The sequence below is a fragment of the Oratosquilla oratoria genome, chromosome 12 (genome assembly GCF_046742065.1).
Source record: "Oratosquilla oratoria isolate Oo_2021 chromosome 12, ASM4674206v1, whole genome shotgun sequence".
Classification (NCBI taxonomy): Eukaryota; Metazoa; Arthropoda; class Malacostraca; order Stomatopoda; family Squillidae; genus Oratosquilla; species Oratosquilla oratoria.
Window position 1 is genome coordinate 65,607,312 of NC_134788.1, and position 72,089 is coordinate 65,679,400.

The 72,089-nt window shown below is 39.2% G+C and overlaps 3 protein-coding genes across 6 annotated transcripts in view; all 3 read right to left on the reverse strand.

The window, feature by feature from the left end:
* LOC143031944 (uncharacterized) overlaps positions 1 to 9,820 on the reverse strand; it is a 15,994-nt gene extending 6,174 nt beyond the window's left edge. The window contains exon 1 of the mRNA XM_076196327.1: positions 9,572 to 9,820. The gene's annotated coding sequence lies outside the window, so the exon portion shown is untranslated. The remainder of the gene's footprint in view (positions 1 to 9,571) is intronic.
* Positions 9,821 to 18,983: 9,163 nt separating this feature from the next.
* Positions 18,984 to 57,765, reverse strand: LOC143031945 (uncharacterized). 4 transcript variants are annotated; one of them, XM_076196329.1, is made up of 2 exons: positions 57,526 to 57,765; positions 18,984 to 22,049 (listed from the first exon to the last, which is right to left on the reverse strand). In XM_076196329.1, the coding sequence occupies exon 2, from the start codon at positions 21,655 to 21,657 to the stop codon at positions 20,452 to 20,454; it is 1,206 nt and encodes a 401-aa protein (XP_076052444.1). In that variant the 5' UTR covers positions 21,658 to 22,049; positions 57,526 to 57,765; the 3' UTR covers positions 18,984 to 20,451. The 4 variants fall into 4 exon arrangements, with proteins under 4 accessions (XP_076052444.1, XP_076052445.1, XP_076052446.1 ...); XM_076196330.1 differs by lacking the exon at positions 57,526 to 57,765 and adding an exon at positions 41,540 to 41,693; XM_076196331.1 differs by lacking the exon at positions 57,526 to 57,765 and adding an exon at positions 41,520 to 41,668.
* LOC143031946 (uncharacterized) lies at positions 48,629 to 54,436 on the reverse strand. Its single transcript, XM_076196332.1, has one exon. It carries the CDS (start codon positions 53,546 to 53,548, stop codon positions 52,409 to 52,411), a length of 1,140 nt encoding a protein of 379 aa, XP_076052447.1. The 5' UTR covers positions 53,549 to 54,436; the 3' UTR covers positions 48,629 to 52,408.
* Positions 57,766 to 72,089: the final 14,324 nt, after the last annotated feature.

Genomic DNA, 72,089 nt, shown 5'->3' on the forward strand with positions numbered 1-72,089 from the left:
AAAACATAACTTAGCTACTTGAGAGAAAAAGAAGAGAAGGAAATAGCAAGAAACATTCTGAAAGAAGTGCAAAGCAGAGTAAGAAATAGAAAAGGAAATAAAAGTGCATAGAATAGGGCAATACACAAAAGAAAAAAAATCGACCTCTAAAAATCAAACTAAGATTACAAATGGTAGAAGTATTAGCAAAAGCAGGAAAGTTGTCAAATAGTGTATAGTGGATAAAAAAAATTAACAATGAGGAAAAAGAATGACAAGACACTAAGAAATGAAGCTAAAGAAAAAACGAGAAAAGAAAGGAGACAGAAAAGAAAGAGTTCTATTTGAGAGTATTATACATGAGGCTGAGAAAATGGTATATTCAAGAAAAAGAAACCAAAAGAATAGAGAACAAGATAGAGAAGGAAAAAAATAAAAGTAACTTATATGGGGGTATGCTGATTCCATTATCTTTGCCAATGCTGATGCCAATGCAGATTCCAATTCACTCTTAGTTGCCGATGCTGATAAAGATTCCTATTAACTCTTAGTTGCCAATTCTGATTCTACTTTATATAATTATGATAAGTTTTTAACATAAAGTAACTAAATTATGATTTTTACTTGCTTTATAGTGTAGATTTATACATGCCAGTTGTTGAGCTAATGATTGAATGAACTTAATGGAGTGCTTATTGATTGACCACTTTATGATTATATTATTTTCTATTGGTTGAAAAAGAGGTTTAAAAATTACCTACTTCAGAGATTTTGAGATAACTACTAACTTCAAGTTCCTTGAGTCTACAGATTTTATCACCTCTGTATAATATTTTCAAAATGTGTGTTGACACTAGATGGCAGTGTAGGTTTACCACTACCACAGCATATTCCTAGCCACCTCATTCCCCACAGTTGTGATGCTATGTAAAAATAAAAGCAATGATTATTTGGTAGTGGTATCTCAAGCACATATGCTGCATGGCCCTATACAACCTCCAGAACAAATAGGTGAATTACTGAATTATCATCAGCAAAATATTGCTGATGCAGAATCACTACAAAAAAAATCTCACTGATGACGATGACGATTCACCAAAAAAGTATCGATTCTTGCCGGTGCCAATGCTGTATAATCGGCACACCCCTAGACTTATACTAACATAGTCTGATCTGGTGGAAGAAAAACCCAATATAATGGGAATTGTGGTGATGATATTAAGGGGTCCACTACCACCATATAGTGTTGGACAAGGTTTATACAATCACTGGATGAAAAATAGAGAGGAAAAACAGGGTGGAGTCATGTTTTTGACTAAGAAAATCTTAAATGTGATGAAGGTTACAGATGGAGAAAACAATGTGGAAATGATTATGATAAGAGTTGAAAATAAGACATAAAAAGTAGAAAGTTTGTGGTGATTTATGTGCCTCCAAAAATGCGTTCTTGGAAAGAGTGACTATTCCAAAATATTAGAAGATACAAAGTATTCATTAAATGAGATGCTGAAGGATGGAGGAAACACAGTACTTATGAGAGATTTTAACTGCAAAGATATATGTTGGGAAGAGATGATAGTGAAAGATGGAGAGGGCCTTTGGGGAAATATATTACTTGACATGACTATAGAACAATGACACAATGGGTAAAAGAAAATACCAGATATAGAAATAAAGAACCATCGAGAATAGGTTAAATATTTACATCAGAGCCTGAAATTGTGGATAAGATTGAATATGACACCAATTGGGAAGAGTAACCATATACTACTTGAGTTTGAACTAAAAGAGGAAATATCTATGGAGAGAAATGAGAAACACAGAAAAGGAAGACTGATGTATAAAAAAAAAGAAAAGAAAAAAAAAACAGATTTTGGGAAACTTAGAAATTTCTTTCAAAAAGTGAGTTGGGAAAAATAGAAATTTCTTTCAAAAAGTGAGTTGGGAAAAATTCTACAATAAAGGAATAATGAGACAAGCGGAAGAGAAATGGATGATTATGATGAAAATCTATAATGAAGGAGTGGATAAATATGTACCAAAACAAAACAGAATAAGTGAGCATGTGGTCCCTCAAAAACTCAATATAGTTATTTGCTTTCATTGTCACATTTGTGGGGAGAAAGTATAGTCCACCTCTGCCCTTTTTCAATGAGCCGTCTGAGCTCGGTGAGGGAGATGGTCCTGTATGCTGCTCCTCAGTGCCTCTTTTTTTACTTCTCCAGGAACTTTGGCGCCCTTTAACTCGTCTTCCAGTGCTCTAGATGGGGCGTACCAAGCTTACTATGGAAGAGAAGAGCAGGGCCCTTGCTCTGTTAGAGCAGGGAATCTGAAGGTGTCAACAACAAAGCCGCAGCTGCCCTCCCTCCTGGTACTGTTCCACCATGAAAGACAGGCTCTGGGGCACCAAGGAAGACTTCTACATGCACTGACAAGGTCCTATGACGAGAAGTACAATCAGACCCATCTATTACAGCCGTTGGGCTAAAGAAAAAGCATCTGGAACTACTGAAAAAGTCTCTGCCAAGAAGCTGCTGCTCACGGAGCCTGTGAAGAAGAAAAGACTAGCATTCTGCAAGAAATACAAGGAGTGGACACCACAGCTGTGGCTGAACGTCATGTTCACTGAGGAAAGCACCTTCAGGCTGGTTAGGGGAGACTCCAAGATTGTCCGTCGACCAAGTGATGTATCAAAATACGACCCGTGGTACATGGCCAAGACAGTAAAACATCCAGACAGTGTGATGGTGTATTTACCTAGTTAGTATACCTGGAACAAATTAGACGAAGAAACAGCGTGTGCAAATACTATTCAATTATTTAAGAAAAAACTTGATGCTGAAAGATACAAAGATGGGTCACCACGAGCATAGCTCCCTTTCCGTATTATACAACTATGTAAGTACACACGACAGTCAAAATGACAGCGAAGATTGGACTAAGAAAGAAAAAAAGCGGATGTCAATGATGAGAGAGTACCTGTGTTGTATTAGTAGGGAAGGGGAAAGCTCATGGTATAGTGGGAAGGTGAAGAAAAAGGAGAAGGGGAGGGATTACTGAGGAAAATTGAAAGAAATGAGGAAGGGGACAAATGGGCCCCAGTAGTCAGAAGGAACGTCAACAAAAGTTGCACAGACGATAGAGGTGAAAGCAAAGAGATTAGAAAATATGTAAAAATTAGAAATATAGATAAGAGCAGCATAATGGAAGGTGAAGATAATTATTTCCATGGATTTAATGAGGGAGATGACCTCTCCCGATTAGCAAGTCTAGAGGAAAAACCAGAGAAAATGAACGAACAATGGGAGGTTAAGTTCAGTCAACGTACACGGATTACACAAGTTGATAAATTGGAAGAACTAAAGGACTATCAAAACCTAAATAAATAGAAGAATTAAAAAGACAGTTAAAACAAGTAAAGGATGAGAATGAGGAATTAAAGAAAAATAATAAAGAGAAAGTCCATAGCAAAAGAGGTAGGTTGGAGAAAAGTACAAGAGAACAACAAAATCGAATTTAGAGATACAGTAAAACAACAGATGAAAGAACAAAATAAGAACACAATTATTAAAGCAATGAGGTAGGAGATATAGCAAGAGACTTAGGAGATAAAAAGAAATGTATCATTATATTAGGGATAGAAGAGAAGCATAATCCAAATAGGACTACAAGAATAAAGAAGGAAAAAATAAACAAGATATTAGATATAGTTCAAGAGGATGAGCAAGAAAGAGGGAAAGAAATTGATGAAATATATAGAATAGGGAAATACAATACAGATAAGACCAGGCAAATTAAGGTTAAATTCAGGTCACAAACAACAGCAGAGAATATCTTATCAAAAACAGGGAAACTAGCAAAAAGTGATCTATATAAACAGGTATGGATAAAAAGAGAGATGAATAAAGAGGAAAGAGAGGATGAGAAAACAAAAAGAATAGAAGCTAAGAAAAAAAAAACGAGAACAGAACAGAGTCAGAAAAAGAGAGTAGTGGATATGAAAGTGAGGAAATGGTTCATAGCAGAGAAAAACGGAAGGGAAACAGAAAACAGGAAGTAGCAGAAAATCAAAAGTGTCTCACACATATATAGATGGCTTAATAACAGGCTTGAATGAACTGAGTGAGTACCTGAAGGAAAAAGAACCAGACATAATGGGAATTGTAGAGACAAAATTGAAAAGTCCACTACCACTCAACAATGTAGGACATGGTGCATATAATTATTGGATTAGAAACAGAGAGGTAATACAAGGGGGTGGAGTTATGTTCCTGACTAAGAAGAATATCATTGTGAGGAATGTCACATATGGAAAGAACAGAGTAGAGATGATTATGATGGAAGTGGAGGACAGGGATGGAAAGAGCAGGAAGTTTGTGGTAAATCATGTGCCTCCTAAAATGGCTTTGTGGGATGAGAGAGAACACAAAAATATGTTAGAAGACACAAGGATAACACTAAATAAGACAATGGAAGATGGAGGAAGAATAGTTATAATGGGTGACTTTAATTGTAAAGAAATCTGCTGGGAAGAGATGACAGTGAAGGGTGGAGACAACCTATGGGGAAATGTACTACTTGATATGATTATAGAACATACAATGATGCAATGGATACAAGAGAATACTAGGTATAGAAATGAGGAAGAACCATCGAGACTGGACCTAATAATCACATCACAACCTGAAATAGTGGGCAAAATTGAATATAAGACACCAATAAGTAAAAATGACCACATATTGGTTGAACTGAAACTAAATGAGGAAAAATGCATGGAAAACATGAACAATATAGAAAGGGAAGATTGATGTATGTATTTTGTTTTTGTTTTTATATATATATAAGATAAGAGAATTCTTTCAAAAAGCAGACTGGGAAAGGATACACAAGGAGGAAACAACAGTAGAAGACAAATGGAATACTTTGACAAAAATTTACTAAGAGTGGAAAAATATGTTCCAAGACAAAAACAAGAAAAAGGATATGTTAAGTGTTGGTACAACAAAAGATGTAGGGAGTTAAAAGACAAAAGGGATAAAGGTTGGATAAAATAGAAGAAAGACAAAAGACCTGAAAAAATTGAAAATATATACTAGTTATAGAAATCAATATGTACAAGTGTTCAGAGAAGAAAAGAGAAAAAAAAAAATGTCATAGAAAAATGTACAGATCAACCAAAACTATTTTATAGATTTGTAAACAACAAACTGAAAAACAAACAAGAATTAGAGAAACTACGACAAGGAGTTGAATACACAGAGGAAATAGAAATGGCAGAAATTATGAACAAACATTTTAAATCGGTGTTTGCAACGGAGAACATACAATTTAGAGATGTCGAGTGGGAGGAGAAAGTCCCCCCTATGAAAGAGATAGAAGTAACAAGGAAAGAATCATCACTTGAGTAATCTCGATGTCAGAAAATTGCATGGATCAGATGAAATGGCAAACTGGATTTTGAGAGAATGCAAGAACAAACTAATAGATAAAATACATAGTTTAATAAGCAGTTCACTGAAAGAAGGTAAAGTTCCAGAAGATTGGAAAAGAGCAAATATAGTACCAATTTATAAAGGGGGAAACAAGGAAGACCTTACTAAATATAGACCGGTCTCTCTTACGATAGCTAAAATTTGTGAAAGAATTATCAAAATTAGATGGGTAAGGTATTTAGAAAAAACAATGTACTAAATCCATGGCAATTTGGATTTAGACAACGATGATCATGCATCACAAACTTATAGTGTTTCTATTCAATGTTAATAGATGTAATACAAGAAAGATGGATGGGCTGATTGTGTATTTCTAAACCTGAAAAAAAAAAATTATAAGGTGCCACATAAGAAATCGCTAAAGAAATTAGAAACTGCAGGAGTAATACAGGGCAAACTGCTGGAGTGGATGGAAGACTTCTCACATGAAAGAAAAATGAGAGTGGTGATAAGAGACAAACATTCTAATTGGAATGAAGTGATTAGTGGAGTTCCACAAGGAACAGTTCTGGCCCCAATAATGTTTGCTATATATATTAATGATATGGATATAGGAATTGAAAGTTATATGAGCTTCTTTGCGGTCAATGCAAAACTTTTTTTAAAAAAGTGAACACTAGAATATTGTGAGTCACTGCAGAGTAATCTCAATAAAGTATGGGAATGGAGTAGGAAGTGGGAGATGGAATTCAATATTAAGAAGTGTAGTATATTGGAATTTGCAAGAAGCAAAAAAAGAATAGTGGGATCATATAAATTGGGAGAGGAAGAAATTAAAAAAGTAGAAAATGAGAAGGACCTGGGAGTCATTATTATGAATATGTCCCCTGAGAAACATATAAACAAAATTTTTGGAGAAATTTACAATTCAATAAGAACAATCAAAGTAGCATTTACATACCTAAACAAAGAATAGTGGGATTATATAAATTGGGAGAGGAAGAAATTAAAAAGGTAGAAAATGAGAAGGACCTAGGAGTCATTATTATGAACATGTCCCCTGAGAAACATATGAACAAAACTTTTGGAGAGACTTATAATCTAATAAGATCAATCAAAGTGACATTTACATACCTGGATAAAGAAATGGTGAAGAAAATACTAGTCACTTTGATAAGATCAAGAATGGAGTATGCAGCGACAACATGGTCACCATGTACAAAAAAAAATGTATAACAAAAGTTGAAAGAATACAAAGAGCAATTACGAAATTGGCACCAACACTCTCAGAACTATCATATGAGGAGAGACTAGCAAAACTTGAGCTACAGACATTACAGCAAAGACGAGAGAGAGGAGACTTGATAACTATTTATAGAATCATGAAAGGCATAGCAACTATTGATAGAGAGGATCTAATAAAATGGGATAGTAGAGATACAAGAGGACACGGAAAGAAAATCAAGAAAGACAATTATAGAAGAGACCTGAAAAAGAACAGCTTTCCCCACAGGGTAATAGACGTTTGGAACATGTTAGATGAAAATGTGGTGTGTGCAAAAACAATACATGAATTTAAAAACAATCCAGATAAATCAAGATATGAAGACAGGACACTACGAGCATAGCTCCCCTTCCCGTAAAATACAACTAGGTAAATACACACACACACACACACACACACTCACATATACATATATATACACACACACACACACCATGGGCTTTTTCCCCCTTATAAGGGAGGTAGCTAAGTCAAAACGCTCACACCCATTCCACTCCCATCCACCACCTTTCCTCACTCTCATCTTAGCTCATTATGAATGATGGGTCATCCCTGTATCCCTCCCACTGCTCTGGATCAGAAGCAATGCAGCAAGACACAGTACATCCATGGCAAAGATGCTTCACTTCATTGGTGACACCCCCTCTCCATCACCCTCATACAGAAAAAGAGAAGACCTTAAATCAGGCTTACACTGTCATACAATGTATAAGGAGACTTGCTCAATTTTGGGCCAATCAGGAGACTAAATCTAATTTGGAGGAAAGTCTTACACTAGTGGTCACACCTGGTCAAAATCAACTGAAGGAGGAAAAAAGAACACAAATCAGAGGCTTGACCTACCCAAGCTGAAAGTGATCTTGACATATTGATCACATGACCTGCATCCAGTACTTATGTAAGACTGCATAAGGAAAGGTATAACTGCTCATATCATAATGTAATGACTTCTAATTGATATGACATGGACATGTGGAGTGAATATCAAGAAATATTTTACTCACAAAAATATCATGATCAGTGCACACTGAATTGCAAGTGAACTTTATGAATTCTTGAATTTCCTACTGAGGAGGACTGAATGGAGCTCTATCCCCAATAACAATGTAAGAAAATAGAATACACACATTGATAAACAAAAATGCTTGCTAATCTTAACTTTTCAATTGCTGCCAATGTTAATATATTGAGCTCAAAATGCTCACAATGATTAGAGCTAGCCAACGACAGAGTTCAAGTTTGCAGCTGTGAGACTGACAAATATAGTTACGGGCACAAAATAAAAAAAATAAATAAAAAAATGTTAACCCTTAAATTCTTGTTGCATATGAAAGACCATTTCATCAGAAACAAAATACTTTATGAATTTTTTAAATAGCTCAAAAAATAAGGGAGATACAGTACAATTTTAATTTTCTTTCTATTCTGATTTTTTGGCTAGATTTTACCATAACAAAGTGTAAGAATTAAGGGTGGCAATTTGTAAAGATTTTGGTAAAGAAATATGCATAAACTCTAAACCACTGGTCCAATTTGATTGAAATTTGGAATATTACGGCTTTATAGGTCAACAAATCACCTGAGTATGTTAAAAACAATGTGAAACATCTCCATCATACCAAATTTGCCTTTTCATGGCAACTATCAAGTTGTCAATTTAGAGATGATTATAAGTATAACCCAAACTGCTGCCCCAATTGATATACAACTTGGCATGTGACGGTTTTATGAATCAACAAATCAATTGAGCATGTCAAAAATAATGTGGGACCTTCCTTTTATACTATTCTTACTAACACCTTTCATGTTACCATGACAACTATTGCCAGTTTAGAGATAATCATCCATGAAATCCAAACCACCTGGCCCAATTGACATACAACTTGGCATATGAAATTGTTGAAAAAAAAATTGGGGACAAGATGTCCTATTTTTTGGGGACCAGTTGTCCTGGGTGTGCAGATTTGGGGACCAGTTGACCGTTCACGAACATTACATCCCCAATGATGGCGCCAATCACAGATTTGCGTGTACCTACCTACATATTACCCCTTTGGCTTACCTGTGCAAATTTCCAATGTTGCTTATTTCCTAGAAAAAATAAGGCTAAAAAACATGAACATAACATTAAATATATATATAGATGCCTTCCCTTTAGATTTTTACTCTGAAAACTAATTTGCCAAGGTTAATAACCAAATTTGCGTTTAAATCGGTGAAAAATTCTTTACTTTTGAAGAATTGGGCATACACTTGCAGAACAACAAGACAATTTGAATATCATGTGCATGTGCTGAACGCGCCAAGCATTCAAACTAAGCCAAACAAATTACAATGGGCCGCAAAAGATGGCAATGTAAACAGTCAACCTGGTGGCGCTGCGTGTGGTTTAGCGTGTACCGAACAAATATCTTTATGATATACCAAAAAAATGTTTGCCTCTCAATTTTCCAAAAATTGCTACCAACATTACTATTATTTTGTGATACTTGTATATGGAAATTAAAATACTTATTGATAAGAGCTACAGGTAAGAATTGCAGCAGTGAGACCTGACCTGACCTAACATATCCCCTTGGTAAATATAAAGATGTCCACTCACCTTAATGTTTTTCTTAAATAGCTATTGATACCACTATTAGTTTGCAGTATTTATATCTGGGGTTAAGAATATTCAGAATAATGACAGCTAACCGACTATATACGTAACTGCAGGTGCCAGGCTGGCAAACATGATCTTGATAGATACCCACACATTTACCCCTGCTCAGAATGCCAAATACACTACCAAACGGGAATTGAAGTGTAGCAAATGCCAAAAGTAAACACACTACGCATGCACTAAGCTAATTTACCACTATATGATTTCACTTACGAATTCAAGATAGGCACTCTAGTGACTAGTTTAGCCACAAAAACAAGCTCTTCAAATAGCTGAAGGAGTGAAACTCAAGGCTTGGCTGTCTATGACGTCATATGTAAACAAACATTGCCAGGTACTTGAAGAATAATGGAGTAAAACGAGTTAAAGCTAGATAGTGACAATAATGAACTAATGGCAGGGAAATTCTTATTCGGGAAAGCAAAAACAGATGTTCAAAAGGAGAAACTGCACAAACTATGAAGAGCAAGATAACAGATGAAGGTAGAGGGGGGCAGAGTATAAATGAAAGAAACAAAACAAAAACAGGATAGGAGTCTTTTGCATAATATTATTCTCGCAGCCGGAGTATAAACGAAGGGGGGAAAAATACGAACGAAGCGCTTTATAGTCGGTTCAATCAAATCACCCATCCTGAGTCCACTATAGCATTTCATGATTCACACGACCGCGCCAACCTTTGCCACGTCACTCCTGCAAACTTCTCAATCTCGTCTCTCCATCTCCTGTCTGGTCTTCCACGCTTACCATCTCGCGGCGTCCACTCAGTAATATACCTGCTCCATCGCTCATCAGTCGTTCGCACTAACTTACCTGCCCAATTCCACTTCCTCTCTTTTAATGCCTCCACAATATCTTCCACTCTAGTCTGCTCTATTTCGGTCTTTCGGCGTTATTCCTATCATTGATATTTCCATTCTCCTCTGTGCAGTCCTCAGCTTTGTTTCCATCGTCTTCGTCAGTTTCCAAGTTTCACACATGAAGAGAGAGAGCTTCTCAAGGTTTTATTATACTTGCCAAACACTTTCCAACCAATTGTAATGCGTCTTTTTATTTCATTATCATGATCTTTTGTCACTTTCACCATCTGGTCTAAATAATCATACTCAACTCCTACAAGACTCTCACCATCGATTATAATCTCTTTACTTTGAACTTTCGTGTTGAACATTACTTTGGTTTTATCTTGATTGAATTTTAAACCTTTGAGACTTCTTGTTCAGATCACTCAGCATATCTTGCAAGTCTTCTGCTCTTTCTGAAATAAGAATAATATCATCCGCAAATCTTAGGTGGTTCAAATATTCGCCATTAATCTTCAAAACTTTCTCTTCCCAACCCAACCTTCTGAAAATTTCTTCCAAGCAAGCTCCTAAAGCCTACCTGTTCTCTCGGTTGGTTTCCATCTAAAACTTGACTTAGTCTATTTGTAAGGATCCTGGGGAATACTTTATATACAGTTGATAGCAAGCTAATTGGTCGATAGTTACTAAGGTCCTTCTGGTCTCCTTTTTTATGAAGCAAAATCACTATAGCATTGTATCACGATTCAGGAACGCTTTCTTGACGTAAGCATCAAGTTTACAACTGAGCTAATTTAATATGAACTTCTTTCCCTGCGTCTTTCAACAGATCTATCGATATACCATCTTCCCCAGGTGCTTTTCCTCGTTTCATATTCTTTAAAGCAAATTCTACCTCTTCCTTTGTAATCTCTGGTACACTACTAACGTCTACAGATGAATTCAATGACTCAACTATGGTCTTGGACGGGCAAAGCTCTGGGTAAAGTTCTACTCTTTTTACCACTCTGTCTCTGCATTTAATGATTTTTCCATTGCCATCTTTCAAACAAATAATTTGTTGTCTTCCTGAAGCATGTCTGCGCTCGGTCCCTTTAATACTTTTACCTTTCCGAATAATTTCCTCTATTTCTCTAATCTCTGCCTTATGTTGAAATCTTGTTTAGTTGTACTCTTCCTATTTCGTCTCTCCTGCTTTTAATCTGCATGGTCCTTCTTGTTTTAACTTGGTCATTTGTAGCTTTGGGGTATCTGTTTTCTTTAATACTTTTTGTGCTTCCCACTTTCTCTACCTATTCCCTAATGATATTCAATAAATTCGAATTGATATCTTCGACGGTGTCCTCGCTAGTTCTTAGAGCTTCGAATCTATTTTTGAAATGTAACTGAAATTCCTTCTTGTTATCCTTAACCTTTGCAAGGCGTATTTTCTTTCTTAAAACTAGTGTTTGTTCCGAAGAATACAAACTCTTCGGTACTCTTTACAATAGTATACTTCGCGTAGCGCAATATTCCTACCGCTAAACACTGTGTGTTTTTAAAATCCTCACTCCGTGGGTCTGGGCAACGCTTATCCTCGGTAAGGGGCCCTATTGGGACAAGGGGGCCCTTCCCCTCCACCACAAGTCTCGCACACTATATTCCATTCTTTTCGCGGTAGTCAACGAGTCAACATCTCTCAACAATACCTGCTCCAATTTAGTTTTCTATCTCTTTATCCCTTATTGGGACGATAGTGAAGTCAAAATCCCTTATTGGAACGATAGTGAACCGTTACTTAATCAACGGTTCAGTATTTCCGTTTGTGTGGCGACGAAAATCAGGCAACCCACTTCGATCGTCGCCAGCTGAGTTCCAGGACGCTAAGGAGTTCGTCGTCCTTACATTTCATCGGTGTTTATCTACGGTATCCTGTGCCCTGGAATTTCTTGAGTGCCCTCTTCCTTTCCTGTATTATTCCCCTAACCGCTACCGGGTATCCTACCCTTCACTGTAAGTATGGAATCTGGTTCTAGTGTTGTTGTTGTTCAAGATAGGTTGTGTGCCTTCGCCGCAGGGAAATCCCTGCCTCACTCCTCTCTCTCAAGCACAATTGGACCCACATATTTGGTGTATCAAGTGTAGGGGTCTAAAATGTTTACCTTCATCCCCGTGTGAGACGTGCACTCAATGGGATGATAGTCAGTGGTCAGTGTACTTTCATGTTCACAAGAAAGCGCATGCAGGGAAAAGGTGCACAAGCACAGAAAATGGCTTCCACCTTCACCCCCCAAAAACAAGAGAAGGCAGACTACGACTTCAGAGGAGACGAGCAATTCTCTCCCTCCTCCAAAGCGTAGTAGACAGGGAGGTTGTACAACGTCCACCTCGAGTCAATCTCAGGCCAAGTTGTCTTCTATTCCTTCAACCAGGGCGGTTAGCTTAGACGGACATGCGCCTCCGGCCACCTCTAGTTACCGCTCCTGTACGAGTTTTTTCCCGGGTGCGGTTGCTTGCGGCTTCCCCTCAACCCTTCCCGGAAGCTCGACTCCGAAACGGACAAAGAACCCGGGTTCGAAGAAAAAGAGCCCCTCAGCCTCTTCTTCTACTCAGGAATCCCGCAGTACGCATAAAACCCATCATAGGAAGAGCCGGGTGATCAACGGAGACCTTTCCATGCCCTTTGATCACGAGGACAGAGGTAAGTCTACGCCTGCGTTACTTGCGGGTAAAACCGCCTCGATCAGAAGAGAGAGCCTCCCCTTAGGGTCCCCCGGACCATCTGAACCCAATCGCGACTCTCCAAGCGGGCATTTACAGGAACTCCCCACTATCTATTCCCTCTTTCACACAATGAAAGAACAGATGATGGATGAACAACGTGAATTCATCCGGGCAACTCAAGAAAAGTTCCTGTTGAACTCGGAAGTTCGAAAGGATTCAACACCCACAAGAGCCCCCCTAGAACATGTTCCAGCTGATCGGAACCCCCCCGAACCGATCAGTGACGAGGATGAAGACGCGGTGTTTCTCGCTGACCGGACAGACTCCAGCTACGACGACGACGACGTCCACAGCACCGTAGATGAGAGGGCAAGTTACCAAACCTCGCAGGATTCCCAGTCGGAATCCCCGATGGTTGTTAAACCCTCCTTCTCAGAGATCCTCGCTAAAGTTAGGAGAGCGAATCAACTGGACCCTCCACAAGAAGAGGAAGCCACGTTCGAGTCGGAAATCTTCAAGACGGGCAATTCTCAGACAACAAAACCACCTCCAATCCAACTCCCATGGAGTACACAGACGGTAAGAGCCATGAGCCAGGCCTCCAACGCACTCACAAAACGGACAACCGAGAAAGCGCGTTGGCTCTCTGTTCCAGTGGAAAATCAAAAACGCTTCTACACCCCATCAGGGACAAACCTCAAAAAGCCTCGATCCCGGTGAGGTTACCAGAGCTTGTCGAAGCGGACGTGGATTCACTACTCAGAAGAAACGTCATACTTTCCGGCAGAGAATCCAGGGACCTCGTTCAGTGCCTGGCTCTGTCTCTCGCGGTGAACTCCTGGCTGGAACGCGTCTTGGCTTCAGTAAGGGAGTTTTTACCCGAGCTGCAACCCTAGGAGGATTGCGACCTCCAGGCTCTATTGGAAAGCTCGAGCAGAGCCCTATAGCATCAAGCTACCTGCCTTTCAACGTCTTGAGCCAACATTGAGTCACGCAGGAGAGACACCATCCTAGGGGACCCCAGTGACCCCCTCCTCAGAGAAATTTATGCTCCATTGAAGAGGGCCCCCCTTCTAACCCACACGCTGATCCCCCCCCCCCCCGGAAATGGTGGATTCAGCTATCACAAGCAAAAACCAACTGATGCTTAACAGAGCCATCGAGAGAGTAGCTGTCCCTACCTCGAGGCCAAGCCCCCCCCCCCCATCAGCCCCTAGGACCTCTCAGACTTACAGACAGCCTAATACTCATTCTAAGAAAGAAGAAAGGCCACCCCTCCACTCCAGGTCGGAAATGCAGACAGAAAAGCCCCGCCCCTATCCGAATAGAGAACCTAGACGCAAACACCATAGAGGCTCCGGACCCCCCCCCCCACACACACACAGAAAATTCTAGGATTTCGCCAGCCCGTCCGCGGAAGATAGGGGGTTGCCTCTCTCTCTCTACTGGAGGGCATGGGAAGAGGCCGAGGTGGAAGACTGGACCCTACAAGTCATCAAGACAGGCTATCGTCTTCCTTTTCATGCTGTCCCAAACCTCTCCCCCTATCCCATCCAAGTCAGCAGCTACCATCCGGACTCGGCTCGCGGGCAGGCCCTAGAGGAGGAAATCTCCGTTCTGCTCCAGAAAGGAGCTTTAGAGGAAGTCTCGACTCCGGACCCAGGGTTTTACTCAAGACCTAGTAGAAAAGACAACAGTGGGGTGGAGACAAGTCATCGATTTGTCTCCTCTCAACAAGTTCCTTTCCCTGACAAAGTTCCGAATGGACACCCCAGCGTCCGTAAGGGGGTTTATCAAGGAAGGGGACTTCATGGTGTCACTGGACCTCCAAGATGCCTATTTCCAAATACCAGTGCATCCTTCCTCCAGGAAATTCCTCAGAATCGTCCACAAGGGCGACACCTTCCAGTTCACCTTTCTATGCTTCGGCCTTGCCACAGCACCCCAAGTCTTCACCAGAGTGTTCAAACTCGTTTCAGTGTCGTCCCACTCCAAGGGAATTCGCCTACTCCGTTACCTGGACGATTGGCTGATCCTTGCACATTCCGCCCAGCTATGCCAAGAACACCTGAGAATGGTCCTAACCTTCATCCGGAAATTGGGCACCGTAGTAAACCCGGAGAAGTCAGATTTCTTACCATAACAGAGAGTCACGTACCTGGGTATGTCCCTGGACTCCTCCCTAATGAAGTCCTTCCCAGTAGAAAAGAGGATCCACAATCTCACTTCTCTAGTTACACAGGCACTATCGACCGGGTTCCTGACGGCGAAACAGTGCCAAATCCTCCTGGGCCATATGGCCTCCGTAGAGAGATTAATCCCCAGGAGCAGACTAAGAATGCGACCGCTACAGTGGCTCCTCAACTATCAGTGGTCCCCGCAAGAGGGAGAACCCCTACAACACACCTCCCTCACCGAAGAAGACAAGGATTCTCTTCTCTGGTGGAAGGACCCGTGCAACCTGCTCGTGGGGATACCCCTTGGCCCATCTCCCCCTGAAGTCCTCCTGTTCTCCGATGCCTCCAAGGAGGGCTGGGGAGCCCACCTCAACGACGAATACGTCAGCGGTTCCTGGTCCACAGTCGAGCGGACAGCCCATATCAACTGGCTAGAGTTGAGAGCAGTACTGCTGGCTCTCCCTCACTTCAAGGATCAAGTCTCGGGGAAAGTAGTGGGCATAATGTCGGACAATTCCTCGGTAGTAGCCTACCTGAACAAGCAAGGGGGCACAGTCACCCAGGACCTATGCCTTCTGACGATGGACATCCTCAATCTAGTCGAGAATCTCTAAGTGTCGCTCAAAGCTCGCTACATCCCACGGAAGAAGAATGTCTGGGTGGACCACCTCAGCAGGAGGAATCAGATAATCAGCACAGAATGGTCACTCCATCAAGAGGTAGCGAACTTCATCCTCAGCAAATGGGGCTCCCCTCTAGTGGACCTTTTCGCCACGAGATGGAATCACCAACTCCCAATATATTTCAGCCCTCTCCCGAATCCTCTGGCAGCAGGAGAAGACGCTCTTCTGCAAAGTTGGGACAACCTAGACACCTACGCTTTCCCACCGTTTCCCTTGCTCCGGAAGGTACTCCAGAAAGCAAGAAACACATCCAACCTTCAGACGACTTTGATCGCTCCTTGGTGGCCAGAAGCCTCATGGTTTCCAGACGCCCTCGATCTAGCGGTAGAAGAACCCCTGGCCCTTCAGGGAAGACCAGACCCTCTACATCAACCTATCAACGGAGCTTGGCACAAGAACCCTTCAGCACTCAATCTTCACGCGTTCAGACTATGGTCCGGATCCTCCTAAAGAAGGGTTTTCCCAGAGAGGTGGCGGAGGACATGTCCGCTCCTATTCGCTCTTCCTCAGCTAACCTTTATCAAGGGAAATGGAATGCCTTTGCAGAATGGTGCCACTCCAGGAAAATAGTCCCCTATCAAGCCACCATTCCTGAGATCGCCTCCTTCTTCCACTTCATCCGGAAGTCCAAGAAGATCTCCCTCTCGGCAGTGCAAGGCTATAGGGCAGCGCTGAATCAGGTGTTTTCTCTGAAGGGAATGGACCTAGCCCTTTCACCGGAAATTTCCATGCTCTTCAGGCACTTCAAAAGATCGTGCCCCCCCAAGGGAAATCAGTTCTCCTCCGTGGGATGTGGCATTAGTCCTGAACTCTCTGCGGGGTCCCCCTTACGAACCCCTCCGAGATGCACATCTGAAGGACCTACCCTTGAAGACAGTTTTTCTGCTAGCCCTAGCATCTTCCAAGAGAGTAGGGGAGTTACACGCCATCTCTTATAGAGTCGCCCATTCAAAAGGATGGAAAGAGGTCTCCTTCACTTTCATGCCTCAATTCATTGCCAAAAACCAAGATCCTGCCAAATCCGACCCTAGATTCTGGTCCTTTAGTGTTCCTTCCTTAGACGAACTTGAAGGGGGAGAATAGACGGAAACAGTACTATGCCCGATACGAGCCATCCGGACCTACCTCAAGAGAACTAAACATCTTAGACCAGAATTAAAGTGGTTGTTCGTCTCTACTAAAGGTAAGGCGAGGCCCATCACTTAAAATTCCATTTCTTACTGGATCAAGGAAGTCATCCGCAGAGCCTACGAAATGAGCCACACAGATTGCCCTAAAGCAAAAGCCCATGACCTGAGGGCAGTGGGTACCTCCCTAGTCTTCAGAAAGAATCTGTCAGTCAATTAGGTTCTTCAAGCAGATATATGGAAGAGCCAGAATACGCTCACTTCCTTTTACCTCAAAGTTATGTGGGAATCTTTAGGGAACTTCTCTTTGGGCCCCATAGTGGCCGCCCGAGAAGTCCTGAAATGATATACCCCTCCCCAATAGCACACATCCGACCCTGACAACTCATACATTCCCTTACCTCACCCGAGGGCTCTCAAGCATTCCAAGGGAATCAATTCAAGCCCTTCAGTGGTACAAAAGTGAGTCTCCACTCCTGGGAACAGAAATGGGTGCGCTTCAAAGTTTAGGGGAATGTATAGGGGTCTGGTCAACGTAGGTCTTAGCACACTAAAATTTCCTTGCGAAGATTTTCCAGGCTAGATAACAACTTCCTTCCCTCCTAAGTCCGAGTCTCCTATTGTAAGGAATACCGAAGAGTTTGTATTCTTTGGAACAAATGTAATTTTCACAGGAAAACTAATTTTTCCCTGACACAAACCTGAGGTACTCCTTACCTCTAATGGCCCTCCTCAACCACCCCTCTAAAAGTTTTTTCTCTCTTGCCTGACAAACCTTGTCATTAAATTCATACCTGGCTCAGAGAATGGAGTATAGTGTGCGAGACTTGTGGTGGAGGGGAAGGGCCCCCTTGCCCCAATAGGGCCCCTTACTGAGGATAAGCGTTGCACAGACCCACGGAGTGAGGATTTTAAAAACACAGTGTTTAGTGGTAGGAATATTGCTCTACACAAAGTATCCTATTGTAAGGAGTACCTCAGGTTTGTATCAGGCCACTTCATTAAATCAGCAATCCCCCTTCTCCATCCCCTCATGCAGAAAAGGAAAAAGACAGGGAGAAATTTCTTTGGGCTGCATCAATTTATTTTTCACACATACCCCATCACCCTCATGCCTGACAGCAAAATCTATATACAACCATTCTCCATTCACCCCTATCTTCTGTCCTTCCTCAACAGACATTTCCCTCTTTCTCAATGCCCCTTTTACTTCATACATCTCGTCCTAGGTCACCCCTGCCTTCCACACCTCTTTCACTAATCTTTCTTTACTCATTATTTCCATGGGTCCAAACCATCCCAATACTCTTTCATCAACCCTATCTCCCTACTCCCTTTCTCCTCTCCACCTTAAGGGTCGCTCTATCCAGCATAGTAACCCTAATCATACTTCTCAGGCACCTCTTCTCAAACACATTCTCTTCTCAAACACATTCAAACTTCTCTCTTCCTCTCTTATGTTCCATGTTTTTGGCCCATACAGTGCTGTTGGCACAATCACTCCTTCATACAATCTCTTAACATCCTTTTCCACCAAATGTGCCTAAATGCAGCCATTTTGTCAGTCCTGGTTCGTTCTTCCCGTGTGGTGAGGTCATCAAAACATATGGCCCGTAAAAGCAATGTGAATCTTGATTCACTTAGCCCAGCACGGTACAAAAGTGACACACGCAGAGGATCAAACATTTCCTTTGATGTTTGTTTATTAGCTTGTTTGGCTCCACTCTCTACAAGAATGCCAATGAGGGCCAATATTTCATCTGAACATGTGTGCCCACGTGATCCCTTTGCTTGATTAGCATATTCTGGTGCCAAAATATCGATTCTCTGGTTGGTGTAGGTTATATTTTGTGCCATATCTTCTGTGACAAACAGAAAAAAATCCCTAACTGCTTCTGATCCAAGGCTGTGGGCGAGATGCAGGGATGACCCATCATCCAGGAAGTGCAAGATACGAGAGGGAAGTGGGTAGAAGGCTCTTTTAGTATATATATATATTTTTTTTTTCATCAATATTTTCTTTGCTCATGTTATTCCTTAAAAGTAGGTCTTTGTGGGAAACTCTATTGATTTGTTCCCTTTTCCAAATAGAATTTGATATATTAGGTAAATAATAAACACTGAAATTGTATCATGTATTCAAATTTATTAAGCCAACAAGAACGATTTCATGGAGGGAATTGATAAGGTACTTATTATTTTATTTTGTAAAATGTGTGTGCACGCACACAGGCGCACAGATTAGAAGGGACAGTGTTCTTCATACAAATCACACTGGAATAGATTCTCATCAACGTGAGTCACCATGTGACATTTGAGAGACCTGAGTGAGTCCTCACGTGCTTTGTGAGACTCCTTTTGTGAGAGATCTGCATCGCACAGGTTGTGGTGAAAATAGTGTCTTCCACCACATGTGGTCCGTAGGTACGGAGGCTCCCGTCCTCCAATGGCTAGGGCCCTTGTAAAGAGCGAGAAAAAAAAGGTGGACACAGATGGATGTCACAGAGGTCATGGGAGACTACCAGGTAAAATTATTAATGAATCTAATATCAATATTAAACAATAACTAGAAGGATAGATCCAAGCTGTTGAATAAGGAGAAATAAAGGGGGAATGGGGTTGGAAGGAATAAAGCTAACAATCCTCTATTACTGTTTGATTGGGATACTACAGAACCGAAACAGCTACAAGGTTATCACTGGACAGTCAATCTGCTGTTCCACTGCCATTCCAGGAACAACTACTGCCATAACTATACAGTCTTCTGCTGGCATGGGTACTGCCACAACTATGTGGTCCTCTGCTGGAACTGGTACACTGCAAGTGTTGTAACACACAGCCACAACTATGTGGACTTCCTTCACTGCATGGCTGCTACACATTTCACGAGGTTTGTCAAAGATAACCTAATTGCTACACTTGCTCAAAGGCTTCTACCTTCATCAAACAACTACAACTGGAAATGAACAACTGGAACAACTACAAATTAGACTGCAACTGGGGCAACTACAAACTGGGGCGCAAATAGAAGTAAACTGGCCAAACTGTACTATGAATCAAACCCAACTGGCTACAAGTAAATCTATACGGCAACATGGTCAGTGAACGGATTTGAATAGATGAGGTGAAGAGCGCCATCTACGACTAATCAGTCGTCCACATACATGGACTGCAAAATGATTCAGGTACTCATGCCTCATGGGATCAAACAGCTTGGGTCTTTACCAGGAGAACAATTAATTTTTTTTGTACATAAACAGAGGACAAATTCCTTATAAATTGAACTGTAAGAATGAATTTTGTTCACTCATGAATGACCCTACAGGTAAAACAAAGGAAATGCCATGCAGGATTCTAAGTGTGTAGGTATCACTTGTGTAATTGCCTTTCTACTGGCTTAATCCAAGACATCAGAAAAGTGTGATCTTTTCATCATAAAGGTCATACAGGAATGGCTTCTCTCCAATGTCTTGTGACAGAAGTCTTATGTGAAAAACCAGAATCAAAGAGGTCACACTGGAAAGGCTTCTCTTCTGTGTGAGTCTTCATATGCTGTGTGGTATAACCCTTTTATGAAAAAGCAAAGCCGCACAGGTCACACTAAAAAACCTCTCCTGTGTGGCTCCTCATATGGTTTGTGAGATAATTCTTTCTTGAGAAAGCTGCATTGCACACGCAACACTGGAAAGGCTTCTCTCCTGTGTGGGTCCTCATATGGTTTGTGAGATCATCCTTTTGTGAAAAAGCAGAATTGCACAGGTCACACTGGAAAGGCTTCTCTCCTGTGTGGGTCCTCATATGTTTTGTGAGAGCACTCTTTTTTGAGAAAGCAGAATCACACAGGTCACATTGGAAAGGCTTCTCTCCGGTGTGGGTCATTGTATGATATTTAAGATGATCCTTTCGTGAAAAAGATGCAATGCACAGATCACACTTGAAAGGCTTTTCTCCTGTGTGGGTCCTCATATGGTTTGTGAGATCACAGTTTTGTGAAAAAGCAAAATTGCACAGGTCACATTGGAAAGGTTTCTCTCCTGTGTGGGTCCTCATATGTTGTGTGAGAGCACCCTTTTGTGAGAAAACAGAATCACACAGGTCACACTGGAAAGGCTTCTCTCCTGTGTGGGTCCTCATATGATACACGAGATGTTGCTTAAGTGAAAAAGCAGAATCACACAGTTCACACTGGAAAGGCTTCTCTCCTGTGTGGATCCTGATATGCTTTGTGAGATCACTCTTTTGTGAAAAAGCAGAATCACACATAGCACACTGGAAAGGCTTCTCTCCTGTGTGGGTCCTCATATGCATTGTGAGATCATACTTTCGTGAGAAAGCAGAAACACACAGGTCACACTGGAAAGGCTTCTCTCCTGTGTGGATCCTCTTATGACATATGAGATGTTGCTTTTGTGAAAAAGCAGAATCGCACTGGTCACATTGGAAATGCTTTTCTCCTGTGTGGATCCTCATATGCCTTGTGAGAGCGCCCTTTAGTGAGAAAGCAGAATCACACAGGACACATTGGAAAGGCTTCTCTCCTGTGTGGGTCCTCATATGATACACGAGATGATGCTTTCGTGAAAAAGCAGAATCACACAGGTCACACTGGAAAGGCTTCTCTCCTGTGTGAGTCCTTGTTTTCTTTGTGAGATCACCCTTTTGTGAGAAGCCAGAATTGTACAGGTCACACTGGAAAGGATTCTCTCCTGGGTGGGTCATCATGTGATCTTTGTGGAAACACTTTTGTGTGAAAGTTTTATTGCACAGGTCAACCTGGAATGGCTTCTCTCCAGTGCGGATGGTCATATGAAATTTGAGATGATTCTTTCATAAGAAAGCTGCATTGAACAGGTCACATTGAAAAGGCTATGGTGTGGGTTCTGATATACTGTGTGAGAGAACCCTTTTGTGAGAAAGTAGAACTGCACAGGTCACATTGGAAAGTCTTATTCCTGTGAGGGTCCTCACATGATCTTTGAAGTGACTTTTGTACCATTTGAGATCATGCTTTTGTGAGAAAGCAGAATTGCAAAGATTACACTAGAAGCGCTTCTCTACAGTGTGGATCATCACGTGATATCTAAGATAATTCATGATATAGCTGTGCTGTAGATGTCACACCAGATCCTCTTCATCATGTCACACACATGGATTCTATGGATAGCTCTTCCAAAGGAATGGTGATAGTTACCCTCTTCCTGGAAAAAAAGTAATCATATGTTTGATATCTCTTTGAAATTGTGTAATACACTATAATGGGATTGTGAATGTTGTGTACACAAACCATTTAATATTCAAGTCCCTTTGTACCTAAACAGACCCTTTGTACTTGCTATAACATAAAATAGATACAAATACTAACAAATGAGCTGTTATTATATATTGCATTCTACTTTTTTTTTTATTAGAAATGTACTGAAAACCATCCAGTAGCTACATGCATATGCACCCCATGACAACTGGAATGATTCAAATTTTTCAACCTACAGAGGCATTATATACACAAAACCTAGTCATCTTCCAAGAAGCCTGTGACTCCCTTACTAGTTGTGACATTTGTGTCATAATGCTATAAAAAAAATAAACAGATAAAATTAAATTAAATAAGTTCTTTTTGTGGAACCTTTATTTGATATATTATCTCAGTTTAGAAGGTGTCCCTGCCTATTAACCTTAATCAATTCTGAAGTTGGACATTATACGAGTTTTTATACCATTTACAAAGGATTACAAAGGCGGAGCATGCCGACAGGAGACCTTTTGATCCATATCTAGGTCGGATGCGAAAAAAAAATCATATTAATAATAAAATAATAAATAAAAACTATGATAATGTAAATAACAAATAAAATACATTAATAAATGTATAGGTATAGTTAAATAATAAACAAACAGGTAAATAGTAAATAATAATAAATTGACATATAACTAATAATAAATGACAATCAGACAGACAAATGATAACAAAACAAAAACAAATAATATAAGATAAATTATAATCATTACAGCATCTTAGGTATTTAACTAAATGATTCTTAAAGCTTCGAACTGAACTACATTGCACTACCTGTGCAGGAAGTTTATTCCATTCATCAACTACACAGTTGGCAAAGTTGTTTCTACCTACTTCCAAATTGAACCTATTTCTGGACAGTTTGAGACCATTGTTTCTTGTCTGATTCTCATTCAATGTAAAAATTTTGTCACTTTTGATGTTGTCAATTCCCTTTAGAATTTTAAAGACCTGTATCAAGTCACCTCTGAGTCTACGCATTTTTAGGGAAAACAGATTCATATGTTTTAGTCTATTTTCGTATGATTTATTTTTGATATTTGGAATCAGTTTTGTGGCTCGCCGTTGTACTTTCTCCAGTCTGTCAATGTCTTTAATGAGATTCAGTGACCATACGGAAACAGCATATTGCAAATGTAGATGAACTAACGATTTATATAGCTTGTTAATGAGTGATGGACTTTTGAAATCAAAAGATCGCGCAATCAGTCCTAGAATCTTATTTGCTTTCTTAGAGGCTGAAATACACTGCTTGGATGATTTGAGGTCGTTACTGATAATTACGCCAAGATCTTTTTCACTATCCACTTTTGTTAACGAATTTCCAAATAACTTGTAATCGTACTTACTGTTATTTTTACCTATGTGCATTACCTTGCATTTACTTGTGTTAAATTTCATTAGCCACTTTTCAGACCATTGCTGTAATTCATCTAAATCTTCTTGAATATCTAATTGGTTTGAGTGATCATTTGCCACTCCGCAGTTTTGTATCATCAGCAAATTTGGAAACAGTGGATTTTAGTCCATGGTCAATATCATTTATATATACTATGAATAGAAGTGGCCCAAGAACGGAACCCTGAGGAACTCCACTTGCAACACTTTTCCATCCAGAAGTTTTTCCATTTAAAACAACTCTCTGTTTTTGACCATTCAACCAATTACTAGTCCAACCTAATAGGCTACCACTTATTCCATGCAAAGCTAATTTAGTAAGTAGCCTTTCGTGTGGGACGGTATCAAAAGCTTTTGCAAAGTCTAGATATACTAAATCTATACTGTTTCTTTTGTCATAATTCGAGATAACTGTGTTGTTGAATTCGAGTAAGTTAGTCACGCAAGAACGTTTGCGTCTGAAACCATGCTGGCTATCATTTATCAAATGGTTACTTTCTAAATGATGTTTGATAGCATCTCTGATGATAGTTTCCATTATTTTTCCTACGATTGAAGTCAAACTTATAGGCCTATAGTTATTTGGTTTCTTTTTGTCACCTTTTTTGAATATGGGAGTAACGTTAGCTAGCTTCCATTCTCTTGGGACATCTCCGGATATGATGGATTTCTTGAAAATAATTTCTAATGGAACAGCAATCTCATTTTTCATTTCCTTTAAGATTCTTGGATGCCAACAGTCAGGCCCTGGTGTTTTATTAACTTTGAGTTTGTCTATACACCTTTTCATTTTTTCTTTTGTTATATTTACCGTAGTAAGTTTACCCTAGACTTTTCACAGGTTTCAGTTTGGAATTCACCTTGAGGTGTTTCGTTTATGAATACCGAGCTAAAATAATTGTTTAAGATATTACACATTCCTTCATTTGAATATTCAAGTTGACCGTCAGCAGATAATAGTGGACCAATGTGATTCCTAACAACCTTTTTATCTCTAATGTAACTATAGAATTCTTTGGGATTCTCTTTAGATTTCTCAGCGATGTTCATTTCGTATTGTCGTTTTCTTTTTCTTATCATCTTTTTTAAATCTCTCTGTATTGATACATAACTTTCATAGTCATTAGATGCACCCGAGCACTTATATTTCTTATAAGTCTGTCTCTTTTTAGCAATACTTTTTTCAGTTTCTTTGTCGAGCCACTTTGGGCGAGCCTGATTTGGGGGACGTCTGTCCTTAAAAGGAATGTAAGTTTGAATCATCTTAGTGAGCATATTTTGAAATATTTCCCACATCTGATCTACAGGTCTTTCATTTAATTTTGCCTCCCAATCTGTAAGCTGAAGCTCCTGACGTAGTCCTATGAACTGAGCTTTACTGAAATCGGGTATTTTAGAAACACAAGTATCTATTCTAAAATTGTTTAGGAGTTTGAATCTAACTAGGTTGTGATCGCTATTTGCAACAGATTCACCGACTTCTACATCAGTTACCATGCTTTCGCGGCTAGTGATCAAAAGATCGAGTAAGTTTCCATATCTTGAGGGCTCTTTTACATGCTGAATTAAGTAATTGTCACCAAGAAAATCAAACAAGCGACTACCTATATGGCCATGTTCAAGGGTCATCCTATCAATATCAGTAAAATTGAAATCACCCATTATCAATAAATCTTGGTTGCAGAAACTAGACAGTTCTTGAAATAACAGTTTGTCGTCTGCTAATGATAATGTCTTTGGCCTATATATTACACCTATATTCATTTTTTGTCCATTTGTTTGGGTTAACTCAACCCACAAACTATCATATGCATCCTGTTTCACTTTCTCTAAAACACAAGCATGAACATTGTTTTTAACGTACAATAGAACACCCCCACCTTTCTTGTGGTTTCTATCCTGATGAAAGTGTTTAAATCCCGCAATATTAAATTCAGCTTCGAACCCTGTACCATTTAACCATGTCTCAGTTATTCCTATCATATCGAGATATTCGCTTTTGACATACGCCTGTATTTCTTGAAATTTGTTTCTAATACTACGAGCATTAAAGTACATGGTTTTAAGAAACTCGTGATTATTTCTTTTTGACACATTTTGAATTTCAATATCATGTCTTACATTATCATTTTGTTTTTCATTTATACCTTGCTCTATATTATTATTTGGTCCTTCATTGACGTTCAATGCCTCATTAACATTTCTCCCATCAAAATTAACATTTCCCCCATCACGGACTTCTGGTCGATCACGGTCATCCGATCTCTTTTGTACATTTTGTCCCTCATTGAAAATGACAGCCTAATTGCTGAGATCATTTGATCAAGGAATGTATTTGACAGTGAGGATTATCACTGTCCCAACTTCTTCAATGATGCTGAAGAATGTGCTACCAAGCTTCACCATGCCCCTACATCTAACTGGTTTGTGACATACTATAACAAAAATAGAAGTAACTTTATATCCATGATGCTAAGTATCTAGAGACATTGGAGTGTTCCCTAATAATAACCTCAAAATATAGGGTAAAGATGATCCAAGGTAAGGATTTAACACTGGCCATGATGTTCCTCCATGTACCTTGTCCATCAGATGGAATTTACAAATCCATCAAACCACATATCTACAACCAAGGCAAACACAAATTCTCAGGAATATTAATTATGCCCTGACAATGTTCACATTGACAAAAAGAAAGTGAATCAATATTGGTCCTTTTTCTCTCCCAATAAAAGCTTTCATCAACTGACTTTTACAGTGTTACCAGTGTCATGAGTTTCGCCATGGAAGGAAGAACTGTACAAATTGTCTACGATGTGGTCATTGCTCTGTCCGTGACTCACACCCTACTCCTGATTGTGAATCAGAACTACATTGTTTCCATAGCAGAGTAGTTCACTTAATACATTCTCAACAATGCAAGGAGTACTGTCTTGAACAAAACATTCTTCAGCTGGCTAGACTTGGTAGTGCCAAGCAAGTTCTTCATTTTAGACAAATGGATGGTGCGGCAAAAACACATGCCTCCTCCCTCTGCTCCATCAAATACAGTTAGGGCACCTTCCTGCCTTTCTCAACCACCAATTGTCCCCCTCCCCCATCCCCACTCCTGTATCAATCCTGCTCCTGCTGTTACAGTCCAGAACAAGTTCTTTATTTTGTAAAATCACACTGTATCATCACCAAATCCCTCCACCTCATCTTAAGCAAAGTATTCCATTGCATCTTCAACAAAACCCTCTTCTACATCATCAGCAAAATCCTCCGCAGAATTTTCAGCAACATCACAGACTGCCAAAACAGAAGCCCATATCGCAGAAGTCCATGCTCACACAGATTCCCAATCAATAACCCATACTAAGGATAGTAAATCAATACACACCTTTTCAACAACAACATCTGGTATGCAGCAATGTGTTACCAGAATTTTTTGCTAGACCCTCTGATATCCATCCCTCCAAATCCTTATAGAAAATGAGATGAGATATAGGAATATTTCATGGAATTAAGAGATTACAGAGCTAAAGATAGAAATCATGGACCTAAACATTGAATACACTGTAATGTATGACACGAGTGAATAGAAAAAGAATTAATCAAAGTAAAAATGACAGGAAAAACAAAGATACCACTAATAGTGAGGCCTGAAAAAAGAAGAGGTGAATGAACAAATTAACCCATTCAACTCCGATGACAAGATGTCTTGTCATTTGGTCAAATAAAACAAAAAATCATAAAACACCAAAATGTTTGATCAAACACCAGAAAAATATGACGTCAGTCCTCGCTTCGCTGCGAGCGAAGCGAGGACCGGCGTCATATTTTTCTGGTGTTTGATCAAACATTTTGGTGTTTTATGATTTTTTGTTTTATTTGACCAAATGACAAGACATCTTGTCATCGGAGTTGAATGGGTTAAGGAGGTGACCAAGAAGGTTGGAGGAAATATAAGAGAGGAAGAACTATGGGAAATCAGAAAGTAATGGAAAAAAGACCAGGAAAACCAAAAGATAGATTTTAAAGAAATTATCCAACAAGTGAAAGATAATGCAAAAGCAACAGTTGTTAAAGTAGTCAAAGAGAAAGAAAACTGGGCTACAGATACAGTGGAAAAAAGTATGTACATAGTAGTATATGGTATAGAGGAAAAACATAACTTAGGTACTTACATACATACATACATATACCAAGGCTTTTTCCCCCTTACAAGGGGGGTAGCCAAAAAGAAAAAGGCATAAAATCATTCCCACCCATTCCATCCCTGAATACACTCCACACCCCTCCACCCTCCCTCTTATCTTAGCACCTCCTGAAATGACGGGTCATCCCTGCACCTTGTCCACTGCCCTGGGTCAGAGGCAGTGTCGCAAGACACAGCACATCCACAGCAAGGCCGCTTCATTAAATCGGCGACCCCCCCTCTCCATCCCCCATTGCATAAAATGAGAGGACGGGGAGAAATCCCTTCAGGCTGCGTCAAATTTTGCTCATACATACTACCTCACCCCCCATTCCACCTCATGCTATCACAACATCATCCATATACAACCATTCTCCATTCACCCCTGTCTTCTGTCTTCTCCCGTCCTTCCTCAACAGACATTCCCCTCTTCCCCAAAGCCCCCTTCACCCCATCCATCCACCTCATCTTAGGACGTCCCCTCATGTTCACTCCCTCCACATCTCTTTTTCTTTCTTCACTCATTCTTTCCATGTGTCCAAACCATCCTAATATTCTTTCATCAACCCTATCTCCCAGCTCCCTTTCCACCCCCATTCTCCTTCTCACCTCCTCATTTCTCACTCTATCTAGCCTAGTAACCCCCATCATACTTCTCAGACACCTCATCTCAAACACATTCAAACTCCTCTCTTCTTCTCTTATGTTCCATGTTTCTGCCCCATACAGTGCTGTTGGCACAATCACTCCTTCATACAGTCTCCTCTTAGCATCCATTCCCAAATGTCTATTCCTCATTACACTCTTTAATCCACCAAGGCATTTACTCGCTTCTCTCAATCTACATTCTACCTCCACTTTCACTCCACCTTTCCCTGCCACATTTGCACCCAAGTATCTAAAACTATCCACCTTGGTACTTAAGAAAAAAATAGAAAAAAAGAAATACCTGTAGCAAGAAAAATTCTGAAAGAAGTGCAAAGCAAAGAGTAAGAAATAGAAAAGGAAATAGAAGTGTATAGAATAGGGCAATACACACACACACACACACACAGCTTTCCCCATAGAATAATAGACATTTGGAACAAGTTAGATGAGAAAGTGGTGTGTGCTAAAACAATACACAAATTTAAAAACAGTCTAGATAAAATGAGATATGAAGATGGGACACCACACAAACTGGGTTAAATTCTCTAATGAGGAAATAGGTACTATGTTTGCATCTTTCCAATCTTGCGGTACCTTTCCTTTTCTGAGTGAAAAGTCTATTATCTTGTATAATTTGTCTGTCAGTTCATCTATACACTCTTTCAATATCCAATTTGCAATTCCATCCGGTCCACGCGATTTCCTAACATCTAGGTTTTTTATTTGGTCTCTTATTTCTTTCTGTGTTGCCTTTCTTTCATTTTTGGTGATCTTCCTTGTTGTCCATCTTCCCAAAATTGTGAGCTCTCAATTGTAAAAACAGACCTGAAATGTCTGATCATAACTTCTGTCATTTCTGTAACATCTATATATTCTTTATCTCCTTCACACAATTTCACTATTTCATGTTTATCCTTTAGTTTTTCAGTAATATATCTGTAAAAGAGTTTAGGTTGATCCTTACATTTGTCTATAATAACTTTTTCATAATTTCTTTTTTCTTTCCTGAATATTCGTTCCTAATTTTTTTTTTCTTTTTTTTTTATGTTTGCTATTTGGATTTTTTTTTAAGCTTTGTCTCTTCTGTCTCTAGCCTCACCTTTTGTTATACCAACACTTTATATAAATCTCTTTTTGTTTCTTTTTTTTTTTGTACATATTTGTGAATTCCTTCCTCATATTTTTCTTTGAATATGTTCCATTTGTCTTCCATCTTTGTTTCCTCATTAGAAAATTTATCCCAGTTTGTGTTTTGGAGATTTTCTTAGTTTTACAAAATCCGTTTTGTTGTACATGAATCTTCCTTCTCTATGTTTATCATTCCTACCTACATTGTGCTGTTCTTTTAATTCAAACTCTATTAGTATATGGTCACTCTTTCCAATTGGTGTTTTATACTCCATTTTGTTCACAATATTTGGTTCAGAAGTTAATAGTAAGTCTAGATTCGATGGGTCCTCATTGTTTCTACATCTAGTATTTTCCTTAACCCATTTTGTGTGTGTGTGTGTGTGTGTGTGTGTGTGTATTTACCTAGTTGTATTTTACAGAAAGGGGAGCTATGCTCGTGGTGTCCCGTCTTCATATCTCATTTTATCTAAACTATTTTTAAATTCATGTATTGTTTTTGCACACACCACTTTCTCATCTAACTTGTTCCAACTGTCTATTACTCTGTGAGGAAAGCTGTTCTTTTTCAGATCTCTTCTATAGCTGTCTTTTGTGTGTGTGTGTGTGTGTATTTACCTAGTTGTATCTTACGGGAAAGGGAGCTACGTTCGTGGTATTCGTCTTTGTATCTCATTTGCTCTTAAATTCATCTGTGGTGTTTGCACACACTATTGTTCCATCCAATTTGTTCCAGACATCCACCACTCAGTGTGGAAAGCTGTTCTTTTTCAGATACCTTCTATAATTGTCCTTTTTGAGTTTCTTTTCATGTTCCCTTGTATTTCTTTTATCCCAATTCAGTAAATCTTCTCTATCAAGGATTTCCATACCTCTTATGATTCTATAAATGGTCAATAGGTCACCTCTCTCTCTTCTTTGTTCCAGAATTGGTAATTCCAGTTTTGACAATAACTCCTAATATGGCAGCTTTGAAATGTTGGGGCCATCTTCATAGTTGCTTTTTGGATTCTTTCAATTTTCCTTATATTCTTTTTAGTACTGGGTGTCCATAGTGTCACTGTGTACTCCAGTCTTGGTCTTATCAGTATGACTAGTATTTTCTTCGCCATTTCTTCATCCAAGTAGGTAAAAGTCACCTTTATTAATCTTAGCAAGTTGTAGGTTTCTCCAATGATTTTATTTATCTGTTTATCAGGGGACATATCTCTAGTGATGATTATTCCCAGTTCTGGATCCTCCTGGGCATTGAATTGGCAAGTTTGGTAAAGTAGGTGGCGTCCATTGTTCCCCACATCTCCTTCAGCTTTCAATGCCTTTTTCTTTTTGGCTACCCCCCATGTAAGGGGGGAAAAGCCTTTGGTATATGTATGTATCAAAAGCAGATGAATTAAACATCTGGAAGAAAATTATATACTGAATCCAAAACAATTTGGATTTAGACACAGATGATCAATTGTCACTAACATGATTTGCTTTTACTAAAGGCTAAGAGAAATAATGCAGGAAAGGGTCGGATGGGCAGATTGTGCTTTCCTGGATCTACAAAAAGCACTTGATAGAGTACCACACATAAAGCTATTAAAAAGAATTGAAACAATAGGTGGTGGACAAGGAAAGTTATTGGAACGGATGGAAGACTTCTTGAACGGGAGAAAAATGAGGGTGGTACTTAGAGACAAAATCTCGACCTGGGAAGAAATAATAAGTGAAGTCCCACAAGGTTCAGTATTGGCTCCGATATATAATGTTTGCCATATATATAAATGACATGGATGAAGGTGTGAAACGTCATATGAACTTCTTTGCAGATGATGCAAAACTACTAAAGAAAGTAAGTACAGAGGAAGACTATGAATCACTACAGAAAGACCTGGACAAAGTCTGGGAATGGAGTCAAAAGTGGGAAGTGAACTTCAACATCAAGAAATATAGTATAATGGAGTTTGGAAAAAGTAAAAATAGAATATCAGGGCAATATAAAATTGGTACAAAGGAAGTTAAAAAAAGTTAGCTCGGAAAGGGACCTAGGAGTAATTATCAGCAAAGACATGTCACCAGACAAGCATATCAACAAAATCAACAAAATAGTTGGAGAAACCTTCAATTTACTAAGATCAATGAAAGTGGCCTTTAACTATTTCAATGAGGAAATGGTAAAGAAAATATTAGTTACACTGATAAGTCAAAGATTGGAGTATGCTGCAACATTATGGACAACCAGTACTAAAAACAATATAAAAAAATTAGAAAGAATTCAAAGAGCAACAATAAAGATGGCACTAGCACTCTAAATTGACATACAAAGATTGTCCAAACTAGAACTACCAACCCTGGAACAAAGAAGAGAAAGAGGAAATCTACTGACCATTTACAGACTTATGAAAGGGATGGAAGTCCTAGACAGAGATGATTTATCAAAGTGGGATAGGAGAAAAACAAGAGGACATGAAAAACTCAAAAAGGATAGTTATAGAAGAGATCTGAAAAAGAATAGCTTCCCACACAGAGTGGTGGATATCTGGAGCAAACTGGATGAGGCAACAGTGTGTGCAAAAACTAATTTGATGCTGAGAGATACAAAGACGGGTCACTACAAGCACAGCTCTCTTCCCATATAATACAATTAGGTAAACACACACACACACATATATATACATACAGTCACTATCCGAGTTATGACGCACGCGAGTTACGACCACCCGTACTTACGACCACGTCTAGATGTCTATTATGAGTTTACTGTATATGTCTGGCAGCACAGCGTGTAAGATAGTTGTAGCAGCCCGGCATCGCACACGACATTTATGGCAGAGATGGAAAAGTTGCTATACACGTGGTTGGAAGATAATAGGCAAAGAAATGTGAAACAGATGTTGCAAACAGTGCAAAGTAAGGCTACAAGTTAATTTCGCATGTTGAAAGAATATACAGGTGAAGAATACGCTTCACATGAATTCATAGCGAGTGCTGGGTGGTTTCGTCGCTTTCGAGAGTGTTACCAGGTTCACCACGTGTTGTCGAAAGGTGAGGCTCCTAGCAGTGATGCGCATGCAGCTAAGCCATTTGTGGAAGAATTTGATAAATTAATTAAGGATGAAGTATATTTACGTATTTAAGATCACGTCTAGCAGATGCCTATTATGAGTTTACTAATAAGAGTACTTTATAATAAGTATTTTCTTTCTTTAACCTACCATATCATATTAACAACTAAGCAACTGAAAACAATTCTGTATACAACTGTAGGAGAGAAGCCAACTGCAGAGTATGGGATCCAATGTATTTAACACTTCGCCCAGCAGGGCTTCTTCAGAAATAACAGTGGATTTTTTTTTTTTTTTTTTAAGGCTATCGATTCATAAGATGGTCATTAAGCCTGATTTGAATTTGTACAGTCTCGACGTTGTTATGTGTGTGAACACAGTGGGCAAACATCTGACTCCTTATATAACCCGAGCTTACGGGGAGAAACGAACATGAAACTGGTGTAAACACAGTTTGCGTAAATTGCTCGCTACTTTGTTTTTAAAATTGCTAAAGGTTTATTTATTGTAAAAAATACATTGTTTTGATTTATATTATCAATGAGAGATATAAAAGCAGATTCAAAACATCTACTTTTCATAGTATGGATTTCATATTATCTTAGAAATATTCCAGTCAGCATTGTGGCCTGTATCGTATCTATGTATAACAATGGCATTATTCATATTAAAAGTTTTCATATCATATACTAAGAAAAATTATAAAAATTAAAATAAAAGGCATAGTGATAAACAGTAAACAACTTGTATATAATAGTATTCAGTAGAAAAAGTTACTTAAAAATGCAACAGATTGATATCATGTATCCCAGAGTATAACCCTCGTGTCGGCCATTTTAATGGGATCCGACTTACGACTGGTTGGTCGGAACCAGTCTAGGTCGTAACTTGGATAGTAACTGTATATATATATATATACACACACACACACACACCAAGGCTTTTTTCCTCCTTATAAGGGAGGTAGCTGAGTCAAAAAGCTCACACCCATTCCACTCTCATCCACCACCATTTCCTCCCTCTCATCTGAGATCATTATGAATGATGGGTCATCCCTGTATCCCTCCCACTGCTCTGGGTCAGAAGCGATGCAGCAAGACACAGTACATCCATGGCAAAGATGCTTCACTGAATTGGTGGCACCCCCTCTCCATCACCCTCATACAGAAAAAGAGAAGACCTTAAATCAGGCTTACACTGTCATACAATGTATAAGGAGACTTGCTCAATTTTCGGCCAATCAGGAGACTAAATTTCATTTGGAGGCAAGTCTTATACTAGTGGTTACACCTGGTCAAGATTGAGGGAAGACAAAGAGAACACAAATCAGAGGCCTCACCTACTCAAGCTGAACTTGATCTGGACATATAGGTCACATGACCTTCATCCAGTGCCTATGTACGACTGCTTAAGGAAAGGTATAACTGCTCATATTATAATGCAATGACTTCTAATTGATATGACATGGACATGTGGAGTGAATATAAAGAAATATCTTACTCACAAAAATATCATAATCAGTGCCCACCGAATTGCAGCTGAACTTTATGAATTCTTGATTTTCCTACTGTATGAAGGAGTGATTGTGCTGACAGCACTGTATGGGTCAGAAACATTGGAACATAAAAGAGGAAGAGAGAAGGAGTTTGAATGTGTTTGAGATGAGGTGTCTGAGAAGTATGATGGGGGTTACTAGGCTAGATAGAGTGAGAAATGAGGAGGAGAATAGGGGTGGAAAGGGAGTCGGGAGATAAGGTTGATGAAAGAGTATTAGGATGGTTTGGGCACATGGAAAAAATGAGTGAAGAAAGACTAGTAAAAGAGGTATGGAAGGCAGATGTGGAGGGAGTGAACATGAGGGGATGTCCTAGGACGAGATGGATGGATGGGGTGAAGGGGGCTTTGGGGAAGAGGGAAATGTCTGTTGAGGAAGGACGGGAGAGGACAGAAGACAGGGGTGAATGGAGAATGGTTGTATATGGATGATGTTGTGATGCACGAGGTGGGGGAATGGGTGGTGAGGTAGTATGTGTGAGCAAAATTTGACGCAGCCTGAAGGGATTTCTCCCCGTCTTCTCCTTTTATGCATAGGGGGACAGAGAGGGAGTGGTCGCCGATTTAATTAAGCGGCCTTGCTGTGGATGTGCTGTGCCTTGCGACACTGCCTCTGACCCAGGGTAGTGGACAAGGTGCAGGGATGACCCGTCATCCAGGAGGTGCTAAGATGGGAGGGAGGGTGGAGGGGAGTGTATTTAGGGATGGAATGATTCTATGCCTTTTTCTTTTTGGCTACCTCCCTTGTAAGGGGGAAAAAACCTTGGTATATGTATGTATGTACTATATGTGATTTTCCCACTGAGGAGGACTGAATGGAGCTCCATCCCCAATAACAATGTGAGTAAATAGAATACACACATTGATAAACATAAAGATACTTGCCAATCTCAACTTTTTAATTGCTGCCAATGTTAATATATTCACCTCTTCACTCTGGGGCACATCGCACATCTGGCAGCATTAGCTGCCCGACGTGCGATGTTGCATCATAATAATCGCATTATAAAAAATAAAGTCAGTGCTCAATTGTTCGTTCTCTTTCACCCATGTATTTTGATAACCATAGAAAATTGATGAAGCCAGTTTAGAGAGAATGGAAATTACGTAGGTACAACTACAATAAATATAATCAAAATGCCGACGTCAGCATCATCGAGTACCCCCTTGCTCCTCATGCCGCCTACGTAGGCATCACCGTATGGATGTAGTTAAATGGTACAGAGTTCGAAGCTGAATTTAATATTGTGGGATTTAAACACTTTCATCAGGATAGAAACCACAAGAATGGTGGGGGTGTTCTGTTGTACGTTAAAAACAATGTTCATGCTTGTGTTTTAGAGAAAGTGAAACAGGATGCATATGTTAGTTTGTGGGTTGAGTTAACCAAAACGAATGGACAAAAAATTAATGTAGGTGTATTATATAGGCCAAAGACATTATCATTAGCAAATGACAAACTGTTAATTCAAGAACTGTCTAGTTTATACAACTGGGATTTATTGATTATGGGTGATTTCAATTTTACTGACATTGATTGGATGGCCCTTGAACATGGCCATATAGGTAGTCGCTTGATTGATTTTCTTGGTGACAATTACTTAATTCAGCATGTAAAAGAGCCCAAATGATATGGAAACTTACTCAATCTATTGATCACTAGCCGAGAAAGCATGGTAACTGATGTAGAAGTCGGTAAAACTATTGCAAATAGCGATCACAACATAGCTTCAAACTCCTAAAAAAAATTAGAATAGATACTTAAGTTTCTAAAATACCTGATTTCAGTAAAGCTCAGTTCATAGGACTATGTCAGGAGCTTCAGCTTACAGATTGGGAAGCAAAATTAAGCGAAAGACCTGTAGATCAGATGTGGGAAATATTTCAAAATATGCTAAGATGATTCATACTTACATTCCTTTTAAGGACAGACATCTTCCAAATCAGGCTCGCCCAAAGTGGCTCGACAAAGAAACTGAAAAAAGTATTGCTAAAAAGAGACAGGCTTATAAGAAATATAAGTGCTCGGGTGCATCTAATGACTATGAAAGTTATGTATCAATACAGAGAGATTTAAAAAAGACAATAAGAAAAAGAAAACGACAATACGAAATGAACATCGCTGAGAAATCCAAAGAGAATCCCAAACAATTCTATAGCTACATTAGAGATAAAAAGGTTGTTAGGAATCACATTGGTCCACTATCATCTGCTGACGGTCAACTTGAATATTCAAATGAAGAAAGTGTAATATCTTTAACAATTATTTTAGCTCGGTATTCGTAAACAAAACACCTCAAAGTGAACTCGAAATTGAAACCTGTGAAAAACCTAGGGTAAACTTACTCACCACGGTAAATATAACAAAAGAAAAAATTAAAAGGTGTATAGATAAACTCAAAGTTAATAAAACACCAGGGCCTGACGGTTGGCATCCAAGAATCTTAAAGGAAATGAAAAATGAGATTGTTGTTCCATTAGAAATTATTTACAAGAAATCCATCACATCTGGAGATGTCCCAAGAGAATGGAAGCTAGCTAACGCTACTCCCACATTCAAAAAAGGTGACAGAAAGAAACCAAATAACTATAGGCCTATAAGTTTGACTTCAATCGTAGGAAAAATAATGGACACTATCATCAGATATGCTATTGAACATCATTTAGAAAGTAACCATTTGATAAATGATAGCCAGCATGGTTTCAGATGGAAACGTTCTTGCGTGACTAACTTACTCGAATTCTACAACACAGTTATCTCGAATTATGACAAAAGAAACAATATAGATTTAATATATCTAGACTTTGCAAAAGCTTTTGATACCGTCCCACACAAAAGACTACTTACTAAATTAGCTTCGCACAAAATAAGTGGTAGCCTATTAAGTTGGACTAGTAATTGGTTGAATGAGTTGTTTTAAATGGAAAACCTTCTAGATGGAAATTTTTTACAAGTGGAGTTCCTCAGGGTTCTGTTCTTGGCCCACTTCTATTCATAGTATATATAAATGATATAGACCATGGACTAAAATCTACTGTTTCCAAACTTGCTGATGATACAAAACTGTGCGGAATGTCAAATGATGATCACTTAAACCAATTGGATATTCAAGAAGATTCAGATCAATTACACCAATGGACTGAAAACTGGCTAATGAAATTTAACACAAGTAAATGCAAGGTAGTGCACATAGGTAAAAATAACAGTAAGTACGATTACAAGTTATTTGGAAATTCGTTAACAAAAGTGGATAGTGAAAAGATCTCGGCGTAATTATCAGTAACGATCTCAAATCATCTAAGCAGTGTATTTCAGCCTCTGAGAAAGCAAATAAGATTCTAGGACTGATTGCACAATCTTTTGATTTCAAAAGTCCATCACTCATTAACAAGCTATATAAATTGTTAGTTCGTCCACATTTAGAATATGCTGTTTCCATATGGTCACCGAATCTCATTAAAGACACTGACAGACTGGAAAAAGTACAACGGCAAGCCACAAAACTGATTCCAAATATCAAAAATAAATCATACGAAAATCGACTAAAACATATGAATCAGTTTTCCCTAAAAAAAAGCGTAGACTCAGAGGTGACTTGATACAGGTCTTTAAAATTCAAAAGGGAATTGACATCAAAAGTGACAAAATTTTCACATTGAATAAGAATCAGACAAGAAACAATGGTCTCAAACTGTCTGGAAATAGATTTAATTTGGAAGTGGGTAGAAACAACTTTGCCAACCGTGTAGTTAATGAATGGAATGAACTTCCTGCTGAGGTAGTGCAATGTAGTTCAGTTCGAAGCTTTAAGAATCATTTAGATAAACACCTAAGCAAGATGCTGTAATGATTATAATTTAATTTATATTATTTGTTTTTGTTTTGTTATTTGTCTGTTTGATTTTAATTTATTATTAGTTATATGTCAATTCATTATTATTTACTATTTACCTGTTTGTTTATTATTTAACTATACCTATGCATTTATGTACTTTATTTGTTATTTACATTATTATAGTTTTTATTTATTAATTTATTATTATTATGACTTTTTCACATCCGACCTAGATATGGACCAAAAGGTCTCCTGTCGGCATGCTCCGCCTTTGTAATCCTTTATTTGTGTTTAAATCGGTGAAATTTTTTTTTTACTTTTGAAGAATTGGGCATACACTTGCAGAACAAGACAATTTGAATATTATGCGCATGCGCCGAATGCTCCAAGCATTCAAACTAAGCCAAACAAATTACAACGGGCCGTATAAGATGGCAATGTAAACAGTCAATCGCGATGGTGGCGCCGCAAGTGGTTTGGCATGTACCAAATATCTTTATGGTATACTAAAATTAGTTAGGTGAAACACCGCTAGAGGCGACACCATCTATGATGTCCGCCAATAGTGCGTCTTTTTGGCGCACGCCGGTCAAACGGCCAAATTTACATATCGCAGGAAATTTAATTCATAAAAATGTTGCGAGAGGGTATTTTACTACGATCATAGTAAATTTCAACCAATCACGTCATTAGTTACATATCGGTACATAGACCCATGAAGAAAACATGTCAGCCTGTATTCAGCAGTAAATAAAAAAAAAATTGTTTCAATGAGAAAAATGAGTTAGAAAACTCCAACAAACAAGCAACAGACCCAAATAAACTGAGGCTACTATTCTCACAAATTATTCTGATATCAAAACCAGGGCAGGGTATCATGAGAGAGCTGAGAAATTGTAAGTAGAAAATGCGTTTTTTCTATCAGGTCGGGTAGCAATGTTAAACGTATCGTGGCATCTCAGCTGCCGATGCAAATGTGTCTATCGAATCATCTTTGCATGCTTTATCAGGATCTAAACTGGTACTCTAACCTAATGTAGGGTAGTGTAATCCAGTTATATCTTACTATTGAACATTGTGTGAATAACTGCACTTGTAGATATGTCATTCCTTGGGCCGCTATATTGGATTTCCGCCATACTGGCTAATCAAGGTAATAGTTATTTCGTAGTTCTCCCAACTTTCCGATGCTTGAAAAATAAAGTCTAGGGCACTTCCAACCTCTCAGGTCAATTTAGCACTACGTCTCCAAAAGTGTTGTTACAATGTGTGTATGGACTTGGCTACACACTTTTTGGCCCGATTTCCTGGGACAAAATAGACCTGATTTGGTACCTTTCAAAATGCAATATCTCGGGAAATAGGGCAGCTAGATGGATAATTCAAATTGCATTGTACATTGAGTCACTTTCTGCATCCCATGAGAACTACTTCAACTCAAATTTCAGGAACTCCATTTTCATGTTGATCTAGCTATGTAAGATCACGTAAGTGATTATTAAGAAAGTTTTTACTCACAAGAATATCACCATCAGTGCACACTGAATTCAGAGTGAACTTAATAAATTATTCATTTTCATACTCCAGATCATGTTAATTTGAGGTATTTACATATGGGCTCAAAATACTTAGAATGATAAGAGCTAGCCAATGATATTGGTAAGAATTGCAGCTGTGAGAACAGCGAACATCTCTATAACGTACAAAAATGTTTGCCAGTCTCAATTTTCTAAAAATTGCTGCCAAAATAAATATTAACTTGCACTACTTATAAATAGGGTTCACAATACTCAATGATAAATGCTAGCCAATGATAGAGGTAAGAATTGCACATGTGAGACCTGACCTAATCTAACCCCTTGGCAGCAATGTGCACATCCGCGTGCAGTGCCACCATCGTGGACGGAACATTCCCACTGACAGTTTTAGCAACCCATTCGAATGGGTTCTCCTCAGTTTGAGCTCTGTTAGTATTCAACTCCTATGCGGATAATTCAAAATATCTTCCTGTCCTAGAAGTTTAGATGCAGTTTTCAAAAAACTGATGGAGTTTCACCAATTTAAACATAAATTTGGATCACAGCAGTGGCAATTTAGTATTCCAAGTGGAAATCTAAAGGGAAACTATATAATAACTTTTTAATGTGATATTCGTGTTTTCCCAGAAATGAGTGAGTTCAAGATTGTTGTTCATGATGCGGCTGTACATTTAACGCTGGAAAACAAGTTTTGGAGTGTCAGGTTTTGCCGGTAGATGCCATCTAGCAGCAATCCTTCTATTTCTGAAGAACTGAATCTAAACTTCTAGAACAGGAAGACATTTTGAACCACCTGCGCATGCATCAAACACTACTGAGGTCAAACTCAGGAGAACCTAGTTGAATAGGTTGCTCAAAATTGCAGCAGCACTATCTAAAATTCCAACTGCAATGGTGACACTGCCTGTGGACTCACGTGTACAGTCTTGATTGTTGCCACGGCAACATGATTGGTGTTAGTAAGAATAGCATAAAAGGAAGGTCCTACATTGTTCATGACATGCTCAGATGATTTGTTGACCCATAAAACCTTCATATGCCAAGTTGCATGTCAGTTGAGCCAGCAGTTTGGATTTATGGACGATTATCTCTAAATTGACAATAGTTGCCATGGTATTAGTAAGAATAGTATAAAAGGAAGGTCTTATATTGTTTTAGACATGCTCAGATGATTTGTTGATCCATAAAACCTTCACATGCCAAGTTGCATGTCAATTGGGCCAGTGGTTTGGATTTTATTGATGATAATCTCTAAGTTGACAACATAATAGTTGCCATGAAAAGACAAATTTGGTATGATGGAGATGTCCCAAATTGTTTTTGACATGCTCAGGTGATTTGTTGACCCATAAAAACCAAGTATTCCAAATTTCAATAAAATTGGACCAGTGGCTTAGAGTTTGTGTGTATTTCTTTACCAAAATCTTTACAAATTACCACCCTCAATTCTTGCACTTTGGTTTGGTAAAATCTAGCCAAAATTCGGGATAAAAATAAATAAAAATTGTATCTCCCTTATTTTTCAAGCTATTTAACATCAACTGTTAAACTGTTTTAAACTGTTTGTTTCTAATGAAATTGTCCTTCATATGCAAAACAATCTATTATTATTTTTATTTGTGTGGCAAAAAGATTGGAATCCCAGAAAATTTCACAATGCCGTATCTCCCTTATTTTAATAACGATTTAAGACACTAAATAAGCATTTTATTTGTTATGAAAAGGTCTTTTACCTGCAACAAGAATTAAAGGGTTAAACCAAACTTGGAATTTCAGTGCTCGTACCAACCCTTGGTTGGTAAATGTTAAAGATGTTCTACCTTTTTTTTCTTCTTATAGCTGCTGACGTTACTATTAATTTGCAGTACTTATACCTGGAGTTCAGAATAAATTAGAATGATAAGAACTAGCCAATGGTATTGGTAATTGCAGCTGTGAGATTGGCAAACATTTTGATAAGTACTTATCCACGGCCATACCTTGCTCAGAATACATATACAGTGCGAACGAGAATGGAAGAGTAGCAAATGCACTAAGTAATCTTACCCCTATATCATTGCACTTACGAATTCAAGAACAAGGTGCACTAGTTTAACCTGTACAAATCACAGCCACGAAAACAAGTTCTTTAAATAACTGACCGAGTGCAACTCAATGCTTGACGGGTTATGGCGTCATATGTAAACAAAAGTCAAAAGGGTGGTGAAAGCTTTCTGTACGTCTCTATTTTAATTTTCTATGTTTCATATTTTAAATATATCTAATATTTTTTCTTCAGATTATGTTTCGCATTTTCTATTTTTCATTTCTATTTCATATATGTATATTATATTTTCATATTTCTATTTCATATTTTCATTTTCTATTTATATTTTATATATATTTCAATTTCATATTCGTATTTTCTATTATTTTTGTTTATATTACTATTTCTATTTTCTGTTTTCTATTCTTAATTTTACATCTATGTTTTATTTCTATCTTCCATTTCTATTTTCTACTTCTATTTTCTATCTCTACACATATTTTCTATAATTCTATGATGCAGTTGTGATTGCTGACACGACAGAGCAGGAGTCCTCAACACACTTTCCCATGTAGCCCACACTTATGTATTGCTGTCCTCTAGCCTCCTGAAAACCAATTCAACACTGAATAGAATCAGTTGGCATTCACTAAACACCACTAGTTTTTAATTTGAGGTCTCGATCGTAGAACACTGACTCCTTAGGAGCCCATGGACCACAAATTGAAAACCACCGCGATAGAGGCGGAACACGGCACTAGAAATAAATTGTCTAAAAATGAATAAAAACAAAACTGAAGTGATGTATGTAGGACGCACACAACGAGGGTATAAGTATCACAGCGTGAATACTTCAGTGAAGGGTGACACATGATTTTATGAATGATATCAAATATTCTCAACTTCGAGCTTTTGTTGTGGTTAGGTTCGCCGGACAAGCCAAGGAAATGAAACTAAGGCACACAAGATGTAACGCATACATGAATTAAATGTATACTACAGGGCTAGAAGGTCCGGCCGGGTGGGAGCCTGCGAGTGTCGTCGTGGGCTGGGAGCGAAGGGCCACTTGAAGCTTGGAAATTCTTATTTACCATGTCACTCGGATCTTCAAGTTCATAATAAGTGTTTTTTTTTTATCTTATAATGATTAATTACTTTGTTAATCTAATCACTTTTATCCATAATAACTAAGGTGTTGCTTTTATCAGCTTTAGTTATGTGTAGAGATGTGCCTTCCTTTAAAGTTAACATGGCAACTTTAACAAAAAGATTTTTGCCAAAGGAAAGAACCTACATGAAAGAAATGTAATAGAACCTTGCTTAATATCAGGCACTTTTGATAAAAAAAAATATAAACTTAACCTATGGGCATTTTAAATTTGATCAATTGGTAACCCAAATGGTGACCAAGGTGTTTCCACCAGATTGAACCATATGTGTTGGTCAGGTCGATGGAGGTAAGATCACCCCACCCTCCTTGTATTGTTTCCCTCCTACGGTTGCTACCTGATACACTTAAACACAACTCTTTATCTCTTTCAATTAGTCTGAAGATGTAATGTACGGAAGTACTTACTGTCTACACGTTTCTCTTCTGCTGTGGTTATTTTGCTTCACACCACACGGTCCCTATGCTATTTTTCCTACCGTCTATCTTGTAACATGGCCAAACCGGGTCCCTCCTTCATTCCATGCACACAGACATGCACACACACATGTAGTGAAATAGCTGTCGATCACGAGTCCAACACGTGATCCAAAGACCAAGTGAATACACACGTAGCAAATACACATCAAAAGTGACAAAATTTTCACATTGAATGAGAATCAGACAAGAAACAATGGTCTCAAACTGTCCGGAAATAGATTCAATTTGGAAGTAGGTAGAAACAACTTTGCCAACCGTGTAGTTAATGAATGGAATAAACTTCCTGCACAGGTAGTGCAATGTAGTTCAGTTCGAAGCTTTAAGAATCATTTAGATAAATACCTAAGTAAGATGCTGTAATTATTATAATTTATGTTATATTATTTGTTTTTGTTTTGTTATGATTTGTCTGTCTGATTTTCATTTATTATTAGTTATATGTCAATTTATTATCATTTACTATTTACCTGTTTGTTTGTTATTCAACTATACCAATGCATTTATTTATGTATTTTAATTTTTATTTACATTTTTTTATTTTTAATTTATTATTAATTTGATTTTTTTTTTTTTTTTTTTTTTTTTTTTTTTTTTTTTTTTGCATCCGACCTAGATATGGATCAAAAGGTCTCCTGTCGGCATGCTTTGCCTTTGTAATCTTTGTAGCCCTCACTACACTGCCCACGCGCACCGACCCGCGGGCAGCCCCCCCCCCCCCACCTTCTCCTGGGGTCACCAACTCCTCGTGCCTTTTGATCCCCACCCCCCACCTGAGAGGTGCCAACCGCGCGTCCCAGTCTGTGCCACATTCACCTCCCCCCCCACACACACACCTTGATCTCGAGATCAACTTATTCTTCGTCTCCTACTTCATAGTCCTGCAGCCATCTCGAAGGACGCGTGTCGCGGCGGGGTCTCCGCGACACCGCCCCTCATTCACCACCAAGTCGTGACTCTCTTCCTCATCTTCTTCGTCATTCACCACACGACGAAGATCCAAAATAAGTCACGGCACTCCCTCGACAGAGGCGTTGTTCCGTGAATTCACCTCCGTTACGATCCCTCACCCTTATCTTCAAGCCAAACTCGTCTATTAACTCCATCAGGATCCCGAGACGGCATTCCACAAGGACCTCTTCAGCTCCCTTCGTGCGTACTCTCTTCTCAGCCGTTAGCACTGAGTTCATCAAACCCCACTACTGTGGCCAAATCAGTCCTGATTTCGATCTCACGCAGCTCCCATTTCAGCGCAAAGTTGACTCCCTTTATAGCCGCGTCCAACTCCAATACGTTGATGTGATGATAGTTATCCTTTTTTTTCGCTGCCACGCTCCTCCATCTTCGACTACCACGCCCCCTATCTCCAAGACGACGCCCGTTGCTATGCTACTAGCTCCATCGTACCACACTACGCCTGGGCCCTGTTGTGGTGCGCTCCACTGTCCTCTCACTGGATCATCATGTTTCATCCGCTGTACGACGTCACGTATTATCGTTAGCGTGGCCTCATCAACCTTCTCTCCCCAATCCGTCGACCCTGACCGCCTCTTAATGTAGCTGCACGCTACACAGAGCCAACCGGCGATCGGGTAGTGACCCACCAATTTGCCACACAGGAAGAAGAGCTCTCGTTTGCTCATTTCGTCCGTAACCCTCGGGATCTCGTTGCTTTTCCTGGACAGCAGGTTTCCAGTCCCGTCTCTCTCCAGTCGCAGTCCCAACACTACGCTCCTCCTTCCACCGGTTCCGGCTCCTTCGCTACTAATCCGTACCGAGCAAAATGTTCCACTATGTCCGTCGCTGATACCACGCTACCATCCACACTTGTATGTCATCGAGGTACGAGTCCGTGCCCTTCTTCATCGTTTCAGTCTTCTCCAGTACGGTCTTCAGGATCCTCGCGGCTGGACACAACCCAAACCCCAGTCTGGTTAAGCAATACGTTTTACCTTTATACCTTACTAGTTAGTACTACCATAGCTTCTTCGCCACGTGAATTTGTAGGTAAGCCGCCCGCAGGCCTACAATCGTGGACGCTCCCCTCATTTGGCGCCATCTGCTTGAAGCAGTCGACTTTGTTCTTCAAAAGAGGTGAGCCTTCTTTCAGATACCACTCTACACTTCTGGCCAACAAATTTCACCAGGAAGTCTTCGTCCTCAGTCGTACAAGGCACCGCTCTCTCGACAGGGCTAAGTTTTGCGGTGGTACTGCCCTCCACGGCCCTCATTGCCATTCCTACGTCCACTTGCGGCCTCAGCCGGGTCCTCGTTCTTTCTCCCGTGCTCGAGTCGCGTATCGCGTCAATCCTCACTTGTCCGGCGGTAAACGTGACTTCTCCAAGCTGAGTAATTGCATCCATTCCCAGCACCACGTCAATTCCCATTCTAACTGTTCTAATGATGAGCACTCTTAGTTGTATCTGACTGCTCTCGACCATCATTTCAATTTCCTGGTCACCTTCACACTTTGTCTCTCTCCCGTCGACTGTCATCAGGGCCACATCTCCCTGTCTGAACTCTTGAACCACGTCGGTCATCACAGTCGTGGTTGAACAGCCGGTATCTATTAGCACCTTCGGGCGTCTTCCCCCCATGCAGCCGGACATCCACGTCAGGAGCCTGGCGTGGGCTATCAATTCGTCCATATTCGCCGTCACCGCACTATTCATTTCCTGAAGTCCAGCGGATATGCGACCTGGAAAACCATTCACAAACACCATCCTCACTAGTTTCTCCCAGCCTTCGCCCTCGAACGTCAAGAGGCCAGCTAACCTTCTAATTTCGTTGGCGAACACATCAACCTGCTCGCCTGCCCAGCCTATTCTTTGCAGCTGACCAAACGCATCAAACGGAATCTCACCGAAAGCCTCTTTCAATATTTTCTTAACCTTCCCCGCATCCAATTGATAATCGGCAGCCATTTTCAGATAGATGGCCAACACGTCCTTCTCTGGATTAAGGGCAATATAGCTGGCCACGTCCGTCACTCCCGTAAGCTTCGCTACCAACTCCGCCTTTTTAAGCCACCTGGCTACGTCTCCATTTCCATCAAACGGCCTTAAGGTGATATTGTTCATCTTGAATAGCTCCCTGGAGCTCGTCGTCTCGCCCATCTTGGTGCCTAAATAGCTTGTCAACTAAAACGGTAATCTATTTACTCTATTTTTGTAGAAATCCCGCTCCTGCAGTTGCTTCTGCTTCAGTCTTTAATCCTCCTTGGATTCACCCGACACGGTCCCTATGCTATTTTTCCTACCGTCTAACTTGTAGCACAGCCAAGCCGCGCCCCCCTTCATTCCACTCACACAGACATGCACACATCCGTGGCCCTCACTACACTTGCCCAGGCGCACAGACCCGCGGGCAGTACCCCCACCTTCCGGGGTCGGGTCACCAGCTCCTCGCGCTTTTTCAGCCCCTCCCCAACCGGGGGTGCCATCCGCGCGTCCCTGTTTGTGCCATATTCACCTCATCCACACCACAGTAACATTGTTGATTATTAAATCAGAGTAAGAAACATAATTCTCATATTATTACATCTTTGCCATCAAGAATCTTATGGAATATTGTATTGAAAAGGACAATGCAACACTCCCGGGAACATGTGTAATTATCGAAAAGATCAAGAAATTCTATATATATTTGTAAAGAAATTGCAAAATTGCATCAAATCATTATAGATTTAGCCTTGTGGGGGGCTTCAGCAGTCTGCCTTTAGATCTTCTAATCTCACTCAAGCTATTACTAACCCTCTAGATGTACTGTACCTTCATGCCTAGTGCACTTGTCACATAAGAATGAAGGAGACTGCAAGAGACCATGAAGCCTACACTAGGCAGTTCCATGTCCAATACCACCTGTCATCCTGTGGGTGGGAAAGGTGATTTACTTACTTGTTTTCCATAGAAATCCCATTCCAGTGGTTGCTTCTGCATCAGCCCTTAATTCTCCTTGGATACACACAGCACAGCCCCTATGAAGATTTTCCTACCGTCTAACTAACCTCTGCACATCTCCCACCTTCGTCCACTCACACACATATCCACACACCCATGGCCCTTGCCACCCACACCGACGCGCGGGCATTCCTTACTTCTGGGGTCACCTAATGTCTCTTTTACAATCGGGCCATCCTTCTAAAATGAATATTCTAAGTGTTTGAAATGCACTTAGTATTGTCTTTCAGAAACTTACCTGCACCATCTAGCTGTTCATTTGTTACAAAATTTATTTGAACCTCTAAATCTTCATTTTGCATTTCTTCAGCCCAGCTAACTCTACTCAGAGCATCAGCCATGTACAGTACATATCTTTGCCTTTCTTATGTTGTACTTGCAGTGAATATTTCTGGAGTTTTAGAAGCATTTTCTGTAACCTCAGAGGGACTGAAGACAGGGATTTCTTAAAAATACTCTCTAAGGGTCAGTTTCTACAATTACAGTACCTTACTTCTGCCATACAGATAAGAATGAAATTTTTCTGCTAGGAGTTCTTTCTCTATTTTGGGTACAATTTCTTTGAGTCTTGGTTAGGGACATGGCAGCATAGGCAATAGGGTGATCTTGAAAAACACATGCCCCTACAGTATACCTCAATGCATCAATGATCAAAGTGACTGGCTTATATCATATCTCAAAACTGGTGCTTCACTGACCATGTTTTTAAGTTTTTGAAAACGTGTCTCTTGAGCTCCTTCCCACTTGAAATCTTTTCCCTTCCCTAGCAAACCTCTCAGAGGTTCATTGATAAGAACATAAGAATAAAGGAGACTGCAAGAGACCATAAGGCCTACACTAGGCAGCTCCGTATCCATCACCACCTGTCGTCCCCATCCATAAAGTTGTCTAATCAATTTTTAAAACAACTGATAGTTTCAGCACTTACTACATGGTTACTAAGTTTATTCCATTCATTGACCACCCTATTAGTAAACCAAATCTTGCATATTACCTTCTTAAATCTAAATTTGTCGAGTTTATACCCATTACTGCGAGTCCTGCCCTGTTGTTTTATTATGATGACCTTGTTTGCATCTCCCTTGTTAGTCTTTGATCCACTTGAACACTTCTATTAGATCACCCCACACTCTGCGTCTTTCCAGAGAGTGTATGTTTAGATATCAGACATATTTGGAATAAACTTTCCTAATTAATCATTCCCAGAAATCTTAGTAGTTCTTGCTTATCTCGAGGGACTGAAAACTCCTTAATGGATTTTACCTACTTGGGGTCTGGTCTTAACCCATCAGCCGTTAATGTACTCTGCCTATGAATACATTAAGAGGTTCTCTTGTAACTGTCCAGCCTCCACTTTAGTTGATACTGTCCTAAATGTATGAGTATCATCATCAAGAGAAACCCCTACCAAAGTTTCACATGTTCATTGATGTCTGCTATAAGAATGAGAAAAAGTAGAGGGTAGTATACTGAGCTTTGTGGCACTCCACTGGTGACGAAGGTTCAATAACAATTTTAATGTTTTTATCCTTTTTATGAACATGATTTCCAAAAATACAATACTGGGTTATAAGGGGAATTGAATAGAATAATTTGTTCTATATTTGTACATAAAATCCTTAAGCTTAATGGGTAGTATGACGAAAATTATTATTCACTTTGGAGGGCTCATCTTTGAACTAACCTGCCAGTCCATTCAATTTTCCCAACAAAACGAATAAAGATACACAGAAAAAATGTATATGCACTTAAAATTAAGATATCACCAAATCATCAGTCAACAACTATTGACCACACCGTGTCTCGTACCAGTTTAGTTTCTGATTAAACTAACTAAAGTCATAGCATTGGGCTTAGGTGGGGTTTGGAAATGTATTGCACCAAACATGGTACACCTCACTTGAAAAAAAATGACCCCCCTTGTAGGTCTAGGTATGGTGAGTATGGATTTAATTTCACAGACACATGGAGCAATATTTATGGGCCTATTGAAGTGCACGGTCTGGCTTGAAGTCTGTAGAATAACCCCCCCACATGACAAGGAGGTTCCCATAAGGGAGTTCCTACTTTAGAAGCCTGAACTAAACTCCAATGGGTAACAATGTTAAATCTTCCAAAACTGGAAAACCCTGTTAACTCTCTGACTGGCCAAACCCCATGAAGAAAGCTCCACTGAAAGAAATGGCTAAGAGCCCCCACCACTGGGAAGTCCTCATAAAGTGGCTCCACTGGGGATTCTCCATTAACAACCTACACTGAGGCAACCTTGATGAAAACTCCCAATGTGTACATTTGGTTCATGTGTACACTTATTATACATTCATGTAAGATTCAATTTGGGATTTCTATACAACTGGCAGATGTCAAAAAGTCTATCTAAAGGAACACCATGTGAGGACAGAGCATTTATTATGACATTTTGCTTGTTACAGCTTTATCAAGTACTAATTGGACAGGAACACTTTCTGATTTTTTCTCTTTTTGTTGGTACTTTATATTGCTGTAATAAGTCATCATACTAACAAAGACTCCATCCTTCTGTACTGTTTTTTTTTTCTTTTTATAAACCTGGAATCTGTCTTTACAATTCAATCATAATACATAGATTTAAGTTGTTATATAGATCCAGATTAGGCTATATTGTGAGTGTCAGGTAATAAAGTCACAGAAAAAGTCACCATTTTGGCTAAGAAAAAAGGTCACAATTATTATATGGTGGCCAGTAATAAAGTCACAGGAAAAGCTGTAATTTTGGCTATGAAAGCAGGTGATTACTCAAAAATATCCAAGTCACCATGCCCAATATTAGTCTCTTCTTCACTGTGACAAACCACTGTGCTCAGTGTACCTCAATGCATTTTCTCTCACCTGCTTTTATTTATACTGAACACAATGTGACAGATTTCCTTTGCAACTGATGATTTTCTGTGGGAAGTTGAGAGAATAAACTATCCAAACTTGTTAACATAAGTAGCTATTTTGACCCCGACCACACGTCCTGTTTTCATTTGTTTCTTCATTATAATGGCAAGTCACAATCTCTTTTCATACACTACTCTATAGAAAGAAGAGTCCCTTTCTTCAGTGCTCACATTCTCACTTGACAAAATTAGTAATACAATGGAGAACACAATGAATAAAGGAAGTGACCTGGATAAGAGGAACTGACATCCCCACAAAATCAGATCTGCTACTAAGCAAAGAACCAGACATCATCAATTCCTTGAACTATCTTTGCCCCATTGGAAAAAGTGGCCAAGAAAACCTGAGTCAAAAGTAGGAAGTTAACTTCAATATCAAGAAATGTAGTGTAATGGAGTTTGGAAAAATAAAAATAGAATATCAAGGAATTATAAAATTGGTGAGGAACAAGTCAAAAAAGTGAGCTCAGAAAGGGACCTAGGAGTAATAATTAGCCAAAACATGTCACCAGACAAACATATCAACAAAATAGTTAGAGAAACCCTCAACCTACTAAGGTTGATGAAAGTGACATTTGACTATTTGGATGAGGAAATGGTCAAGAAAATATTAGTTACTGATAAAACCAAAATTGGAGTATGCTGCATCACTATGGACACCCAGAACTAAGAACAATATAAAGAAATTAGAATATAGAGAGCAACAACAAAGATGGCACCGACACTCTCCAAATTGACATACGAACAAAGATTGTCCAAATTGGAACTACCAACTCTGGAACAAAGAAGAGAAAGATGACATTTACCAACTATAGAATCATGAAAGGAATGGAAATCTTAGATAGAGATGATCTATTAAAGTGGGAAAATAGAAAAACAAGAGGACATGAAAAGGAACTAAAAAAGGATAACTATAGAAGAGATCTGAAAAAGAATAGCTTCCCACTCAGAGTGGTGGATACCTGGAATAAATTAAATAAGGCAATAATGTGTGCAAATACTATTCAAGAATTTAAGAACAAACTTAATGCTGATTGATACAAAGAAGGGTCCCTATGAGCATAGCTAACTTCCCGTATAATAAAAGTGGTAGGTAAATACAACTAAGTAAAAATACACTGGTCTCCAGCCTGCCAGATAAATAATATTAGGCATCTAGAATACAAAGGGGAAAATGCTGGTATCGTGCAAGAGCCATTTTGTCTACTAACATCAAACATTCTAAGAATCATATTTCATTCCTAGGGGTGTGGCATTTTCCCCTTTCAATACTAGACATCTCTTATGAGGAAAGATTAATAGTACTGGCTCTGTCAACTTTGAAAATTGACAGAAGAGTCTTTTATGGTTAGGGCTTCAAGAGATCATGAGAACAAATTATAATGACTACATGTCTAAAGGATGTGAAAAAATAGTTTTTCATATGGATGCATAAATACTTGGAATAGCTTAGGTGATATAGCCCAAGCTGGAATAAAACATGAATTCAAATTGAAATATGATCATTGCAGGTTAAAAATATACACAAAGTTGGAATTGTATATGAATTTGAGGTTGGGTATGATAAGCTGGAGTAGGTGATGTTATCTAGCGACTCTTGCTTCCTTCCTTTACACTACAATTAGTTAAATTCACTTGTGTGTTTCATGTCATGGTTATGAATTGAAACAACACGGGACAAGGTCAGTGTGGCCTGTAAGACATACATTTAGTCAATGTAACACAATTGTATTTAAGTTTTATTTATTGTGGTTTCACAATACTGATTAATACTACAATAATTTATTTACCTATTTCATTTCTTTGTTTTATACAGATCAAGTAGGAGTCCACTGTTTCTATAACATATTAGTTCAAACTTAAACTAGACCATTTCCAACACATATAGGTTGAGATGATGAACAGATTCTAGATATTCTGGTCCTATAAAACATTCACTACAACTACTTCACTAGTATAAGTTCACCACAGCATCATTAAATAAATCATAACAATTTCATACAGAACTTTGTAGCCAAGTATAATTTTTTTTTTCAAGAAGTACGTCACATTCATTTCTGCCTTGAATCCCATGGGTCTAGGTTTGAATCTAATGAACATCTCCCCACAAAACTCCAGTCTTTCATGAGAAATGTGCAATGCGATATCATGTTAGAAAAGTTTCTATTTTGTGTGGGTTATGTGACTTTTGAAAACATCTTACAAGAAAACTGCATCATACAAGGAGCAGCAGAAAGGCATCTCTCCTGTGCTTATCATCATATTCCATTTGATATTACTCCTTCATGAGAGAGCTACATTGCACAAGTTATGGTGGAAAGGCTTCTTTCCGCATAAGACATCACATGCTATTTCAAATCTCCCTTTGGTGAGAAAGTTCCATGTTACAGGTCATGCTGCTGGACAAGCATTTCTCCAGTGTGGGTCATCATATGCCGTGTGAGATTACCCTTTATTGAGAAAGCAGAACCACACACGTCACACTGAAAAGACTTCTCTCCTGTGTGGGTTCTCAAATGCTCTTTGAGAGCATCCTTTTGTGAGAACGCAGAACCACAGAGGTCACACTGGAGAGACTTCTCTACTGTATGGGCCCTCATATGTTGTTTGAGATGGCCCCTTTGTGAGAAAGCAGATTCACATATATCACACTGGAAAGGCTTCTCTCCTGTGTGGGTCCTCATATGCTGTGTGAGAGTACCCTTTCGTGAAAAAGCAGAATCACAAAGGTCACACTGGAAAGGCTTCTCGCCTGTATGGGTCCTCATATGCTCTGTGAGAGCACCCTTTTGTGAGAAAGCTTTATCACACAGGCCACACTGGAAAGGCTTCACTCCTGTGTGGGTCATCCTATGCTTTTTGAGGTTATCCTTTTGTGAGAAAGCTTTATCACACAGGCCACACTGGAAAGACTTCTCTCCTGTGTGGGTCCTCATATGCTTAGTGAGAGAAACCTTTTGTGAGAAAGCAGAACCACACAGGTCACACTGGAAAGGCTTCTCTCCTGTGTGGGTCCTCATATGCTGTGTGAGAGTACCCTTTTGTGAAAAAGCAGAATCACAAAGGTCACACTTGAAAGGCTTCTCTCCTGTGTGGATCTTCATATGCAGTGTGAGATTACACTTAACTGGAAAAGCAGAATCACAAAGGTCACACTGGAACGGCTTCTCTCCTGTATGGATCCTCATATGCCGTGTAAGATTAGACTTTACTGAAAAAGCAAAATCACAAAGGACACACTGGAATGGCTTCTCTCCTGTGTGGGTCCTGATATGCTCTGTGAGAGCACTCTTTTGTGAGAAAGCAGAACCACACAGGTCACACTGGACAGGCTTGTCTCCTGTGTGGGTCCTTATATGCCGTGTGAGATAACACTTTTGTAAGAAAGCTTTATCACATAGGCCACACTGGAAAGACTTCTCTACTGTGTGGGTCCTCATATGCCTTGTGAGATATTCCATTTGTAAAAAAGCAGAATTGCAAAGGTCACACTGGAAAGGTTTCCCTCCTGCATGGATCATCATGTGATCTTTGAGATGATTATTTTGTGGGAAAGATTTATCACAAAGGCACACTGGAAAGGCTTCTCTCCTGTGTGGGTCCTCATATGTCACTTGAGATGACCCTCTTGTGAGAAAGCAGAATCACACAGGTCACATTAGAAAGGTTTCTATCCTGTGTGGATCATCACATGATGTTTGAGGTCATTCTTTCATGGGAAATCTTGATTGCTCAGGCCACACTGGAAAGGCTTCTCTTGTGTGTGAATCCTCATATGCTTAGTGAGAGAACCCTTTCATGAGAAAGCAGAAACACAGGTCACACTGGAAAGCCTTCTCTATCCTGTGCTTCCTTGAAAGCTTTGTGAGAACATCCTTTTTTGAGAAAGCAGAATCACACAGGTCACACTGGAAAGGCTGCCCTTCTCTGTGGGTCATCAGGTGATTTTTAATGTGACAGTTTTGTATGAAAGCTGTATCACATAAGTCACACTGGAATGGCTTTAATCCAGTGTGGGTTATCATATGAAAAATGGATTCTTTTGTGAGAAAGCTACATTGCACAGGTCACACTGGACAGGCTTCTCTCCTGTGTGGCTCATCATATGGTTTGTGAGAGAACCCTTTTGCGAGAAGGCTTAACTGCACAGGTCACACTGGAAAGGCTTCTCTCCAGTGTGGGTCATCATGTGATATCTAAGATGACCAGTGATATAATTGTACCACAGATGTCACACTAGGTTCTTTTCATTGTATAACAAGTGTGGAATCTACAGATAGCTTTTACAATGGAGTAGTGATATTTATCTTCATCCTAAAAAAAAGAAAAAGAAGAAGAAAAAAAATGTATTTATAATAACATCTAACTCTGAAATTGTGCAATATACTCAAATGCGATAGTGGATGTTATGTACACAATTTCATACTCAAGTTTGTTCCTTAACAGACCCTTTGCACATGCCATGGCCAAACATAAAATAGGAAGGAACACTAACAGATACGGTGATGTCATATTCCATTCTACTTTTTCAATAGAAACAAAGTGAAAATCATCCTAAAGCTACAGGCATACTAACTCCACTAGAACCATTCAAATCTTGCTATGGCTTTTTCATCATGTCATGATATTCGGAAGTGGACAATGGCCCAGCTGGCCACAACAGTCATACCATAGTATAACTCCATAACAAACCGTGTTTAGGCTCATAAGACCTGAATCTAAACATGAACAAACTCAAGGAAGGTTTATTCAGTTCATTTGTCTGAAATAAGTGATGCAAGTCACATCATTTAAGATTCACTGGCAAGTGGTGTACCTGTGTTATTATTCTTAACAAAATGTAATAAATAAAAAAAATTCTAGGAAACTGTAGAGGTATTATCCATATCGTTTCTCGTCACATTCAGTAAAATCTAACTTAGAAGAATTATATACACATACCTGGTCATCTTTAAGGAAGCCTATGATTTCTTCCTTTCTGGTTGTGACACTTGTTTGATAATAATGGGTAAGAAAAAAAAAAAAAAAAAATTGTTTGTGTAATTTTTATTTGATATTAGTACTCTTTTAGTTTAGGTGTCCCTGACTATTAACATTAATTAATGTCAAGTTGGATGTTCTATGAGCTTTGCTCTAACTAGAGATTGTCTCACATTTCTGCTCAAATGGACACTTCCCATATGAGCACTTTATACAAAAACATAATAACAGTACATACAGATATACTATCATTGGCACCTATATCCAGTACATTGGTTGGATGGACAGTGGCTTGTGTCAATCAGAGACTTGATCTGGCAACAGTGTCTTTGCTTACATTGTAGTGAAAAATATGAATGGGTCAGAGCACCCACCATCAGAATGTCCAATTAACCATTTTTGGTATTTCCAATACATTTATGAAGTTGATATGTGTGCTTGTCCCACATTACTACTCAAATGGACACTTCCCATATGAACACTTCTATACTAGAGGTCGATTGGGGGCGGACATAGAGCACACAAATCAGAAGCCTGGTCATATCACCTGCATCCAGGATCTATGTAAGATTACGTAAGTGAATATTAAGAAAGTTTTTACTCACAAGAATATCACCATCAGTGCACACTGAATTCAGAGTGAACTTCATAAATTATTCATTTTCATACTCCAGATCATGTTAATTTGAGGTATTTACATATGGGCTCAAAATACTTAGAATGATAAGAGCTAGCCAATGATAGAGGTAAGAATTGCCAATGTGAGACCTGACGTAACCTAACCCCTTGGTAGCAATGCGCACATCCACGGGCAGTGCCACCATCGTGGACGGAATGTTTCCACTGCCAGTCTTAGCAACCCATTCGAATGGGTTCTCCTCAGTTTGAGGCTTGTTAGCATTCAACTTGTATGCGGGTGATTCAAAATATCTTCCTGTCCTAGAAGTTTAGATGCATTTTCAAAAACTGACTGAGTTTCACCAATTTCATCATAAAAATTTGGGTCATTGCAATGGCAATTTAGTTTTCCAAGTGGAAATCTAAAGGAAAATTATATAACTTTATAATGTGATATTCATGTTTTTTAGCTTGCTTTTCCCAGAAATGAGTGACTTCAAGATTGTTGTTCATAATGCTGCTGTGCATTTGCCGCTGGAAAACAAGTTTTGGATTGTCAGGTTTCGCCGGTAGATGCCATCTAGCAGCAATCCTTCAATTTTTGAAGAACTGAATCTAGACTTCTAGAACAGGAAAACATTTTGAGCCACCTGCGCATGCATCAAGCGCTACCAAGGTCAAACCCAGGAGAACCTAGTTGAATAGGTTGCTCAAAATTGCAGTGGCAATATTTAAAATTCCAACTGCAATGGTGACGCTGCCCGTGGACTCATGTGTACAGTCTTGATTGTTGCCATGGCAACATGATCAGTGTTAGTAAGAATAGCATAAAAGGAAGGTCCTACATTGTTTATGACATGCTCAGGTGATTTGTTGACCCATAAAACCTTCATATGCCAAGTTGCATGTCAGTTGAGCCAGCGGTTTGGATTTATGGATGATTATCTCTAAATTGACAACAGTTGCCATGGCAACATGATAGGTATTAGTAAGAATAGTATAAAAGGAAGGTCCTATATTGTTTTAGACATGCTCAGATGATTTATTGATCCATAAAATCTTCACATGCCAAATTGCATGTCAATTGGGCCAGTGGTTTGGATTTTATTGATGATAATCTCTAAGTTGACAACATAATAGTTACCATGAAGAGAGAAATTTGGTATGATAATGTCCCAAATTGTTTTTGACATGCCCAGGTGATTTGTTGACCCATAAATACCAAGTATTTCAAATTCTAATAAAATTGGACCAGTGCCTTAGAGTTTCTGTGTATTTCTTTACCAAAATCTTTACAAATTACCACCCTCAATTCTTGCACTTTGGTTTGGTACAATCTTGCCAAAGTTTGGGATAGAAATAGATAAAAATTGTATCTCCCTTGTATTTTGTTTCTAATGATATTGTCCTTCTTTGTTTCTAATGATATTGTCCTTCATATGCAACACGAATTAGATTTTTTTTTTTTGGTGCCCGTACCTACTAAGCAAAAACTTTGGAATCCAAGAAAATTTCAAAATGCCGTATCTCCCTTATTTTTAAAGCGATTTAAAAAACTAGATGAGCATTTTGTTTGTAATGAAAAGGTCTTTTGCCTGAAACAAGAATTAAAGGGTTAAACCAAACTTGGAATTATTGTGTTCTATCATTTTTTTTTATAGCTGCTGACGATACTACTAATTTGCGGTACTTATACCTGGAGTTCAGAACAAATTAGAATGGTAAGAGCTAGCCAATGGTATTAGTAATTGCAGCTGTGAGATTAGCAAACATTTTGATAAGTATCATTATGATTATCCACGGCCATACGTTTACCCTTGCTCAGATGCCATATACAGTGCGAACGGGAATGGAAGAGTAGCAAATGCACTAAGTAATCTTATCAGTTTACCATTGCACTTACGAATTCAAGAAGAAGGTACACTTGTTTAGCCTGTACAAATCACAGCCACGAAAACAAGTTCTTTAAATAACTGACAGAGTGCAACTCAATGCTAGCCGGGCTATGACGTCATATGTAAACAAATAACATGAGGCTGGAGGTTTCTGTACATCTCTATTTTTGTACGTTTCATATTTTATACCTAATATTTTGTTTTGTAAATTATGTTTCGCATTTTCTATTTTTCATTTCTATTTCATATTTGTATATTCTATTTTCTTATTTCTATTTCATATTTACATTTTCATTTTCTATTTGTACTTTATATATATATATATATTTCTATTTCATATTCGTATTTTCTATTATTTTTGTTCATATTACTATTCTTATTTCTATTTTCAATTCTACATCTATGTTTTATTTATTTCTTCCATTTCTATTTTCTCTATCGATTTTCTATCTCTACACATTTTTTTTCTATAATACTATGATACAGTTGTGATTGCTGACACGACAGAGCAGGAGTCCTCAACACAGTTTCCCATGTAGCCCACACTTATGTATTGCTGTCCTCTAGCCTCCTGGAAACCAATTCAACACTGAATAGTTTTAGTTTGGGGTCCCGATCGTAGAACACTGACTCCTTAGGGGCCCATGTCGGGACCACAGGTTGAAAACCACCGCGATAGAGACGGAACACGGGACTAGAAAGAAATGGTCTAGAAATGAACAAAAACAAAACTGAAGTGATGTATGTAGGACGCACAAAAGGAAGGTATAAATATCACAGCAGGAATACTTCAGTGAAGGGTGACACATGATTTTATGAATAATGTCGAATATTGTTATCAACTTCGAGCTTTTGTTGTGGTTAGGTTCGCCGGACAATTGTTTGGTTTACTTGTTTATTTCTTCGTTGAACTATTCTTAGCATCCAACCTAGTTATGGACAAAAAAAAAAGTCTTTTGTCCATATGTGCTTCCCTTTAAATCTTTGAGTGAACCAACATGTGGTAAAGATTGGTGGAAGGAAGAAGCAGAAACAGGACTGGTTCAACAAAAGGTGCAAATTTGAAAAAAGAAAGAAAAGTAAATAAACAAGCGGGGTTGCATGGCTTGGGGAAAGTGCAGGAAGAGAAGAAGGAAAAAACATAAAGCTATGCGTGTCTATAAAAGAATCCTTAATATGAAAAAAGTATTTTTGAAAGAGGTGTTGTAGATCAATGCAAGGATGAACAGAAACCATTTTTCAAGTTTATAAATGGTAACTTGAGATACAGGTCGACCATCAATCATCCGGCAATCATTAAATTAATCCGAAACAATCAGTTATCCGGGATTATTTTCACTACTGGCCGCTAGCATTTGGTGGTGCTGTGTCCTACAAAAACAAATTTGAGCAGGAATTATAAACACCAGCATCCAGCAATCTTTTCCTCTCGTGATTTTTACGCTTTGGTAAAAAAAAAAAAAAAAAAGTTCTATTCCCTCCCATGGCTCCAGTGAATAAAGGAAGTGACAAGTGTAAACATAAATCATTGTCAATATCAGAAAAGGTTGAATTTTTGAAAAAAAAAGATGATAAAGGTGTGTCTGTGAGAAGCGTGTGTGAATCTATGGCATTGGATCATCAACAGTGTATGATATAAAGAAATAGAGAGAAAAGTTACTCGGTTTTTTGCTAACAGTGAGTCGAAGAGACAGATGTTTAAAAGGAAATCAATGAAACCAGGTAAAAGTGCAGAACTAGATCAAGTAATGATGAGGTGGTTTAAGTTGCGTGAAAGTGAAGGTGTTGAACTGTCAGGTGATGTTGTGAAGGCACAAGCAAAATTATTTCACGAAGAACTCGAATTGGAACATTAGTGTGATTACACTGAAGGATGGTTGCAGTGTTTTAAGGATAGACATGGCTTAAAGTTTTGTGCAGTGTGCGGTGAAATTGTAGAAATAGTTATAAGCCCAGAAAAACAAACCAGTGAAGGAGAAAGTAGTGATGAAAATGAGGAAAAAATAACAGAAAGAATTTCTATTGAACATTTAATTCAGCTGACAGGTGAACTGCTGAGAGGTTTAGAGCAGCGGAGTTTTATAACTGAGCAAGAAATAATGAATATTTACATGTTGCAGGATAAACTGATCAAAGAAAGGCCTAAATATATGAAGCAACAAATATTGCAAGATATATTAAAAAAAAAAAAAATGCTAAAAAACATTCAGCAGACGTGTCATCTACAGCAGATGTGTCTAACAAAAAAGCAGTACCTTCTACGTCTGGCAACCCAGGAGTGTTGCTAACGTCACCAACACCATTAACCCATTAAACTCCGATGACAAGATGTCTTGTCATTTGGTCAAATAAAACAAAAAATTATAAAACACCAAAATGTTTGATCCAACACCGGAAAAATATGACGTCAGTCCTCCTCGCTTCGCTTAGAGCGAAGCGAGGAGGACTGACGTCATATTTTTCCGGTGTTGGATCAAACATTTTGGTGTTTTATAATTTTTTGTTTTATTTGACCAAATGACAAGACATCTTGTCATCGGAGTTTAGTGGGTTAAGTCTAGATGACAATGAAGATTCCGACAGCCTAGATGATGTGTTTCAGTGATGATCTTCAGTACGTAGGCTACGTTTACTATATGATTGTATTTCATCAAACTTGAATTTATTTTATAATTTTACGCAAATAATGATAGCAGTGACGATCTCTTTCTCTTGGCCTGATCAGCTGATAGACTCTCTCTCGCTGCCAACTTATGATTTCCGTGTGTAGCCTACGTTGTAACCACTTACGGTTCTAGTGATGTCCTTTCTTGTGTAACATTACCATTTATTTTAATTGTACAATACTCATGTTATAATTGAATTCATTTTTTTTGTACGTAATCAATAACATTACTTTGGAAGTACCAGTGATGAATTTCCCTGTGTAGCCTACGTGAACCACTTATGTTTTTTGTATGTAAGGAATCATTCATTTTATTTTACTTGTACTGTACTTTATTTCAATAAAGTTTCATTTGAATTTATTTGATATTTGTCTTTTCTTTATTAACCAACATGTGCTTATATAAGGGTATTTTAGATTTGAAATGAGGTGATTAATTACTTGGTTTCCTGTATTCTTCGCTAAGCAATCACTAATCCGGAAAAATGGATAATTCGGCACTCTCTTGGTCCCAAAGTTGCTGGATTAGTGATAGTCGACCTGTACAGGGAAGAAGTAATCACCAAGCAAGCAAGAATTTAGGTTTAGAAAATATAAATGTAGAAGCGAGGCAAGTTCTCAATCTTCTGGGATCATTGAATGTGATAAAAGCTTCAGGATCTGACAGGATCTCAAACTGGATACTTAAAGAATGAAAGGAACAACTGGCAAACAAGATTCACAGTCTTACTGTATACTGATAAAAAAAAGGCATAGTGCTACTTGATTGGAAAAGGGCTAATGTGATACAAATGAGGAGACACCACTAAATCATAGGTCAGTATCACTGACTTATTTTTACATGGAGGAAAAATGGAAAATGAAGTTCAATATAAAAGATTGCAAAGTACTAGGGATGATAACTGCAAACGACTATCTTATTCCTTGGGAGGTGAAACCATTACAAAGGCAAAAGAAGAGAAAATTTTTAAAGTGTTGATAATAGACAACATGTCATGTGATAGACATATCAGCAGGATTGTGAGTGCGATGCACAGACTACTGCAGAATATTTAAGTGATTTTTCACTATATAGATGAAGAAATGATGAACAAACTCATGGAAACCACAATCTGTCCAAGACTAGAATATGCATCAGTGGTATGGTCTCCACAATGAGTAAAGGATATAAGCATGATGGAATAGAAGGGGCAGCAACCACTACAAAAAGTGCTTGATAAAGTACCACACAAAAAAACAACTAATAAGAAAAATTAAATATTTGTGTCCTTAAAAGGAAAATTATTGCAATAGATGGAAGATTCTTGACTGGGAGAAAAATGAAGGTAGTAATTAGAGAGAAATAATCAACCTGGGAAGAAATGATAAGTGGTGTCCTGCAAGGTTCAGTATTGGTTCCAATCATGTTTGCCACATATATAAATGACATGGGTGAAGATGTGGAATGTTATATGAACTTCTTTGCAGATGACGCAAAAATACTAAAGAAATTGAGTACAGAGGAAGATTGTGAATCACTACAGATAGACCTTGATAAATCTGGAAATGGAGTCAAGAGTAGAAAGTGAACTTTAACATCAAGAAATGTAGTATAATGGAGTTTGGAAAAAGTAAAAACAGAATATCAAGGAATTATAAAATTGGTGAAGAACAAGTCAAATTAGTGAGCTTGGAAAGGGATCTATGAGTAATAATCAGCAAAGACATGTCACCAGACAAACATATCAACAAAATAGTTGGAGAAACCTTCAACCTACTAAGGTTGATGAAAGTGGCATTTGACTATTTGGATGAGAAAATGGTCAAGAAAATATTAGTTACACTGATAATACCAAAATTGGAGTATGCTGCAACACTATGGACACCCAGTGCTAAAAAAAATAAAGAAATTAAAAAAATACAAAGAGCAATGACAAAGATGGCACCAACACTCTCCAAATTGACATACGACCAAAGATTGTTCAAATTGGAACTACCAACTGGGGAACAAAGAAGAGAAAGGAATGGAAATCCTACATAGAGATGATTTATTAAAGTGGGACAATAGAAAAACAAGAGGACATGAAAAGAAACTAAAAAAGTATAATTAGAGAAGAGATCTGAAAAAGAATAGCTTCCCACACAGCGGTGGATACCTGGAATAAATTAAAGAAAGCACGTGTACAAATACTATTCAAGAATTTAAGAACAAACTTGATGCTGATTGATGCAAAGGGTCACTATGAGCATAGCTCCCTTCCCATATAATACAAGCAGGTAAATACAACTAGATAAAAATACACTGGTCTCCAGCCTGCCAGATAAACTATATTAGGCATCTAGGATAGAAAGGGGAAAATGCTGGCATCATACGTAAGCCATTTTGTCTCCTAACATCAAACAATCTAAGAACCATATTTCGTACTGAGGGATGTGGCATTTTCCCCTTTCAATACTAGACATCTCATATGAGGAAAGATTAAAAGCACTGGCTCTGTCAACTTTGAAAAATTGAAGAGAAAGAGGTGTTGTGATTACTGTATTCAGGTCACTAAATAGGATAGATTACATTGACAGAAGAGACCTCTTAAGTTAGGAAGGCTTAAAGAGGTCATGAGAACAAATTATGAAAGAAGACTACATGATGTCTAAAGGATGTGAAGAGATAGTTTTCCATAGAGAAGATGCATAAATGCATGGAATAAAGCTGAAATAAAACACAAATTCAAATCAAAATATGATCATTGCAGGTCAAAAATATCCACAAAGATAGAATTGCATATGAATTTGAGGTTAGGTATGATAAGCTGGAATCAGTGATGTTATCCAACGACTGTTGCTTCCTTCCTATACACTACAATTAGTTAAATTCACTTGTGTGTTTCATGTCATGGTTATGGATTGAAACAACATGGGACAAGGTCAGTGTGGCCTGTAAGACATACATTTAGTCATTTTAACACAACTGTATTTCAGTTTTGTCTTATTTATTGTGGTTTCACAATACTGATTAATACTACAATCATTTATTTATTTCATTTGTTTTGTAGTCCACTGTTTCTACAAAATATCAACATATTAGTTCAAACTTAAAGTATACCATTTCCAACACATATAGGTTGAGATGATGAACAGATTTTAGATATTCTGGTCCTATAAAACATTCACTACAGCTACTTCACTAGTATAAGTTCACCACAGTATCATTAAATAAATCATAATTTCATACAGAACTTTGTAGCCAGGTATAAAACTTTTTTTCCCCAAGAAGTACATATTCATTTCTGCCTCGAATCCCATGGGTCTAGGTTTGAATCTAATGAACATCTCCCCACACAACTCCAGTCTTTCATGAGAAATGTGCAATGCAATATCATGTTAGAAAAGTTTCTATTTTGTATTACCTAGTTGTATTTTGGGGGAAGGGGAGCTATGCTCGTGGTGTCCTGCCATTGTATCTCACAGTGTCTAGTTTGCTTTTAAACTCATGAATGGTTTTTGCGCATACTATTTCATTATCCAGTTTGTTCCAAGTGTCCAAAACTCTATGTGGAAAACTGTTTTTCTTCAGTTCTCTTCTATAGCTATGTTTTTTTACTTTCCATGTCCTCTTGTTTCTCTTATCCCAGTTAAGTAAATCCTCTCTATAAAGTATCTCTATGCCTTTCATGATTCTGTAGATGGTCAATAGGTCACCTCTCTCTTCTTTGCTCCAGTGTTGGTAACTCCAGTTTAGCCAATCTCTCCTCGTATGATAGGTTTGCAAGTGCAGGTGCCATTTTTGTAGCTGCTCTTTGGATTCTTTCTATTTTCTTTATATTCTTTTTGGTACGGGGGGACCACAATGTCACCGCATACTCTAGTCTAGGCCTTATCAATGTAACCAATATTTTTTTTATCATGTCTTCGTCCAAGTATGCAAATGGCACTTTTATTGATTTTAGCAAGTTGTAAGTCTCCCCAACAATTTTGAGTGGGTTATCATGTGACTTTTGAAAATATCTTACAAGAAAACTGCATCATATAAGTAGCAGTAGATAGGCATCTCTCCTGTGCTCATCAACATATTCCATTTGATATTACTCCTTCATGAGAAAGCTACATTGCACAGGTTACAGTGGAAAAGCTTCTTTCCACATAAGACATCACATGCTATTTCAAATCTCCCTTTGGTGAGAAGGCTCCATGTTACAGGTCATGCTGCTGGACAGGCATTTCTCCAGTGTGGGTCATCATATGCCGTGTGAGACTACCCTTTTGTGAGAAAGCTTTATCACACAGGCCACACTGGAAAGACTTCTCTCCTGTGTGGGTCCTCATATGCTTAGTGAGAGAAACCTTTTGTGAGAAAGCAGAACCACACAGGTCACACTGGAAAGGCTTGTCTCCTGTGTGGGTCCTCAGATGACGTGTGAGATTACTATTTTGTGAGAAAGCTTTATCACACAGGCCACACTTGAAAGGCTTCTCTCCTGTGTGGGTCTTCATATGCTGTGTGAGATTACACTTTACTGAAAAAACAGAATCACATAGGTCACACTGGAACGACTTCTCTCCTGTATGGATCCTCATATGCTCTGTGAGAGCACCCTTTTTTGAGAAAGCAGAACCACAAAGGTCACACTGGAAAGATTTCTCTCCTGTGTGGGTTCTCATATGTTCTTTGAGAACACCCTTTTGTGAGAAAGCAGAACCACACAGGTCACACTGGAAAGACTTCTCTACTGTATGGGTCCTCATATGTTGTTTGAGATGGCCCCTTTGTGAGAAAGCAGATTCACATATATCACACTGGAAAGGCTTCTCTCCTGTGTGGGTCCTCATATGCTCTGTGAGAGTACCCTTTTGTGAAAAAGCAGAATCACAAAGGTCACACTGGTACGGCTTCTCTCCTGTATGGATCCTCATATGTTCTGTGAGAGCACCCTTCTGTGAGAAAGCAGAACCACACAGGTCACACTGGAAAGGCTTCTCTCCTGTGTGGGTTCTCATATGCTGTGTGAGAGTACCCTTTCGTGAGAAAGCAGAACCACACAGGTCACACTTGAAAGTCTTCTCTCCTGTGTGGGTCTTCATATGCTGTGTGAGATTACACTTTACTGAAAAAGCAGAATCACAAAGGTCACACTGGAACGGCTTCTCTCCTGTGTGGGTCCTCATATGCAATGTGAGTAAACACTTTTGTGAGAAAGCAGAAACACATAAGTCACATTGGAAAGCCTTTTCTCCTGTGTGGGTCCTCATATGCAATGTGAGTGAACACTTTCGTGAGAAAGCAGAACCACACAGGTCACACTGGAAAGCCTTCTCTCCTGTGTGGGTCCTCATATGCCGTGTGAGAATACCCTTTTGTGAGAAAGCAGAACCACACAGGTCACACTGGAAAGCCTTTTCTCCTGTGTGGGTCCTCATATGCTCTTTGAGAGCACCCTTTTGTGAGAAAACAGAATCACACAGGTCACAATGGAAAGACTTCTCTCCTGTGTGGGTCCTGATATGCAGTGTGAGAGTACCCTTTTTTGAGAAAGAAGAATCACAAAGGTCACACTGGAACGGCTTCTCTCCTGTATGGATCCTCATATGCTCTGTGAGAGCACCCTTTTGTAAGAAAGCAGAACCACACAGGTCACACTGGAAAGGCTTGTCTCCTGTGTGGGTCCTTATATGCCGTGTGAGATCACTCTTTTGTGAGAAAGCTTTATCACACAGGCCACACTGGAAAGACTTCTCTACTCTGTGGGTCTTCATATGACTTGTGAGGTAATCCTTTTGTAAATAAGCAGAATTACAAGGGTCACACTGGAAAGGTTTCTCTCCTCCATGGATCATCATGTGATCTTTGAGGTGATTATTTCGTGAGAAAGATTTATCATAGAGGCCACACTGGAAAGGCTTCTCTCCTGTGTGGGTCCTCATATGTCACTTGAGATGCCCCTCTTGTGAGAAAGCAGAATCACTCAGGTCACATTAGAAAGGTTTCTATCCTGTGTGGATCATCACATGATCTTTAAGGTCATTCTTTCATGGGAAATCTTGATTGCTCAGGCCACACTGGAAAGACTTCTCGTGTGTGGATCCTCATATGCTTAGCGAGAGAACCCTTTCATGAGAAAGCAGAAACACAGGTCACACTGGAAAGGCTTCTCTATCCTGTGCTTCCTTGAAAGCTTTGTGAGAACATCCTTTTTTGAGAAAGCAAAATCATGCAGGTCACATTGGAAAGGCTGCTCTTCTCTGTGGGCCATCAAGTGATTTTTAAGGTGACAGTCTTGTGTGAAAGTTTTATCACATAAGTCACACTGGAATGGCTTTCTCCAGTGTGGGTTATCATATGAAAAATTGATTCTTTTTGTGAGAAAGCTACATTACACAGGTCACACTGGACAGGCTTCTCTTCTGTGTGGCTCATCGTATGCTTTGTGAGAAGGCACAACTGCACAGGTCACACTGGAAAGGCTTCCCTCCAGTGTGGGTCATCATGTGATATCTAAGATTACTAGTGATATAATTGTACCACATATGTCACACTAGGTCCTTTTCATTGTATAACAAGTATGGAATCTACAGATACCTCTTCCAATGAAGTGGTGATATTTACCTTCATCCTGAAAAAACAACAACAACTGTATTTATAATAACATGTATCTCTGAAAGTGTGCAATGTACGCTAATGAGATAGTGGATGTTTTGAACACAATTTCATATTCAAGTTTGTTCCTAAACAGACCCTTTGCACATGCCATGGCCTAAAATAAAATAGGAAGAAACACTACCAGATATGGTGCTATCATATTCCATTCTACTTTTTCATTAGAAATAAAGTGAAAATCATCCTAAAGCTACAGGCATACTAACTCCACTAGAACCATTCAAATCTTGCTATGGCTTTTTCATCATGCCATGATATCTGGAAGTGGACAATGGCCCAGCTGGCCACAACAGTCATATTATAGTATAACTCCATAACAAACCACATTTAGGCTCATAAGACCTGAATCTAAACATGACCAACTCAAGGAAGGTTTATTCAGTTCATTTGTCTCAAATAAGTGATGCAAGTCACATCATCTAATATTCACTGGCAAGTGGTGTACCTGTGTTATTATTCTTAACAAAATGTAATAAATAAAATTTATCTAGGAAACTGTAGAGGTATTATCCATACCTTTTCTCATCACATTCAGTAAAATCTACAGGTAATTTAAACTTGGAGGAATTATATACACATACCTGGTTGTTTTTAAGGAAGCCTGTGATTTCTTCCTTTCTGGTTGTGACACTCATGTGATAATAATGGGGAAGGAAAGTTAAATAAAAAACAAAAACAAATTCTAATTGTGGAACTTTTATTTAATATTAGTACTCTCTTAGTTTAGGTGTTCCTGCCTATTAACATTAATTAATATCAAGTTGGATGTTCTATGAGCTTTGCTCTAATTAGAGCTTGTCCCACATTTCTGCTCAAATGGACACTTCCCATATGAACACTTTATACAAAAACATAACACTACAGACAGATGTACTATCATCAGCACCTATATCCAGTACACTGGTTGGTCAGTGGTTTGTGTCAGAAACTTGATCTGGCAACCGTGTCTTTGCTTACATTGTTGTGAAAAATATGAATGGGTCGGAGCACCCACCATCAGAATGACCAATTAACCATTTTTGGTATTTCCAATACATTTATGAAGTTGATATGTGTGCTTGTCCCACATTACTACTCAAATGGACACTTCCCATATGAACACTTCTAAACTAGAGGTCAATTGGGGGAGGACATAGAGTACACAAATCAGAAGCCTGACCTACACAAGCTGGAAGTGATCTAGACATATAGGTCATATGACCTGCATCCAGGATCTATGTTAGGTCAAAAACCGTTAGAGGCGCCACCGTCTATGATGTCCGTCAATAGCGCATTATTTTTTGCGCACGCCATTCAAACGGCCAAATTTACATATCACAAGAAATTTAATTCTTAAAATTTTGCGCGAGTGCATTTTACTACGATCATACTAAATTTCAACCAATCACATCATTAGTTACATATCAGTACATAGACCCATGAAGAAAACATGTCAGCCTGCATTCAGCAGTAAATCAAATATTTGTTTATGTTTCAATGAGAAAAATGAGCTAGAAAACTCCAACAAACAAGCAACAGACCCAAATAAACTGAAGCTACTATTCTCACAAATTATTCTGATACCAAAACCAGGGCAGGGTATCATGAGAGAGCTGAGAAATCATAAGTAGAAAATGAGTTTTTTCTATCAGGTTGGGTTAAACATATTGTAGCATCTCACCTGCTGATGCAAACGTGTCCAACGAATCATCTTTGCATGCTTTATCATGATCTAAACTGGTTCTTTAACCTAATGTAAGGTAGTGTAATCCAGTTATATCTTGCTATTGAACATTGTGTGAATAACTGCACTTGTTGATATGTCATTCCTTGGGCCGCTATATTGGATTTCCGCCATATTGGCTAATCAAGGTAATAGTTATTTCGTAGTTCTCCCAACTTTCCGATGCTTGAAAAACGAAGTCTAGGTCAATTTAGCACTACGTCTCCAAAAGTGTTGTTACAATGTGTTTTGGACCTGGCTACACACTTTTTGGCCCGATTTCCTGGGACAAAATAGACCTGATTTGGTACCATTCAAAATGCAGTATCTCGGGAAATAGGACAGCTAGATGGATAATTCAAATTGCATTGTACTCAGAGTGACTTTCTACATCCCATGAGAATTACTTCAGCTCAAATATCTGGAATTCCATTTTCATGTTGATCTAGCTACCAAAATGTTTGTCACTCTCAATTTTCTAAAAATTGCTACCAACATTACCATTACTTTGTGATACTAGTATATGGGGATTAAACTACTTATTGATAATGAGCTAGAGATAAGAATTGCAGCAGTGAGACCTGACCTGACCTAGCCTATCCCCTTGGTAAATATAAAGATGTCCACTTGCCTTAATTTTTTTCTTAAATAGCTATTGATACCACTATTAGTTTGCAGTATTTATGTCTGGGGTTAAGAATATTCACAATGATAACAGCTAACCGACTATATAGGTAATTGCAGGTGCCAGGCTGGCAAACATGATCTTGATAAATACCCACACATTTACCCCTGCTCAGGATGCCAAATACACTACCAAACGTGAATTGAGGTGTAGCAAATGCCAAAAGTAAACACACTACACATGCACTAAGGCCCAGGGGTACTCAAACTGGGGTTCACAAACCCCCAGGGGTTCACAAGAAGATTTCTAGGGTTACTTAGATGGCTGACGAAAAACGTATTTTAAATAGTGGTAGTTGTGGATTATGAAATTCCGTGCTAGCAGTGTGTGTTCCTTCAACCTCACTGTTCTACGCTGGTTTCTAAATTAACAGTGTTGATTATTCTCACCAAGTTCTGGTCTGAAATGAGTGAAATTTACCCTGTTGTATCTGAAAAAGTTTTGAACTTTTAACTGATGTTCCCTAGCACTCACCTGTGCGAGCAAGGATTTTCAACGCTGTTGAATATGAAAACTAAACATCGATCACGACTTAATGTCGAGCATGACCTACGATTGTGGCTATCTAATACTGCTCCTCGAATTGAGAAACTTGCTTGTAATAAACAGGCACATCCCTCACACTGAAGTTCATTATTGATTGATACTTAAGAAAATATTGTCTCACTGCTGCATGTGTAGCATCATTGTAAAATATTTGCAATACTGATGTTTCTTCTGAATAAAGTCATTAAATTTTGAATAATTTTATAATATCCTTTGCAGAATTATTATATTTTAATTATTGAGTTAGTCAATAAATTACCATTCTCTTCATTGTCAGATTATTGGGGGTTCGAGAAGATGATCTTATAACTAAGGGGGTACTTAACGAGAAAAAGTTTGAGAACCCCTGCACTAAGCTAATTTACCACAATATGATTTCACTTACAAATTCAAGATAGGCACACTAGTTTAGCCACAAATAGCCGAAAGAGTGCAACTCAAGGATTGGCTGTCTATGACGTCATATGTAAATAAACATTGCCAGGTACTTGGAGAATAATGGAGTAAAACAAGAAAGCTAGATAGTGACAATAATGAACTAACGGCAGGGAAATTCTTATTCGGGAAACTGGACCCTCCACAAGAAAAGGAAGCCACGTTCGAGTCGGAAATCTTCAAGACGGGCAATTCTCAGACAACAAAACCACCTCCAATCCAACTCCCATGGAGTACACAGACGGTAAGAGCCATGAGCCAGGCCTTCGACGCACTCACAAAACGGACAACCGAGAAAGCGCGCTGGCTCTCTGTTCCAGTGGAAAATAAAAAACGCATCTACACCCGATCAGGGACAAACCTCAAAGAAGCCTCGATCCCGGTTAGGTTACCAGAGCTTGTCAAAGCGGACGTGGATTCACTACTCAGAAGAAACGTCATCCTTTCCGGCAGAGAATCCAGGGACCTTGTTCAGTGCCTGGCTCTGTCTCTCGCGGTGAACTCCTGGCTGGAACGCGTCTTGGCTTCAGTAAGGGAGTTTTTACCCGAGCTGCAACCCCAGGAGAAATGCGACCTCCAGGCTCTATTGAAAAGCTCGAGCAGAGCCCTGAAGCATCAGGCGGCCTGCCTCTCAACGTCTTGGGCCAACATCGAGTCACACAGGAGAGACACAATCCTAGGGGACCCCAGTGACCCCTCCTCAGAGAAATTTATGCTCCATTGAAGAGGGCCCCCCTTCTAACCCACACGCTGATCCCCCCCCCCCCCCGGAAATGATGGATTCAGCTATCACAAGCAAAAACCAACTGATGCATAACAGAGCCATCGAGAGAGTAGCCGTCCCTACCTCGAGGAAAAGGCCAACCCCCCCATCAGCCCCTAGGACCCCTCAGACGCAGAGACAGCCGTTTCCTCACTCTAAGAAAGAAGAAAGGCCACCCCTCCACTCCAAGTCAAAAATGCAGACAGAAAAGCCCAGCCCCTTTACGAATAGAGAACCTAGACGCAAACATCATAGAGGCTCCTGACCCCCCCGCCCAGAAAATTATAGGAATTCGCCAGCCCGTCCGCAGAAGATAGGGGGTTGCCTCTCTCTCTACTGGAGGGCATGGGAAGAGGCCAGGGCGGAAGACTGGACCATACAGGTCATCAAGACAGGCTATCGTCTTCCCTTTCACGCTGTCCCAAACTTCTCCCCCTATCCCATCCAAGTCAGCAGCTACCACCCGGACTCGGCTCGCGGCGGGCCCTAGCAGAGGAAATCTCTGTTCTGCTCCAGAAAGGAGCTTTAGAGGAAGTCTCGACTCCGGACCCAGGGATTTACTCGAGACCTAGTAGAAAAGACAACAGAGGGGTGGAGACCAGTCATCGATTTGTCTCCACTCAACAAGTTCCTTTCCCTGACGATGTTCCGAATGGACACACCAGCGTCCGTAAGAGCTTCTATCAGGAAAGGGGACTACATGGTGCCACTGGACCTCCAAGATGCCTATTTTCAAAGACCAGTGCATCCCTCCTCTAGGAAATTCCTCAGAGTCGTCCACAAGGGCAACACCTTCCAGTTCACCTGCCTATGCTTCGGCCTTTCCACAGCACACCTAGTCTTCACCAGAGTGTTCAAACTCGTTTCAGCGTGGTCCCACTCCAAGGAAATTCGCCTACTCCGTTAACTAGACGATTGGCTGATCCTTGCATATTCCGCCCAGCTATGCCAAGAACACCTGAGAATAGGCACCGTAGTAAACCCGGAGAAGTCAGATTTCTTGCCAAAACAGAGAGTCACGTACCTGGGTATGGTCCTGGACTCCTCCCTAATGAAGTCCTTCCCAGTAGAAAAGAAGATCCAGAATCTCACTTCTCTCGTTGTACAATCACTATCGACCGGGTTCCTGACGGCGAAACAGTGCCAAA

Excerpts from the sequence above, each read along its gene's own strand:
- LOC143031946 (XM_076196332.1), bottom strand. The coding sequence starts at position 53,548 with ATGATGATCCATGCAGGAGGGAAACCTTTCCAGTGTGACCTTTGCAAT.
- LOC143031945 (XM_076196329.1), bottom strand. The coding sequence starts at position 21,657 with ATGACCATCCGCACTGGAGAGAAGCCATTCCAGGTTGACCTGTGCAAT.